This window comes from Rhinolophus sinicus, chromosome 16 (genome assembly GCF_057876585.1).
Source record: "Rhinolophus sinicus isolate RSI-liver-muscle chromosome 16, RSI-T2T, whole genome shotgun sequence".
Taxonomy (NCBI): Eukaryota; Metazoa; Chordata; class Mammalia; order Chiroptera; family Rhinolophidae; genus Rhinolophus; species Rhinolophus sinicus.
Window position 1 is genome coordinate 145,589,161 of NC_142516.1, and position 60,948 is coordinate 145,650,108.

General features: G+C 37.9%; 1 protein-coding gene across 2 annotated transcripts; it reads right to left on the reverse strand.

Moving 5' to 3' along the window:
• Positions 1-28,759: 28,759 nt before the first annotated feature.
• Positions 28,760-60,548, reverse strand: LOC109447083 (methyltransferase-like protein 21E). Of its 2 annotated transcripts, XM_019731087.3 has the most exons (5): positions 59,819-60,548; positions 58,482-58,561; positions 47,152-47,318; positions 46,316-46,433; positions 28,760-40,288 (listed from the first exon to the last, which is right to left on the reverse strand). In XM_019731087.3, the coding sequence occupies exons 2-5, from the start codon at positions 58,549-58,551 to the stop codon at positions 39,885-39,887; spliced, it is 759 nt and encodes a 252-aa protein (XP_019586646.3). In that variant the 5' UTR covers positions 58,552-58,561; positions 59,819-60,548; the 3' UTR covers positions 28,760-39,884. The 2 variants fall into 2 exon arrangements, with proteins under 2 accessions (XP_019586646.3, XP_019586645.3); XM_019731086.3 differs by having other exon boundaries at positions 58,482-60,548.
• Between the last annotated feature and the right edge of the window lie 400 nt (positions 60,549-60,948).

Here is a 60,948-nt window from a genome sequence, read left to right on the forward strand (position 1 = left end):
TGGACAGATTTAGTTTATGTACAGGCCTGGTTCCTAAAAAATCTCCCACACTCTCTTCCTTTCTCCTCCCTTCTGTGGCGAATTTGGGCACCATACGTTAATGGCATCCCAGTGTCTGAATGTCATCCTACAGCACAGCTCCCACCCCCACTGCCTCACTGCCACCACCCCCCCCAACCAAATTGGACTTAGATGGTAGGAAACATTAAATTTTTATGGTTTCAACTCATTGATATTCCTAAGTTTTTGTTATTGCGACATAAACTACTTTATTCTGACAATGTAGCCAGAAATTAATTTGATACACTTTTAGAAATGAGAAAACTAGGGTTCCAAATGGTAAATGACATCCAAGATCATGTGGATAACAAGTAGGACTATAAACTCTTTATTTTCTGTAATGGTTAATTTTATGTGTCAGTTTGACAGGGCTAGGGGATGCCTCGATTGCTAGTGAAACATTATTTCTGGGTGTGTTTGTGAGGGTGTTTCTGGGTGAAATTAGCATTAGAATTGTAGACTGAGTCAAGATTATTCTCACCAAGGAGGGTGGGCATCAGCCAGTCCCTTGAGGGCCTGAAGAGAACAAAAAGGTGGAGGAAGGCTGAATTTGCTCTCTGTTCCAGCTGAGACATTTGACTTGAATATCGGTGCTCCTGGTTCTCAGGCCTTCAAAATCAGACTGGGACTGAGACTTATCCCACCATCTCTCTTGGTTCTCCAACTTGCGGACAGCAGATCGTGGGACTTCTCAGCCTCCATAATCATGGGAGCCAATTCTTATAATAACACATTTTCAGATTATTTCAACTTCCCATTTCATCATTCTACATTCCTCCACTCATGCAATGATGTCCCTTACGCGTCATTTAGCACCAGCTAAATTGTTATGTTTTCTGTTCCCTACACACACAGCACACTTCCCCACCTCCAGCTTTTGTCCATAGTGTTGACAATGAAGAATGCTCTTTCTTTATTTACATGCTTCGAAACCTACCCATCAAGCTCTGACTCAATCTGCCTCCACGTGAATCCTTTCCTGATGCTCCTGAGAGAGGAAATCCCTTCACCTCTGTGTTCATGTAGCATGTTGTCTCTCACTTCCTTATAGCTCTTCTAATATCATAGGACTGCATTTATTATTGCTACCATTAAACAGAAGGCTTTTCAAGGACAGAAACCATGTCTTAACTCTTGGTAAAACCCAAGCCTGTATCTTATATATGAGGTATTCAATAAATGTTTGAATTTAAATCCACATTTTAAAGCCTTTACAAATTTTAATGTATTTTCTGCTTCTATTAATTAGTTTAGACATCCCATCCCCAAGAAATAACATTCAAGATATCATGACTTTTTTTATAAAGTACTACCTTAGTAGTTGCATTTTAAAGACAAAATAATTTTTAAAAGGACACGATATGCAGTATTGGGTTTTCACTGCCTTGTACATAAGTCATTCAATAATCATATTGAATGAATAAATGTGGTTTAACTGTTTAATCGATCATTAGTATGTACACGAACTTACAGTGAATGTCAACAAAAAAAAAGTCACTTCTGATAAAACAGAAGAATAATATATGCAAAGGATCTTCTGGACATGGTATCCACTTTGATCTCACTTTTAAATACAAAACGTTAGTTCTGATTTCTAACATGTACTTTGAAATCCTCTGATCTTCTCTAATGAGCCACTTGATTACATAAGGCTTGGCCTCATGTATTGAAATGAATTGGCAGAGTCTATTTTAGCCAATTCATAAAGGAAATTTGAATAGTGGAGAAGACTATTAACAGGCAGTTATTCTTGTTTTACTTTTGCTACCACAAACCAATTTACTTCAGCAATTTTTACTTACTGAAAAAAAATTACACAAATTAGAGCATGTTTTTAAAAATGAATAGCTTCTAAATAAACTTTAGATGCAATTAGAATTATGATACTTATTATGAAAGCTGAGTTTCTCCTTCCATTTGGCGCTGGTGACAAAGGTTAAAAATGCCCTCCTATAAAATACCACATAATTAAACAAAGCAATTTTGTAATTACCCACTAGACAACTGGATAAATTCCAAGTTTCATAATTATTTTAACCTATAGATGATCTACTCGTACAAAAATAATAATAAGTCCAAAGGATAAAAGAATAGAATTTATCTTCAGCACAACTTAGCGTTTTTTCCATTTCCCTCAATTTGTGCAACTACTGTTTTTTAAGAAAGTAAAAATAACAAATACCAAACAGTTTTCTGCTCCTTGTATCTCCCTCTTCAAGCAGCTATGTGTAGATGTGGGTATACAATGACAGGTTCTGTGCTTGAGAAGTGCTAAAACCCATCACCAAAAGTGGTACCTGGCATATTGAAAACTCAACCCCCACTATCAACAATTGCAAGAATTATGTCTCAGAATAAATTGAAGAAACTCATTATAATAATCTGATAGAGACAAACCTCTCTAAAAAGCAAATCCCTGTTTCTCAATAGGATGAAATTACACCACTATACAGACAAATTCCTACCAGGCCAGCTTCCTGTGTTGAGCTTCCACAAGTTTCATTCTAAACTGCACAACATCCCCTCATTGTTTTAAAGTTTCAAAGGGAAAGGCTCTCTCACCAAGCTCCAGATAAATGTTCAGCTACCTCAGGGTCCAGCACCATTTCCCCTGTCACACTAAGATGAAGGACATCCCCTGTGGTAACTCTACAGAAGGAATCTGTTCTGCACAATCCAACACACTCTGAGATGAACCCCCAACCAAAAAAAAAAAAAACCTTTTTTTAAAACCATCCTTCAGGATTTCTAGGTCATCGGATAAATTTCAAGTGATGACCAAGAACTTTCATCAAATATCCATGACATACCTTAGGCATTTTGCTGAGTCCTAATTCTAATACTTGGCCAAATTTTACCTTTTAGTATGTTCCCTTGTTAATTATTTAGTCATTGTACTTTGAAAGTAGTATTCTTGCTTTAGGCCCAGAACACTTCCTCACAGTACAATGAGTAAATGTTCCCAGATTCCAGGAGGCTATGTGGAGTTTCTATAAATGAAAAATCTAAAAAATTGATGACATCTCCGGATAGATACCTAGGAGTGGGATTGCTGGGTCATACGGTAGTTCCATTTCCAGTTTTTTGAGATACCTCCCTAACGACTGTATGCGATGTCAGAGGGGTAGTAGACTGGGGGAAGGGGGTTATAACTTTGTGAGGGATATAAATGATAAATATCTAACTACTACAGTGTTCTGTACACATGAAACTAATTTAAAAAAAGAAAACATTTGATGACATCTGCTGAAGTTGCATTCAGATCTCACTATAAGAGCTTCATAATAACTTTTCCAGAAGGTCACTTCTACCTTCTGGAAAAGTACAAAACAGAACATGTTAACCAATGAGTCACAGGGTCCAAGTTCAATGTCCCTTGGGGACTCATCTCCCTGTGTGAGCATTCAGACAAAGAGAGAACAAGGGTCATTACATGACTACAGTAGTCCAGACCAAGCAGCCTGGAGTTTTCTTTCAACTTCCTCTCTTTCTGAGTTTTGGTATAAAAACAGGACTTAATTATTTGGTCTCTATATAAACTGAACACCCAGCACAAGTTTCATCTAGAAAACAAACTGGAACAACAAAAGAAAGCATAAATTCATGCCTCACTTCTTTTGCCAGACACCTTTGTAGGTGTCTTATAAAAATTATCATTTTTAATCCCTATGGCAAGCCTTCTAATTTTTTTTGCATGAGAAGTCTGAGGTTCTGAGAATTTAGGTGACTTTTTGAAGGTCACTCAATCAGCAATATAACTGAGCATCTGTCTCCACAGCCCATTATTTTTCTACTATGGCATGTTGTGTGTGATACATGCCATTGAGTCAACTCCCACTCCTGGTGACCTTATGAATGAATGACGTCCACAGTGTCCTGTCCTCAGCAGCCCAGCTCAGCTCCTGCAGACTTATGCCTGTGGCTTCTTTTATGGAGTCAATCCATCTCCTATTTGGTCTTCTTGCTTTTTTCCTGCTGCCTTCCATTTTTCCAGTATTGCCTTTTCCGAAGAACCTGTCTTTTCATGATGTGCCTGAAGTCGGACAACTTCAATTTTGTCACTGGCCTCCTGTGATGTTTCAGGCTTCATTTGTTCTAGGACCCACTTACTCATCTTTCTGGCGGTCCAGGATACCCATAGAGCAATCCCTGCAACATCATATTTCAAACGAATCAATGTTTTTCCCCACACCTTTGTGGAGTAAGACAACAATGTATTCTTCTCTCTCATGGTGTCCATCAGCTCAGGCAGGTGTCTCTTGCTCAGATTCTCTCACGCAATAGCAGTTAGGTGCTCATTGGGAACGGAATCACCCAAAGGCGTCCTCACTCACACAGTTCAGGTGCCTGGGCTAAGATGGCTTGAATAACTGGAAATTGAGCAGATGTCTTCAGATGCTTAGCTTGGGCTACCTCACAGTATGGCAGTCGCAGAGCAGTTGGACATCTCATGTGGCAGCTGGCTTCCTACCCAAAACATGCATTCTCAGAGATTGAGAAGGCTTTGAGCTTCTTTTGATCTAGTTTTGTAAATTCCAGAATGTCACTTCTTACTTACTAATTCCAGAATTCAGGTAAGTCTAATTGAGTTAGAAACATCAGTCCAGATTCCAAGGTAGGAAAATTTGACTCTACTTCTCAATGAGAGAAGTAGCAAAACAAAACAAAACAAACAAACAAACAAACAAAAAATAGGTGGCTTTCTTAACCAACTTCATGTGGAGTGAGACAAATCAGGGTTTAAATCCCCGCTTTGCCACTTATTAACTGTGCAGCCTTAAGCTAGTTACTTAACCTCTCTGCAATTCAGTATTCTTATCTGTAAAGTGTTGAAAACAGTACCTACCTCATCGGGTTGCTGTGAGAATTAAATGAAATCTAGTGTATAAAATGCCATGTACCAGACAGGTGCTCAGTAAGTATTAGTTTTCTTTCCCCATTATGTTCCACCCTCACTCGCAAATAGGTGGCAGAATAGGGTTTCCATAAGCATTTGTTAAATGAATGAATGAATGAGTGAAACTAGGCAATTCATGGAGCTGCCGATGTTATCTTCCAACACACCATTCATCATGTCACTCTCATATTTAAGGATGCAGAAGACCTTTCAATTGCTAAACAGAGTAACTCAAAGTTCACTGCTGAGCATCAGAACTCTGGGACCTCACAGCCTCTGCTCCCCTAAGCCCCACTCCTTCCTCAGACTGACATGGCAGCCTTCCAGGCTTCACACTAGCACAGAGCATAGCACCAACATGTAGTATGTGCTTACAACTACCCCTTGCTGGAGCAGGAAGAGGAACCATCTGAAAAAGCTCCTAGTGGCCAAATCTAAAGCAATCTGAGCAACAAAATGAGTCAAGTATATTGGATTATAATCCAAATTATGAAGTAAATATTTATGAGTCCACAGAGATCTTAATAAACTATTGAATAAATTAATGAATGGGGGAGAAAAGGCATATATCCAAATATCCTCCCCTTAAGAGGTAGAGCATAATTCCCCACTCTTCAACTGTAGGCTGCGCGTGGTGACTTCCTTCTGCAGATCACAGTATAGAAAGGAAGAAGTTTGACAATCACGACTTCAGTCAAGTGGTCGAGGTCAACAGCAGTAACTATCAGTCATGTTGATTAGTATGTACTCTTGATATGATGAGAATAGCACTTCACCTCTTTGATTGTCCTCCCCAAAATCCATAACCCCAGTTTAACCATGAGAAAAACATCATACAAATCCTAACTCAAAGATAAGTACTTGACCAGGACGCCTCAAAACGCTCAAGGTCATCAAAAACAAGGAAAGTGTGAGAAACTGTCACAACCAAGAGGAGCCTAAGGAGACATGACAATGTCTAGGTAAAATCCTGGCACAGAAAAAGGACATTAGGTTAAAACTAAGGAAACCTGAATAAACTATGGAATTTAGTCATGATAATGGATCATCGTTAGTTCATTAGTACATGGACTATCACTATATTGCTTTTTTCCAATTTTCTGTACATTTAAAATTGTTCTGAAAATTAAGTTTCTTTTGGAAAAAATTAATTGGCCCTTGCTAAATACTGCCTTCCCACCCACTGCCCAGAAAAGACCGATGCTTTCTGAGGCTCTGTAAGTGCTAGCAGTCATGCTGGGGAGGCTCAGATTCCAGAAGTAAACGTGTTTCTGTGTCTGGATTGGGTGGAATACGGGTTCACAATTTTGAATCACACATTCATGCTGATCCAACCCCCTTTCTTCCTTCCTTCCCTTTTGTTCATGGCACAACCATCTCCCAGCTCCCTAAGTTCAAGACTTCGAAGTCTTCCTCTCCTTTTTTTGCCCCATTTTCTAAGCCTACTTGCTTTTAACTCATAATTTGATCTGAAATCCAACATCGCAACTTGATACCACTGTCTTAGTTGAGGCCCTCCGTATCCAGCATCCACATTCCTTTATAATTCTCCCTGCCCCTAACTTCTCTTCAGTTTCAGTCCATCCTCCCAGGTCAGCAGAGTTGGCTTCCCCAAACAGGTGTTTGATATGCCAACCCCTGTTCAAAATTTCCCTGCTCCTTTCAGATAGAATGCCCACCTACTAGCACTGACAGAAGGTACTTCACACTCTGACCTTAACCTACATTTCTACTTTCCTTCCCTACCCCGTCCTCTGATACACCTTATGCCACAGTCACACCAGGTCACCACTGTACTTCCACAGATACATCCTGGATTCTCAGCACGTCGTGCCTTGGCAGGTCCTGGGAGCTCAAGCAGGAATGCTCATGTCATCCCCTCCATTTCCTCACTTGGTGAACCCCTCATTCCACAAACCTCATCTCAGAGGCAACCTCTTCTCAAAGCTTTCCCTGATGCCCCAAAGCAGAGATCCTCCCTTATAGCATGGCCCATGTGTGATCACACTGATTTTCACAAGCAGAGTCTCTCTCGTGTGAGGACCGCCTGCCACCCACCCACCTGTCTTCTATGCCTATGACAACGACTTTTGCATGGTGAGTACTTAATGAATGTATGTGGATGCTTCCTTTCAATGACTCCCCACCACCCTTCTGGACCACACTCTCAGAAATCCCCTTACCTGCCCCCATCCTGCACCACCATTACCCACCACCACGAGAACCTTCTTTCTCAGGTGACTGTCCTTGTTTGCTCGGCTGAAGGTCAGCCAGGAATCTCTGCAGCTGCAGGCATCAAGGGGGCATGGAAAACTGTTTGCTTTTCCGAATAATGCAGTGTCCTATTGCTTCCTCTCTGCCTGCTCAGTTACAGATTCTAACAGAGAGCACGAGAGTGCCCCCTGCCCAGTCCCAAGCCAATAGGCTACAGTCCCACTAGCCTGCTAACCTGGCATGTCAGTCTCTTCATGACCCTCAGAGGCTATGAAATGCACCCCCAAAGTAGGTAAAGATATCATCAGGAACACAGGTCCAAAAAAATGGATAATGAATCACTTAGAAACCAAATTAATGGGAGGAAATTTTAAAACAAATTTCCTCAAATAAATCATACAAAAACTCAAGCATGTTCACAAAATTTGGTCTTAACAAGTAAGCTTAATATGGTGATGGAAGGAGAACTGACTCTGGGTGGTGAACACACCATGTGATATATAGATGATGTATTACAGAATTGTACACCTGAAACCTATGTACATTTACTAACCATTGTCACCCCAATAAACTTTAATTAAAAAACAAAGTAAGCTTAAAATTCACCCCCTGACCGCTTAATACCAAACAAACCTCAAAGGCTACATTCACAGATTGTTTTCCAAAGTTCTTTTTTAAAAACTCTACATTTTATCACAATGAAGCCATTTCTTTATTTTTGTACAGTTTGTCTAATAATTTGAACTATAAATCACACATGAGTTTTTCCCCTTGTTTTTCTGTGTGTGTGTGTGTGTGTGTGTGTGTGTGTGTGTGTGTGTGTGTACAATTTCTTCTCTTAAATACTCATTCTTTCTTATTCTCCAAAACACATAAGGTCAATGATGAGGGATGGAGCCGGGGTGAAGAATGGCATAAGTTACTAGAAACCAGTCAGGGTTCATTATGCTGCATATCAGTAAAATTCCTCTCTTGATGAAAGGTATTCATGTTTTTTCACTGGGACCAAAACCTGTTCTCCGTGATCCTGATAACTCTGAATGTTCTGTACTCAAAGCAGAAATGAAATGAATGTTACAGGTTAACATTGACACATGCTACAATTTTCTTCATAAATCCTTATCAAATTTTATTTAGAAGCACGCCAATGTCAAGAGTAATCAATACATTAATAAGAATAAGAATCAGAAAGACTACACTTTTGTTTCAATAGATTCTACATTTGACCATGAAACAGCAGCAAGGTAAAAAGTTTCTCCCCTTTTTTTCTGTTGTTCTCCAAACTGATATTTGCAGCAGAGTTAGCAGCTGATAATAGATTATGAAAATTTTGGCTAAAATTAAAATGCCAAAACTGGATCTTCTGGATAATGAGAAACTGATTGCCTCCATTACTGAAGAGGAAATGAAAACAGCAATAGAGAAATTTGCAAGTAGCAAGCCTCCTGTGGTGATGAGTACCAATTGGAATAGGATAAAGCTTTTGAAGGAGAATCAAAAGATCTGTTATGCAGGATTTATGAGGACTGTCTACTTATGAGACCCATGAAAGCAGCAATGCAAAAGCTTTTGTTCTTGTAATCTGTCAAATATACCCACATTAGTCCTGTTTGCTTAATTAACTGCACTGGAAAAAAAGAACAAAGAAAAAGAAGAAAGCCTTCCAGGTAGGAACCAGATAAAATAATTCAGGTTGAGATCAGGGGTTGTTCGTTATGTGGCTGCATTTATTATATGTGCAAAATTTCTAATTTACAAGTATCAGCAAACAGATTTAGACCTCCCTTCTATAGCAACTTATGAATTTGCACAAAAAGCCTTTATCATGTAAAAGAGGAATATTTACAAAGGCTTTTTAAAAAATTTCATGTTCAAGAACTTTAGTAAATTAAATATAAGGCAAGGACCCCTCTGTGACTACATCAGTTACCAGTAAGAGTGCTTCTTTCTCCCTGGGAAGAAACATGTGGTGTATGGATGCCTTTTTGCTTCATTTCATCTGTTGACAAAAGAAGTTTATGTTAAATTCAATAGAGAAGTGATTCAAGGTAAAAGTTAAAAGTCGACCATCCTTGGTAACTGTGTACTTCATTTTATAGTAATGCATTCATTCCACTTTTCAAATTACTTTAAAAACCTCCCCTCATCAAAATCATCAGAATCTACAAGTAAACACTTAATACAACAACAAAGACATAAAGTAATCTTGCTTAATAGCACTTATAAAGTGATAAGGAATAAAGTCCAAATCTCCTCAGCCAAAGGTAACTTTTGACAGACAACATCCAAACAGTCCTCAAAAACTTTGCAGTTCATCACTTATTTATTCTCTTTGGTTTTTCTCAAACTATAGCCCCACACTGTGGGTGAAAGAAAAGAGAAAATCTCCTGTTACTTCAGTTGCTTCTGAAATTATCCTATGAGAAAACACAAACATACACTTCACAACGTACATGTGAGAAGGACTTGGTTATGGTGACATCATAGTCTCTCTCCTATCTCTCAGTACCTTTTTTTTCCTACTTGACCTGAAAAGTCCTTGATGCAGATGAATGATTCAGAATTCAGGTTTCACTTAAGGCAAGATTTTTCCAGACTGGTAGCTTATTTGACCCAACACATGTATTTCCTTTCTTTTTCTTACAATTAAGAAATTTTACCTCCCAGTGAAATAAAAGGTAACTGTAGCATATTAAAGAGTCAGAAATTACTACCTCAGCATTATTTAAACAGCCAAGACATGGAAGCAACCTAAGTGTCCACCAATATACGAATGGATAAAGAATATATATGTGGTGCAAAAAAAAATGTATACACATTTTAAGAAAGGTAAACTGTATTAAAATTGTAATACTCAGTGTACACTGATAGCAAAAGATGAATACAAGTCATGTATGACTTCTGCAATTACAAGAGGTGTTCAAAGTGGTTACCATCAACATCCAGACACTTCTGCTTATGGTGAACTGCTGCTTGAGCAACGTTGACCAAAGAGTCCACTTGTATACATTTTTTGGCACCCCCCCATACACACACACATGTACACACACACACACACACACACACACACACACACACACACACACACACAATGGAGTAGTATTCAGCCATTAAAAAGAAGGAAATGTTGGAATTTGTGCCAACATGGTTGGAACTTCAGGGCATTAAGCTAAGTGAAATAAGTCAGGCAGAGGAAGACAAATACTGTACGATTTCATTTACATGTGAAATCTAAATAAACAAACCAAAACCAAACTCATAGATATGTTCTCATAGACACAGATTGATGGTTGCTAGAGGCAGGGATCGGGAGTGGGCAAAATGGGTGATGGTGGTCAAAAGTTACAAACTTCCAGTTATAAAATAAATAAGCCATGGGATGTAATGTGCAGCATGACAACTATGGTTAATAATACTGCATTATATATTTGAAAGAAGCTAAAAGAGCAGATCTTGAAAGTTCTCAAAGTGAGAAAACATTTTTGTAACTGCATGGTGAAGGATGTTAATTAGACTTATTGTGGTGATCATTTTGCAATGTGAACAAATATCAAAACATTGTGTTGTACACCTGAAAATAATATAATGTATGTCAATTATATTTCAATTTAAAAAGTTAAGAATTAGTAACATTAGGTATAGTTAAGGCTACTTTTTAAAAGAATCTTTTAAAACATTAACAACTTTGTTATAGTACATATTTGATTTATAAACTGTTTTTTTGACATTTTCTTATCATCTGTTTGCATGTGAAATTAATATCTCTATGTTTTAAATATCAAAACCAGGCTAACTAAAGAACTGTTGTAGATTTTTATGATTATAGGAATATATTGTTATTGTACTTTGCCAAAACTATTACAGATTACTGGAGAAGTCATAACAAGAAACAAATTGCTGAGGAAGCTATTAACTATTTAGTATTTCCAGCCCATATGGAAATACTAATATTATGTATTCATGAAAATATGATAGGTATATTTAGTCTGAAATTAATATTTTCCTCAGTGGAATGTTTTGAGGTTTTTTTTGTTTTTAGCATTTTGGTCAGATTCCCATAAATACCAATGTCTTTCAAAGTTAGCACAGTTAGCTTTCTTGTGATATATCTGTATTTGGAAGACTGCATTCCAGAACAATTTATTATGGTTATGAGAGCTATTTCTGCAGATTGGCTGACCCACCGAAGAAGGAGTATGTGGGCATAGAATGGTAATGAACCATTACTCAAGGGGTAGCCCGCTTTTCAGAAGTCCTCTAGGGTTTCATTATGGAAAGAGGTGGAACCTGGCCCCCACATTTGTCACCCAGAATTATCAGGCTCCCAGGCCTATTGAGCCAGACCCCAAACCTAGATTCAACCCAAAAGGATTCAAATCAGGCTGAAAGCAGACAAAAGTGGGCCATGATCAACTGGGAAGTATTGTGTGTGTGTATGTGTGTATACACAGCACCAAAGCCTGGGTCTGCCATGAGGAAGAAAGGGTCAGAAGGGGTGACAACTGAGCTGCAATGTGAAAAGTGACTGGGAGACTTTCATATGAATATGGAGGGAAAGGCATCCCATAGGAGAGAGTGAGGAGAAAAGTGTGAAGGCACAGAGGTCTGAGAAAGCCCACTTGCGGTAAGGGACAGCAATGTCCACGTTGGCTGGATTGTAACATCCAAGTGGGGTAAAGTGGTGGTGTAATATGAATCCAGCGAATTTCTCCTGGGAGACCTGAATGATTCTGGAAGAGCATCCTCCAGGACTGGCTTAGCAATACTAGCCAGAGCACATGACCATTTAGGTTCCGGAATGGTGACTTAGGAGGGCAGAATGGTATGTCAACGCAGATTGTGGCTCAGACTCTGGAGAAGACTGCTAGTGTTCATTCTCATCCTAGCTCTGCCTCTTTCCAGCTTTGTGACCTTATACATGTTACTTACTCATCTGTAAAATGGGAATAATCACAGTATCTCTTGTAGAGTCACTGTGAGAGTAAATGAGTTCATTATTTGTAAGGCATTTTTCACGCACCTGGCAAAAAGTAAGCATTACCTAAATGCATGCTAAATAAAATAGTGATTGCAGCAATTAAAACACCAGCTCTTTACTAAGAAAAGCTGCTCTGGATTTCGGGCCTGAAGGGACCCATTTTTAACAAAAAGATACTCGAAGGATCCCTGAAGTCTCTGACTCTAGAATCATAATCCAATAACTTGCTCTCGGGAAGAATTCCAGTCTTGACCAGGTATTCATTAAACTGAGCCTTTTGTAAGATGTTATGGGGTCCATCTGAAAGGTGGTCAGTATTGGGCTCACCGACAGAAATTGAGTCTCTTGGTTTGCTTTAGTGGACAGGTGAGAAAAAAGGCAGCAGACGGATGAGTCTCTCAAGCAAAGCCAAGAGATTTCCCACCCCCTCCTCAGGGTTCTCTGCTTATCCTTTGCCTCTCAGAAAAGCAATTATCCCTTTATAGGTTCTCCAGAAAGAAATACAAGGTTATTAAGAACACTTTTTAATTCACATAGCCCAGATACTTTTGGATAACTGTGTCATAATTACTGAGTTACGTGTCCAGATTGTATATAAAATAAATTGCTGTGTGTATATGAACCAATGAAAAATGAACTACAATATTCCTTATAATTGCAGCTATAATCATCCAAATGGATCATTAAAAATTTTACAGGAACACTCTGCGTTGCACTTTGTCTTCAACGTAAGCCTGTGTGACACAAGGGTCATCAAACCTCATTTGTACAAACAGAAATCCAGGATCATGTGGGACAGTTTGCCTGCTGATTTTCTTTAGGTTTATATCGCAAACTACTGACCTCTACTCAAAATAATGAAAAAGAGGATATGCCGATTACGTCATAATAAAATAAATGCATATATACGTGCATGCAACAGAAAACACTGACTTTTAAATTTAATCATACTAATTGATAATATGCCAGGATCAGAGTTTATTAAAAATTAATAATTGTGGTTAACAATTTTAGAATAAAAATATATTTCAAATGTTTACAACTTAGACACCTAACATTTCTTTAAAATGAAAATTAATCTGAATGTCTCAGCCTATGCCTCTCACATCACAGCATCACTCCTGCCGAAATAGAACTTTACCTATAAAATAATGGGTGAGAAAACCTGGATAAAATATAATTTACACGTAATTTGGGCTGGATGGAAACCATGAGAGTCTATTACCTTTACATATGATTTCTGGAAAAAAATAAACGCATCAGGATATCTTTCATTTAGTTAAATAATAAATTGTATTTTGAAAAAAAAGAAATGAAGTCAGGAAAATAAAAAGAATCCTTTTGAAAAGAGACTAACAAAAGGCTTTGGTGTCACTAGTTGTATTACCTTTCAATACAGCTGTGCTCCCTAGTGGGGACTTTTAAAAGGTTTAGTTTAAATTTTTTAGAGTTTGTTTCATGTACGCATCACCACATATGCCAAATGATCCATTAAGGAGGCTCCATTATAGCTTAAAGAATTTTGAGTTAAACACTCAGTATCATGGCCTAATAGTGCTAAGAAAATATGCAGCTTGATTTCCACTTGATGTAACTCTGTGGGAAGATATTATCCACAGAACACTTGCTGTATTAAGGCAGGCATTTATACAATGCCTTCAGAACTACGTGGATGCTTCTGATCCCACTAGACCAAAAGGCCATTTGTCTTAAGATTTTTGGAAAGTTAGTCAATTCTCATTAGTCATACATGGGATCGCATATATAGAGTGCATTTTTGCAAACACGCCTAGAGATCTAAACTATATCTTTGTGTTTTCATGAGGACTTTCTACCACCAAGCCAACCCACTTTTGTGGCTCACACCCCCAAAACATTCTGTCATGGGTTTTTCTCAAGCTAAAAATTTCAAATGAAGGTAAAGGGGATCAAATATATGGTGATGGAAAGAGAACTGACTCAGGGTGGTGAACACACAATGTGATATAGAGATGATGTATTACAGAATTGTACACCTGAAATCTATGTAACTTTGCTAACAAGGTTATCCCAATAAACCTTAATTTTTAAAAAAAATTGTCACAGTTTAAAGTGTGGACCATTGGCACCTTTCTCCTAGTTATCCTGCTGATAGTCAAGTGTCCTAGAAACACCTTCAGACCAGAATAAGTAGTGTCTGCATACTTGGAAAGAAAGCTGATAGCTGCCAGTCACTGAGAATGTCCTGGACTCGAGACACTGAGCCCGCCCAGAGAATGTTCTGCCACATGAGACCCTGAAGTCTGCTTAAAGTCAATGGTGCAAAAATATCCCCAGTGGATCTTGAATGAGAGCCATGTTGAGAGAGGGAGACATTTGATAAGAGGGTAAAGCAAAAGATACATGTCTGAAAGATACTACTTGGAGGAAGTTTAGACAGCTTCCTTCTGGAAAGTTCTTCCACATTCGGTCCTACATATTTTGCTTTCTTTCCACTTTTTCATTCTCACCAGAAATCACCAAACTCAGGTAAATGAAAGAAAGCCAAAAACCCAACTGGTGTGAGATAAATCGAGAAGGATCAGAGAAGGCCGTATGGAACAGGGAGGACATGAGCATTTATCTTTAGGATGCTGCATACGAGCAGGGAAGTGAAGGAAGGCATTCTGTGGGGGATCGCAGGAGGAACAAATCATAAAACAGGAATTGCTGTGGAATATTCAAGGAACAGTGAGCACAGCTGCTTCACTGGGTGGAAGATCTGTGTTGGGGAGAATGAGGTCGGTTGGGGCCAGATAGTAAAGGTTCTTGACTATCAGCCTAAAAGGGTCGGGATTTATCACACAGAAATGAGAAGTCATTGAAGGCTTGTGAGCTCATGAAAACCACATTTCAGAAGGCTTCTCTGATGATGAGGACGTGCAAAAGAAATTAGGAAGGACAGGATGAGTCATGAAAAACTGGAAAATGGGAAATATCAATGTGTCCTAGGCCAAACCTCTCCCTTTAGCTCCATATGTTGAGTTGGTCTCAGAGGGAGACACTCAAGCAGGGAACAAATGAACAACCTCTCTCATCCAATGTCACCCTCCCCTAACTCCCCAAGGCTAATCCAACCCCATTCCCTAGAACAAGCACCCTGGGAGAATCCCAAGTCCAGCTCGGTGCTGCTCCTCCTCCCTTATTCACTAGACACACATAACCAGATAAGGAGAAGCCTTTCCTTTTAAGGAAACTGGATTCTGCTTAGCTGATAAGGGCCCTTTCTGACGAGTAAATCTCTACCTGGGACAGAGCCAACTAAATATATCTGAATTGCCCTGCATAAAAGGCCTCAGTCTACAGAGGCTCCTTATCAAAGCTACTAATCTTGCTGAGTATTCTTCACACTATACTCAGTCCTATTGAAGTTTCCTTCCACCTGCCTGTCAAGTTTTAGGGCTGGAATGCTGCCGAATGCCACATCAGCCTTGCCAGTCTCATAAGCAGAGCTCACCTAACCCTCTTTCCAATGAGACCCACACTGACCTCAGCTTGCTTGACTTTAGCTTGTGTCTTTAGCACTGAAGGTTTTCAGTGGCCATAGTAGCCCTGACCCACTTTCCCACAGGGATGCTGTCACCTAAGGAAGTTACAGCCATCCAGTTATAAGGTGAGAAGGTCTGAAACACATTGAAAGCGATGGAAGAGAAAAATGGAAGCATCAAATAAAGCACGCCTGGCTTCTCCAATCATATCATAGTGAAAGGGCTATAGGCCAATTCATTGCAGAAAATAGCACAATGTACAGATCATTTCCATGGCATCTGGTGATGGTTAGAAACATGTCAATGGAATTAAATCTTAAAATGCCTTCATGGCACTGATATTAGGTACTAAGGCCCAGAGACTCTTAACAATTGTGTACACAGGCAAACAAAGAGACAGAATAAAAAAAAAAAAAGTTGTTTGCCTTTTTTCTTTCGAAGACATTTAAATTGGGTCATTGAAGAAAAATTCGGAATGCTGGCTCTCAAGAATTTTTCATGACTAAATTCAGGTTGATCTTATTTCTTTCCCATAATAGAAATTTGGAAATTTTTATCATCTACTATGTTACAAAATATTTGATGAGAGAAGATGAGAGAAGGCAAAGAACTAGAAAAATGGAATTGTTAAAGGACTCCCATAGAAGACAACATAGGTTCTGAAGAACTTTGTTCCTGGTATGGATGGTAACTCAACAGCAGTTCTTCCATAGGAAGAAGGCTCATATAAAACAATGCAAGAGTTTAATTAAATGGAGCTTATGCATTGTCATTATCCAAAAACCTTGCAAATTATTACCCATATTAATACTTTCACAGAAGCCCTTTCAAAACATTCTTGAGTCTTAAGTTCAAAGTCATTTTTGACCAGGATTAGTAAAGCACCATCCACCACACATCTCTGATCCAAGGCTGGGGTAATGTCTGTCAAGCCACTTCTCACCATCGCTACTGCTACCCACTTCACTACCCACAGCTTACTGCAGCACCTTCTCCCTTTATCCACCACTGCTCACACCTCATCTACTCTCAATATAACAGCAGCTACAGGGATCCTTTGAAATCACTGAGCCAAATTATATCCATCCTCTGCCCAAAACCCTCCAAAGGCTCCGTCTTTCACTCCGAGAAAAAACTGAAGTCCTCAAAATGGCCTGCAATGCCCTACAGATCCACCTCCATTCTAATCCTTCCTTCTTCATTCTCTATGACCCTCCCCCTTGCTCATTCTGCTCCAGTCCCACTGTCTGCTATTTCTTCAAAATTCCTGGGACAGTCCTTCCCTAGGCTCTTTGCTCCAACTATAGTTCACTAAGTACGAGTAGTCACTGTCCTTTCAATCTATCAATACTGTTTTTGTCTAGACTGTCGTCACGTCTTGAAGAAATAATGGTAGAATCCTCTTAAATGTGTCTTCTTTATATTGGGAGCAGATTCTCCACAGTAAATTAGATTAAACTTTTTAGTTGGTTGCTCGAATCCACTACAGCTTTACCGATTTTTATTTTGCATGATCTACCAATTACTAAAAGGAGTGTGCTACAGCTCTCCAACTACGATGGTGGATTTGTCCATTTTTGCCTTATAAGTATATCAATTTTTGCTGTTTAAATCTAAGCTGCATTATTAGGTGATTTACAAGTTTAGAGTGGTTATATTCTTATATTTTCCTCCTGAATTATTCCTTTTATCAAAATGTAGTAATCCTCTTTAGCCTTAACGTGCTTTTTGCCTTAAGGCTCATGTTGCTTGGTATTAATATAGTTAGACTATAGTTTCCTTTTCATTAGTATTTAGCTGTTGTATCTTTCTCTACCTGTTAATTTTCAGTTGCTGTGGCTTTTAGATATGTCCCCTATAAATTACATACAGCCAGCTTGGTGTTTTCATTTTTGCCTTTTAACTATAAAGAATTTTTAATCTATTTGGATAATCTCTGGGTAATAAGTGGTAAGTTAATGCAATTATATTTACTATGCTTAGTTCTGACAATGTACTGTATACTTTCTTTTTATCTTGTTTTTCTACATTTTCCTCCTTTCCTGCTTTCTATTGATTTTATCAAGTTTTATTTATTCCTTTTTCTCTCTATTTATTTGGAAGTTAGAAATTCTATTTCTATGCTTTTTGTGTTTAGTGTTTTAATATTTTGACAAGTGTCCCCATATCTGGGTATACAAAATGGTAAGTTGGAATGATGGACATGGTATCTAAGCAAAGTATGAGGTCAAAAATGAGGAACTCCACTTCCCAGCCTGGCCATCCTCATCATGTGTGATGCTCCACTCTCTTCCTCTTTCGCAGTATGCATAGGAACCATGTGCTAAAGTCAGTGGTGTCCCAAAATGGAAGAAACCTGGATTTCTCAGTCATCACTTCAAAGACAGTCACGCTGTTAGGATTTATTCGTTACCTTGACGTAGTCAAAAGCATATTTAAGGTCCAAAGATAATCAGTATATCTAACATTAGACAACCTTAGAATGATTTAAGTTCTGACACCCCCTCCCTATTTTATATATTATGATTATGCAGTAATTTTGTTCCATCCCGATTTTACCATCCTTCAATTTCATTACCATCACTGTTCTTTTAGTCAGTTAATGCTTATTCACATTTATCCACATGCTTACCATCCTTCCTTACATCTCAGTCCTCTCTTTTGGGTTCAATTTCTTTCTGCCTGAGGTAAATTTATACCAATGCTTTTAATCAAGAGTTTTGTTGGTGGTAAACTACTCAGTGTTTGTTCATCTCTAAATGTTTTTACTTTATCCTACCTCTTGAGACACAGTTTAACAGAGTACAAAATTTTTGCTAACCATTATTTTCCCTTGGCACTTTAAAAATTTCATTACATTATATTCTAGCATCTATTTTTGTGATGGTAATCCTCTGTCAGTTAGTTTAGTAGTTATTCTTTTATAGATGAGCTATATCTTTTTTTCTGGCTGCTTTTAAGATCTGTTTGCCTCTGTTGCTTTGATATTCCATCAGGGTGTGTTTAGGTGTGGATTTATTTATTTATTCAGCCCAGGACACATTTAAATTTCTAAGCTGAAGATGTTTGTGTTTAATCTTTTTTTTTTTTTTCTTTTTTTTTTTCAGTTTCAGTCATCAACTCTTCAAATATTTTGCTTCCCCTTCTTTCTCTTCTTTCACTCTGGAACTTCTACTAGAAATATGTTGAACCTTCTAATTCTGTCTTCCACATATCTAAACTTCTCTTTATTATACTTCCATCTCTTAATCTTTTTGTGCTGTACTCTTGATAATTTCCTTTGATTGATCTTCTAGTTCACTCATTCTCTCTTCATCTGTTCATTAACTCTTTTTAGCTCTACCTGGACTTTATTTATATTTCTCACTGAGATTTTTATTTCAATAACTGTATTTTCTTTTTTAATTTCTAGAAATTCTATTTGGTTATTTGTCAAATATATCTGGATCATTTTGATAGCCTTGTTCTCATTTTTACATTTGTTATTTTATTTTACGTCTTTAATCATGTTGTAGTTGCTATCTGATACTTCCATAACCTGATGTATTTAGAGTCTAAGCCCATTGTTTGTCTTCTTTGCTTACTCCTTCAGGATGGACTATTTTCCAACAGGCTTGAGTCCCAGTTCCATAACTGAACATACATGTTATCTTAGGTGAATTACTTCACTAAATTCAATTTCCTAGTCTATAAAATGAAATTAGGGATTGAAGTATCTGTCTCAGAGTGTTTCTGCCCATATTAAATGAGGATTTATATATATATATACCCTTATATATATATATATATATATATCCTTTTATATATGTATATATATAGCCATATATATATACATACATATATATATATATATATATATATATATATATATATATATATATATATATATATATATAGCCTTTAGCATAAACTCAGCTCCAAAACCATAACTTTTGTTACTAGCATTCAGCTCTGAATTCTCTCTAGTTCCTATAATGCCTAGCATTTAGTTGCTACTCAGTAAATGTTTGATGAAAAAAAAATGTAGATGAAAAAGCAAAGTTAAAGCAGTTATGGACAATATTACTATATAATTATCCAAATACTAGTATTATTTGGGCTATAAATGCCTAACTTATAAATATCTCAAACATACATTTATTCATTATCTATACAAGAACAGCCACTGTTCTAGTGATGAGATATGGCAATGAATGAGAGAGAGAGAGAGAGAGAGAGAGAGAGAGAGAGAGAGGAAGGAAGGAAGGAAGGAAGGAAGGAAGGAAGGAAGGAAGGAAGGAAGGAAGGAAGGAAGGAAATGGATCATGATTAAGTCTTAGTCAGAGAATTAAACTAAAGTGATGTGTTGAAAAGTAGTTAGTAATTAGGTTAATACTTTATATTGAATGGATTCAGACTATAGTGACACAGAACTGACAACTGAAGGATAAGAGGGAACCAGCCATTTGATGATGTGTATAAGAGCATCCAGGCAAATGGGACAATGAATGCAAAGGCTTTTAGGAAACAGACTTTGCTCTTTCAAAAAGTACAGAGGCTAGTATGTCTAGAATGCAGTCAGATTAGAGGGAGATGTTTTGAGATTTTAAGTTCAGAAAAGTAGACATGGGCCAGGTCACTAGGGCTTTATAAACCAGGATAAGGAGTCTGGAGTTTATTTTACCAGTGCTGGGAAGCCATTGGAGAGTTTTGAACAAGAAAATAGCATCTGAGTTCTGTTTCTAAAATATCACACTGGCCAATGAATGTTTGAGATGGAGAACTGTTTGAAGAAATGCAGTAAAAATGAAAGCTGGGCAGTTGCATACTTTCTGCACGATCCCCAGTCTACCCTGAAACTGCTGTTGCTGCCAAACCACCACTTACCACAACCACCAATGTGCCTAAAACAAAGCTCTGGTCTCATACGGCCATCTGGTGGCCAGCATCAGAACTGCTTGATCCTATAGCCTCTGAAAATACCCAGATTCAGAAAATGTCCGTCTTTTAACTTTTCAGTCTATAGTCAAATTCTTCCCAGTACCACTTTGAAAAACTTCTGGTATTCACTTTATTTTATTTTTGTTTTTATAAATATGAGAGCAACCGGATTTTTTTTTCATTGTAAGTAAAACAAAGTCTGGACTAGATTCAAATGGACGAGGTTTTAATCTTATTAGTAAAATTTATTATTAATCATAATAGGTTTCGCAGAAAAATGAGTATCAAGTAATCCCTGCCCATACAAACCACTTACAAACAAACACTCATAGGACATAACTAAGGAGTAAATAAGATAATTTATGACATTACTTTACCAAGAAGGTTGGAAGTCAATCTCCTGTATATATTTTTAGTTCAGAATATGGTCCTAGATGTGTAATTATAACATCTGGAACAACTGGTATGTGCTGAAAGAAGTTCAGGATTTTTTTTCTTTACCTAAGAAAGTAGCAGTTTGAAAGATGAGGCTTTGTTTCAAATGGAAAAGCTATTTATAACTGGCAGTGGCATTACTGAAGCTAGCTCTGGCTAATATGTATGTGTACACACACATTGCCTTTTTCAGCAGTATAATGGTCAAATCAGAAAACTCTCAACGTTTTCTTGCTAAACAAAGCAGCTCTTTTTATATGAATTTAAAAATACAGTATCAGGGCCACCAATCCCCTTTGAGAGGATTTTCCACTTGCAATAATGTGGCCAATTGCAATGATATAAGGAGACCTACTTCGTTACACTGATATTTTCTTGTCAGTCAAATTGAAAGATCTTAAAAGCAACGCTTACTCACTGAACTTTATTCAGGAAACTTTGACACATTATAGCCAGTCTGTTAAAAATTTATTTTCTGGGCATAAATATCTCCTGCTGCTTCACTAGGTGGAGTTGAAGCAGTGAATTCTTACCCCAGACATAATTCGATTGACTCTTACTTTGGAGATACGTTTGGTCCTTCCACATCAAAGTAAAATCTGGATAAGAGGTAGCAACATTCCTCGTACTGGGAAAATTAATTAAAGTGTGATTTTCAGTTGCTGTTAGTGGACTGTAATGAGACAGGGCTGTTGAAAACCACTGTGCTCTTGATAATGATCATTTTCCCAGCCCAGCCTTATTGCCGAATTATCCTAAAGTACCTCCTCTCATGGGCTTTCTCTACATGAAATGAGTTAGGGGTCTTAGCCCTCTTCTTAGCAGAGACTTGTCACAGAATCTTTTACCATCGGCAGCAATTAGCACTAATTGGTACCCTCCGCAGCAGTCGAACAGAAAGGTCAGTGATGGAGTGAGCAGGCAGAACGAATTACCCTTTCGCCTCTGGAAGTGAACTTATTGGTTCTGTGTGGAGCTGATCTGTTCCTGCTATCTTTGCTGGGCCTAGGAGGTGGATTAAGGAGGAATGTATCCTCCAAAGCTGTCAAACAAGAGTATTTGGGGAAGGTCAGTTCACTGAGTAGGCAAAACAAAGCTGCTGAGTTACGACCACTCAACAGCCATAAATAGGTCGCCCCATCTTCACCTCATATTACCTCACCCCTTCCAATCTCTCCCTCTCACTTTCAATTTCTTCCTATAATAATATAAATCCAATCAGAGCAAGTGCTCTGTCAGCATTTTCCTCTCTCTCACCACAGAGCCCACGCTGTTTATGCTCATTACTGTGTAACCAGGTCACTCGGTGGCTGGGAAGAGATGTTGTCATGGTCTTAGCTTTGCTTCTCTACATATTCATTCTACCTACTTCATGAAAGATGAAGGGTTTGATATGAAAATTAGTAAAATAACACTTGTGGAATATTAATTCTACTAAGTGTCTATGTGTTTGTCGTTCTGATATCTTTACCATCACTACTTTATGTCAGCGGTTTGAAAAATCCTTGAGAGAACTGTCGGGGAACAACTAATAACCCCTTCCTCTGCTATAAGTAGCCACTAGATGACTTGGCATCATTCACAAGACAACAGAAGGAAAAAGAATATTGGCATTCTGCCAACTTTCAAAACTTGCTCCTCCCTTTCACTTAATTCAGATGCCAGCACTTTTCTGAAGGCTGAGCAGAGAGGAACAGAAAAGGGAGTGGGCACTTGATTAACAAAATCACAACAAATAAGCCAGAGTATCAGCATGTAAGTTAATGCCCTTCTGCCTTCCTAAGAAGAACAATCAGTTTAAAACTAAACAAAAACTATACACTTTCCACCTTTGCATTACTTAGAAAATACTTTCTATGTGAGTTTTTAAGCATTCACTTGGGAGAAAAGAACCAAGAAATGGTTGACCTAGAAATAATTCAGCCTTGTAGAGATGTCTGAGCCCAGACATTAGCCAAAGCCAACAGGGACCTTTCAGGACCATTTATAACTAGATCAATATGTCAACTGGTCCTGCCCTCAACTCAATCAAGTTTTTGTTTCAAATTGAAAGATTAGCCCAGAAACGAAACTGCCAGAAGAAGCATGTAAGAAGATAAATTTGTTCTGCTTAGTCTTCATTTCCCTTCCTAGAAGGAATTCAAGATGAAGTCAATGAGGTATTGAGCCTGAACATCTTTTTACTGCCAATGGCTGGCAAAACACCTGACAAGAGCAAATGTTCATCAGTGCACCATAGCAGAGAGGATGAATAACTGGGTGGTCCTGTAAAGGAATAGAATTGACAGCAACTAACTGAGTTCATTCCATTTAGGCAAACTGCTACTCTTGACTAAAGTCCGGAATTAAAGTTTCTGGAGCAAAATGAAGAACGTGTAACATGAGCTAGGGAGGTGACACTCATTTACTCGGTCCACAAACATTCACTGACACCTATGACATGTCAGACACAGTGCTAGGCACGTGGACACAAAGATAAAAAGCACTGACTCGCCCTCAGTTAGAGTTCAGTTTAATTGAGAGGGTAGAGATGAGAACAGATAATGGCAAAGCAATGAAACAGCTTTCCCAGGCTATGTCAGGAGAGTACAGGAGAGGGGAGTTTTTAGAGGATGGACATTGGAGTTGGGTCTTTGCTGAGTGAGCAGGAAATCAAGATGGGAGTGGGGTTCAAGGCTGAGAGAGCAGACCGAAGAGCAAGGAATGGCCTGTCAGAAAGCTCTGTGGTCTTGGGGAAGAGGGAGTAGCTCAGTATCCACTGCAAAAGGAAAATAGAACAGGGCAAACAAGAAAGGAGGCAGAAGAGGTGGAAGGAGAGTGAGAGAAAAGTGACAGAGACCAAGAAAGCTTGGATAAGAAAGCTTCCCAAGGACCTATAAGCTACCTAGAAACAAACTGGGTCTTCAATGTATAGGCAACAGGGTACCACAAAAGAGCTTTCAGTAGGGGAGTGACCTGACTGGAGCAGATGGAGGACAATTTACCTGACTTGGTCAGCTAAGTCAGTGTTCCTGTTTGTTCCTCATTCACTACTGTCCCTTCATGAAGCTTTCAATGAATGAAAGCTTGCAGAGAGCTCCTATAAAACTCTGTGTTTTAAAAACAACACAGTGTGGAAAATGGGTTGGAATACAAGAAAAATAAAGTCAAGGTGACTGTTTGAAGGCTATTTTAAAGGCAAAATTTAGGAAGCAAAACTGTTAGGCCTTGATGACTAAATGATCCACAAGTTAAGAGAGAGGATGAACTTGAGGACAACTCAGGTTTCCAGTAGGCAACTGAATAGTCGAAGAAATGCTTATCAGTAGAAGACTAGAGCCTCTATTTTTAACTCCAGAGAAGAGGTACCTGGCCCTCAAAATAGCCTGAAAATTTTCATTGCTGTGTTGAGCTACTACATGCTTAAATACATGAGTAAATGGCATGTTTCCAATCTGTGCCAGAAAATAGCAAGAAATACTTTAATCCAGATGAGCCTCACAGAGATCGAGGAAAGTGTTATCTTTAAATATTATAATTTAGCAAAGGTATAGCTTTTTTTTTGTTTTTGTGCCAATGATGTTATGAGAAATGTGACATTTGGAATTAAGGATGAAAATGAATTTCAATGATAAAACCCCATGTTCATTCACTCCTAACTTCCTGATCTTAAATGCAATCTCAATTTTATCTCACCTAAGAGTGCACAGTAGTTTTCTTACTAAAGTGGGAGCTCAAAAACCTCAAGGTTCAGAAATAATGAACTATGATGGAAAGGTGAACCATATTTCATATGAATACGAGACACACAATGGCGGCGGTATGTCTGGGCCCGTGTCAGGCCCTCTCGAGGCCTTGCAGACATTTGCCTCCTCTGCCCCAGGCCTTTGGGGATCCAGGCCTATACATTATTCATTTTGCCTTTGGCACCCAGAGTACACCATTCCAGGTACTTGGACAGATGGATGGACATAACTATCAAATAGTCTCTTCCCTATTGCAAAATGTACCTGAAAATCACATTTTCCCAAGCTTCCCTTCAGGCACTTTAAATACTCAAAAGCAAGTTAATTTTTCAATTTACACTTAAGAAGGATTCCACTATGCGGGACTTTTACTCAACTCCAAGAAGGAAACGTAGTTTTAAAAAGTTATAAGTTGCTTAAGTGTGGTTCTGCACAATAAGCTATTTCATTTAGTTTTTAATCTGTATCAAAACTACATTGTAAAATTATTGTTACTTCCTAACTGGCTCTAGCAAAGGTTTTATTTTTGTTCTTATTCTCTTTTCTCTCAGAATCCCCGGAAAAATAAGGATAAAATTCGTATTAACAATGTTTATGTTACAAATGTAAACACAGGGAAGTCAGGAAGCATTTTAATAAGGTTCTCAAAGTCATTTTAATTCATCCATGCTGTTCTCATGCAAAACCACGTATTCACATCCTGTTTTCTAAATGTATAGTTTACTGAGGAGTGGATGTATGTGAGTAAATCTGTTTGCAAATAGAATCTTTAGTTTTGTTTTTATTGACTTAAATTTGTAAACCAAATAAACTGAATTACTAAATTGTTTTATTAAACATACTCACAGTGAAGAGCTTAATTTTTCTGATTTTATTTCTTGGTAATACCCATCAGGACAGCTCATCAAATAGACTATTCATAATCTACTGTGCTTCCACAAAGCCCTTTTTTTCTCTTCGATTTACTATCTGAAATATACAAAGGTGATCTGAAGCATGAGTGAATTTAAATCCCATATGAATTGTGCCTGGCATTTGTATTTTGCCCCTATACTCAAGAAGAGCTTTTTCTGATGCACTCTCTTATGTGCCTTTGAAGAAAACAGACAGGGGATGTGCAAACTGAGCATCCTGCAGAGCATCTTAACAGAAAACGATTGATGTCATCCTCCCACTCAGTTCTACCTGGACTGGATTTGTTAGTGGAAAACGATTCCTTCTTCCTGAGCCCTGCACAAACAGTTTAAGGATGAAAATCCCAATGCAAGAAATTTCTTGACATCTAATCACAGCTGCCTGGTTGTATTGCTGTTAGTCTGTTGAAATTCTGAATCAGTTTATTAGTGTCTTTATGTATTTCTTCAGTGAATTAAAACAAGAATTCTAACAGAACTCTCTTTGTAAGTCAGTAGCAAAGCTAGAAACCATCAACATGATAAGGCACAAAAATCTGGAGAATTAATCTTTAAATTACTATCAAAGGGAAAGAATAAAAAATGTGGAGGTCATTCAACGTAGCAACAACCTCTCTCCCAAAAAAAAACAAAATATCCTGTCTGCAGATATTAACCAAAACAAAGGAGAAAAGTTATGTTTTACCTGAGTGGCTATTTTCATTTGATGATCCTTAGCACTGTGGGAAAAATAAATAAATTTAAGGCTACACATCTTCTATGCCTATTTCCACAAAAGACTTGAAATAGTTTAAAAGAAGATAGTATGGTAAGATGATCTATCAAGAGAAGTAATTTTCTAGAAGGAATTAAAGTTAGCAAATAAAAATCTTTCTACCCACAACACCGTGGAGGCCTATGCTCTGTTTTGAAAGCTACATTATCGATAGAAATATGGCTACGTGAGGTATCTGCAAGGAGCTAGACATAAAACACCGGCCCTGGGAACAGTATCAAGGGCTTCAGTGACTCCCAAGGAGAGTCAGTCACTTCTGCGTCCATCAGGAGAATCAGAGTCTGACAGACGGTCAAAGAGCACTCACTGCCTTCTTAATAGTCACAGTATCAACTGCCCTGGACTAAGCTCCCTCTCCCATTTTATTCAAGACCAAGCAAGCCTCTGAAGTTCTTGAACAATCCAAAGAGTAGAGACAGAAGAAGGCTAATATAATATTCTTCTAACCCTTGATACTGGAGGATACCAATTTCTTCTTAATCTTTTTTTTTAAGAGAGAAGTATATATTTTTACACCAATATTGTGGGTCATGTCTGTTTCAATAGTAAAGTATAAACACACCTCAGAAATTCAACACAAATAAAAAGTGGACAAAAATGTGACAACTCTAGTGGTCAATATGGCTGTCTTTGTCTCTATGCTATTTTGAAATGATTAGTCTATGTTGAATAAATAGGATTTATTTTTAAAATGAAAGTACAAAAACGGTCTATTACTATGACTTCATTTGAGCTCTCTGCAGAAAACTTAAATGGTTTCAAGACAATATGGACTGTGCCTTTCAAATTCCCAAAATGAATCTGCAGATAGAAAAAAAATGCCTAATGCCAAATATAAAGATTATATACTTCTTGACCCTTAACCTAGGAGCCAAGTTCAGGTAAGTACCTACAATTTCCTCTCTGCTCCTGGAGGATGACCACTTCTTCTTACGTATTACTCAACCCTTGATGGGTTTGAGTAATTTCATCTGTTATTAAAAAGGAAACATTGGACTCTGATCTTGAAAAGCAAATAATTCTTTGAGTTTATAGAGGGTAGGAATTTCAACAGGAAATCCAATGTATCATAGTCTCTCTGGGTGGATCCAGACCTGTACAATAATGCATTCCACTACTGCATTTCCTACCAACCAACTAAAGTCAGATTTCTAGAAGCAACACTTCTTGATTCTTATCATATCTATGAAGTACAGCCACTGCCCACATTCCATTGCGAAAGTATCAAATATATTCAGAAAAGGTTCTCTGCATCTCGGGCAGACCACTTCTGCAGCACAGTTTTGAAGACCACAGTTTCAGAGGAGATACTGAGTAATTGTATTATGTCCAAGGAATATAAACAGGAGTCCTAAAGTAATGTCAAATGACAAATGATTGGAAAAGAACTGGAGACATTTAGCCGAACCATCTTATACTCCTCTCATTGTAGTTGTGGACAACAGGTTTGTTTTGTGTAAGAAAATCTTATTTTTTTGTTGCATGTAAGAGGCAAGCAGAGTTCTGCTTCATATAAGGAAGTACTTTCTCATAATTAGAATATACTGCTTTGTCAGGGGTCCCCTCTTGAAAGAATTCCCATTCACCATCTGTTAGCAATATTCTAAAAGATAATTTTGCACTAAATAAGTGGTCAGACTGCTAACCTCTAAGGTAATGTTAAATTCCAGGTTCCTAATAGTCTATATACATTTGATTGCTTCATAATATATTATACTTTTAAAATATTTTGGATGAAAATTCTGAATAATTTCTGGAGCCAACATTTTCTTCAAAAGCAGCCCCATATGCCAAAAACTCTTGATTTTATGCCAGTAGATGTGATCCCCATTACCTTACAGATGGGGTGGTAGATAAACCATGAAAGCATGGACTTCAATGTTTGACTTAAGTTCAAATACCTGCTTTACCATTTATAGCCTGTTGTGACCTAGACATGTCTCTTAACCTTACTAAGCTTTGATTTGCTCATCTGCAAAATGGGATCATAGTGTTTAGCTCACAAGATTGTTGCAAGGATTAAATGAGATAATGAACACAAAGAGCCTAGCAAAGCCATTAGCTCAAAGAAACCCATCAATCTAGGGCAGCGGTTATTACTGGACACATCATATGCCCTTCAATGCCCCTATAACCTGAGCTGGGAATGGGCCTTTCTCCTGCACTGCTTTAAGACTTTCCACTTGCACGCTCTATATACATCACATACAGAAGAGAGAGGGTGGGGAAGGGGAAGGACGCAAAATTTTGTGTGCATCATCCATATGTAAATACATCTGAACACACACACATCTTTTTTTAAACTTTTTATTTTGAGATAATCGTGGATTTACATGCAGTCACAAGAAATAATACAGAGGTATCCCGTGTACTCTTTACACATTATGTGCTTTTTTTATATGATGTTATTTTCTTATATTGTTAGGCACTGTTGTCAGTTTTTTTTTCCCTCTACCCAATTTCTTGACGTTGACAAAGAGTGGAAATAATCCATGTTGCTGAATTGACCTGGCATGAAAACACTGAGAACCTCAAGAGAGCATCTTCCCTTGAGACCTGTGCAATCATTCTTGTTTTTTTTCCCTTTAGCTTCACACATGTCACTTCCTGCTGAGTCTTCCTTTCTAGATGACACCTGCTCACTGCTTTGTGAAAAGCAGAACCCTCATTCTGATATGCTGAACTTCTTGGGTTCTTGGAAAACGGTGGTGTGGCTCATTGAGCAAAGGATATAGTTTGGGTCTAACATGGCAATATTCCAATTTCTATTGATGAGATCAATTAATATTCAAGTGCTGAGGTGAAATAGTATGTTTTCTTTCTTCCAAAAAACAATTAATCTGTATTGACTGAGCTCCAGGGGAAATGCATCCTGGGCTATGCCTGAGGTTGGTTTCAATACAGTTGGAGGCTTTCATGTGGAAAATTCTCTACTTAGCAATTACATACAATGAGAAAACTTGGAATTCGTAAGTGATTCAGTAAGTAAGTCACAATCCATGAAGAGTGCAGAAAGGGACACACAGAGACGATCTGAGCATGATTAGACATATACACCAAACCAATACTTCCCCCCAAATGTCAATCAACAGAATCTTATGGGAAGCTTTAAAAATAATAGATTGCTGCACCTAAGTGCACCTATCCAATCCCTGAGGGTTCTAATTCAGGAGGCTGAGGCAGGGCCAGGGAAATAGCATTTCTCTAAAGCTTCATAGGGGTGCTGGTCGACTGCCACAGTTAAGAACTACAGCTCCGAGCCAGTATATTTCATTAAGATGAGTGTGCATGCATATTAATAAAATGAACACCTCCTTCTATCCCCAGCTCCAGAATTTTAAAATTGCTTTCATTTTAAAATTGTGTTTTACAATGATGATGACAAATTCCAGTTTTTCAGATTACTTCATGGAGATTATCTAGTTGGAGGTATCGATATATCAATTTCATGGAAGAATATGATTCTAACCCCAGATTTAAAAAGGAAAAAAAAAATACTATACCCCACTGCCAGAATACTTCCTTTGAGAGGGGGGAAAAAAAAGCCTCACTCACTTACTCACCAATGCCAATATCTTCTAGCTTATCTAGCAAGTGGTGAAGCTAGATGACAAATGGAGTTCTTGTCCAGATACACATTTCCACGGATGAAATCAAGAACTGTCCTTGACTAAGCTGCCCCTGCTCCCATCCCAGGCCTGACAAACACCTTTGCACCACCACAAATCTTACCCCAAATGCTGTCACTCTCTGTGTATAACAGAACTTCCCCGACATATACAATATAAGGGTTGGAAGTCATCTCTGCTACTACCTAGGAAATCAACACATCTTTAAATTAATAGCCTGAGTATGGAGCTATTACATGCTATAGCAATAAAATTAAACATTGTCACTGTCTGTTCTTTAAAGCTTACAAGCATTTTCTATTCAGAGTCCTCAAGCTAGAATTTTAAGAAATATCCCTTTAGTCTTTGTGAAATAATCTCGACACAACTTTTCTCACTCCCTCTTCACTTCATAGACTATTTATAACTGTGCTGAAAGTGTTAAACTCTAAATGGACATAAATGATGCATAAACATAAAAGAACATGAAGTGCAAGCCACAAGGTTAGCCTGGATCAAGCATCGTTGAATACAGCTGTCTTCCCAACAACTTAGAAAGGATGGAGCTTGTAGGAATTTACTGAGGGGGCCCATGGGAAGTCTCAAGGGGAAGAGCGTTCATTCCGGGAAAATAGTACGTTTTTTATTTTCATTAAAATGTATTGGGGTGACAGTGGTTAGTAAAATTACATAGGTTTCAGGTGTACAATTCTGTAATACATCATCTATCACATGTGTGTTCACCACCCAGAGTCAGTTCTCCTTCCATCGCCATAGTAGAAGAGGGTAAAGAGAGTACATTTTGAGATGTGGATCAGCAGATACAACAGAGGAAATGAATAAGAAGAGTGAGTAGAACGAATAGATGGCGGCATCTCCCTCATGTGCCAAAATACCCCAGTCTCCAATGACTAACACTGAAGTAAAGAGTGACAACAGTGGTTCTCAAAGTGTGGTCCCCAGACCAGGAACAGCAGCATCACCTGGGAACATGCTAGAAATGCAAATTCTCAGGCCAGCTCCCAGATCTACTGAATCAGAAACTCTGGGGTTGGGGCCCAGCTTACCAAGCACCCCAGGTGGTTCCAATGCACCCTCAAGTTTGAGAACCACTGTCTTACAAGAAATCAAAATCTGATGTATTACAGAATTGTACACCTGAAACCTATGTAATTTTACTAACAATTTGTCACCCCAACAAATTTTAATCAAAAAATAATAATAATAAACCTTCGTTATTTTAAGGTTCAAAAAAATATATATATATCTGACAAGTCCAGCCTGATATTTTCTCTCAGGCTATAAGAACTAAAACTACTCTTCCTGCCCCACCCAGTATAGTCTCTTCTTGCTTCCTCTCTCCATTCTCTGTCTTCTCCTCTCCCCCCTCCTCTACCTTTCACACAGGTACACACACATACACACACGCACACACACACACGCGCGCGCACACACACTCCGGTGAACACCTGTATAGCATGCAAACAATAGGAAACTGGCCTTTATTTTTCCTTTTCTTAGAGAGTTTATTTCATAATGTGTGCACAGTGCTGAGGCAAGGGGTGGAATTTAAATAATCCCTAATTAGGGAGGACGGCACCACCTATTTATCACATTATACTTTTGTGTATTTACCCCTTACCACTTTGGATGCATTTGCATTTAATCTTTCATAGCCCAATTCATTTGTTTAAATTATTTCTTTTATTTTCACTTATTTATTCAGAAGGGAAATTTTCTTTTACAGATCATTGGGGCCTCCCAGTGGCAATCTTAGGTAATTTCAGACTCAGATTTTATCCCATGAGCTTTTGGGGAATGGTATCCAAATCCTTAGGCTTTTCACCTATGTAGTTGGTAGAAGAAGCGATAGACTCAAAGCAAGCTTTTGATCTGAGGTAGATTGTATAGGCATCCAAGCTGAATTTTCCTCAGATGTTGGCTTTGACTTCTTGCATTTATCAGACTCGATATTTAGTCACTTGCTTAGTAGAGATGTCAGTCAGCAGGCTTCAGGTTCTGCTGGTCAATGTCACGTTAACCAGAAATACACACAATAAAGTAAAGACTATCAGAGGAAAGTTTATCTTGTGATTCCTTTTCCTCAATAACCTTGAGGTTTTCTCCCTAGAATTCCCATACCTACCATTCTGCCTTTGAAGTTGTGACTGCCCAGGGTAGCCATGTCCCACCAGAAATTTTAGATACATCACATTTCCCTCCTGATTCTGGAACATTCTGTGGCTACTCTGGCTCACAACACTCTCCGGTGGCAATTGGCACGGTCCTCTGGGCTTGGCCCTCACATGACAGCCTCGGACAGTTTGCCCCCTTCTGACATCATGGAAGCCGGCTGAGCCACCCGTGTCCGCATCGGCTTACATCTTACCATCTGTCAAGGCCTCCAGCCAGGATTTGAGGCTTATTCAGCAACATCAACCTCACAGAATCGAGGTGTCTGTCATCTGATGAAACGCAGGCTAACGGAGGCTGAAGGCCATTTCCACTTAGCCAACCAACCACTTTGCTTCAGACATGCTGGTGTACTTCCAATCTTCCACTGAGCAATCTTGGCCCTCTTCTTTGGCTTCAAAAGGCTGTGCTGCCTGAGTCAATACTGTCCTTGCCTTGAAAGATTGCTGAAAGGTGGTTTCTGGGAACTGGTGTGCTCACATCACCCCAGGGCTTACCTTTGTGCTGATGCACTGAGCTTACCACCTAGTAACAGGCCTATAAACACTAGCATCATTGACAGATCTGATTATGTTTTAAAGTTCAACTCCACCCCATTGGCCTTTTCTGCTAAAAAGTCACCTGAGGACATCCAACACTTCCTTTGCTTCTATCTACCTGAGCCATCTTTCAAGAAAAAGATCAGCTTTTGTTTCCACCTCAGCTCTCTCTTTATACAAGAGGGTTGTTGGTTGTTGTTTTTTAACCCCCACACTGGCTATTTTAAGATCACTACATATCTTTACATTAATTGATCTAATATTTGTCCAATATTCCTTGCAAAGAAAACTTTATTTAAGCATTTGTTGTGTATATACATATATTTATAAGATCATACTCTTTGTGATATATTGTGAAAAGTAGTTCCTCTCAACAGTATCCCAAATACACTTTATGCTCAGGAGGCAAATAAAGACAATTTTCACTAAATTGGATCACTCCAAATTAGCTAGAATAAAAATCAAACTTGGGATTTTTTTTGCAGAGCTCAGAGTAGAAAATGGACATGAGGCAGTATCCTGAAAAGAGCACAGCTTAGGTACCATAGAGACCGAGGTTCCCATCCTAGCCTACACATGTGACACCTTGGAAAAATTGCTTACTCTCACTGAGCCTCAGTTTCTTCATATGTAAACTGGGATAATACCACTAGGATTGCCAACAGGATTCAGAGCTGCTGTATATGAAATGTCTAAAACAGAGCTGAGAGCAGTGAGTGTTCCATAATGGAGTTATTATTTTAGCAAGGGTTAATAAAAGCTACAATTTTTCCAGCAAGTAGTTCAAACAGCTCCCTCTTGGCTGTCTCTAAAGCTTCCTACATGCCATGCTGTGCCCAGAATACGTCCCCTCCTTCCTCTCTTCATCTCCTTCATCCAGCTGCAGGTTACTTCTCCAGGAAGCCCTGGTTGTGGGTGAGGCTCCCTCCTATCAGGACACCTAACACAGCTTTGTGAAAGTATTTATTTCACCTTCCATGCATTGAGACTTCCCTGCATCTGCCAATTTGCACTAAGCTTTAAGTCTCCAAGAGGACTGGCCCACCTTCCTTGTTCACTATTATGTCTGCAGCCCCTGCTAGGCATATTGTGGGTTTTCAATAAATATTGAATGAGTGAATGAATGAATGAATGAATGAATGAATGAATGAAGAAAAATAAAATCCAAGGAAAGTAAAAGGTGGTTGCATTAGTTATTTTGCATTCTTATAATTGCCTTTAAGCCTCTCTGAAATACCTTCAAAAAAATATGAAATCCATACCCAACAGCTCTAGCACTTTGCACCCCCCACATCAAGAATGCTGTACATTCTTATTATATATTATTATATACAAAGAATTGTTGTATAATTATTGTAATAAATTATAATCATATCATTATTCCTCAATTCCTCTTTTTAATACATGATTATAGAATGTGTTTATCATGTTTGACACCCTTCTAATTCTTAAATTGACTACCTATATTAATCACAGAGATCCTAAGGAAGGAGGAAATCCTTGGTAGAAAAGTGTTAATAATTTACTAGTTGTAAACTGTACTTTTACCCCGGAGCACCAGGTGGGTAGAAAACATTACTCATGTTTTTTAATCTAAGAATTTCTTACATTTTTATGGCTTGTTCTTTGGGCTTATTTATGATGGTTTGTGACAAAGAGACAACCTTTGCCATTATGATTTATACTTTTCCAACAAAGGAAATACAGAAACAGATAAGAAACCCAAATTAAATCACGGCACTAGATAAGAAAACCCAAATTAAATCATGACACTAAAAATAAATTTAGAAATCAGTGAAGAAGGCAAGGGCTTGACTCATAATTTTAAATTAAAACAAAAAAATGTATAGATATACAGACTGTGGACAATGAAAATATAGCATTTTTCAAAACCTAAACTATAAAATCTAGCATTTACCAAGTAATTAATTTTCCAAAGCCTTGTGTTCTGTATTTGTGGCATTATGAAATAATGTCTGGCTACTAAAATATTTTTTAAATGCCTTGTTTTAATCTTACTCGGTTTGTGCTTTTGTTTCGAAAAGAATAGTTTTTGGTATGGTAAGTGGTTGGTGGTTGGCAGCAGACATCCAATATTTGTCTACTTTTTTTATTAATCCCATTTGTAACAAAATTGATCTGAACATCTGTTTTCATTTTTAGTGATACTTTTAAATTCCTTGATGGTTGAGTGCCAATTCTAAAACTTGATTGGATTTCAGGGAAAGACAATTGCTTTAGAAACAAAGAAATTGAGAGAAAAAACACCGGACTTTGAGCTTTCCCAATAAAAGCACTGTTCGTAACAGAGACTAAAGGTTAGTCCAATAGAATAGGCAGTCTGTGGTGTATGCCTAGCAACCTAAATGCTACACAGCTATGTACAACTCTACCAAATGCTAATGTCCAGCGCAAGATCTCTTCATAAAAGGAGTTAATATAATCACAGAATTACTTGATGCTAATTAAAACCATCTAGGACACACTGTCCCATGAACACAACCACATAATTATACAGAAGACTATTTTTGATTTTATGTGGAACTTAGAAGCAGAGCAAATATTGAAATTGAGCTTGCAGGTAAGTATTCTAGACTTAATTTAACATCAGAAACTCAAAAATGCAAAAACCTGGATGTGGAAATCATTTGTGAACTATTTCCTGGCTTCATAGAGAAGATAAAAAAATTAGTTCCACACACAAACCCACTCACAAATGTCTATGGTTTTTAAATTTTGCTTTGCCATATCTCTCTACATTTTGCAAAATTATCATCTCCGTTCCCAATTTTGTTCCTTATAACCTTATAATTTGGTTTTTTAAAAAGTGCACATATTTGACTATTTTTCACTTTTTCACATGCAGATTTCCACAAAACTAAGTTAAAATGGGGTCAAAAGAAGAGGCGCAGTATATTAATTTTCTTCTAAGCTTATCAACAAGCTTACTTCGCTGATCTACTTAAGATTGACTTGAATTCTTTTTACTTCTAGAAACTAAGGTTCCAGCTTGTTTTCAAAATTAGTACATCAAAATCCTACCCAGTGGACATGTTTTATTTCCAAAGAATACTCAGAAATTATTTATCTGCTCACATGCAGATGACACTGCTTAAAACAAGTTGGACATAGTCTCTGTTGTTACTGCCCAGGCATTCACAGAGAAAACCAAGCTCCTGGAATCTGAGAATTTAAAGAAAAAAGAACATTCTATTCTGCTGTTTCCTCATCTTTTTCTTTCATGAAAATGTGGCATTGGGTAATTTCCTAACAGGTTTGGAGCCAATAGTGTAAACTCAATTATTTATCCAAAAAAGAGAACTGAATATAAATAAAAAATAAAAACCAATATTTGAAAAATTCTGGTAGACAAAAATTGGTACAAATGAAATAGGATGTATCAGTAAATTCTAAGACAGATTTTAGTACAGTACTTAGTCACCTAGTCAGTTGATACAATCTGGGGCACAAAAACTCATGGTTACATATATGTAACATATAAATGTAAATTTTAAGCTGCAGAGTATCACCAGCCAGTTGGTATGATTGCTGTGGAGCAATAACTATTCTGTGATAATCTCTATTTAAACTTTGATAAGGTACGTTATTCTATTAGAAACCCAGAAAGTTACTGCAAGAATTGGATTCAGGTTTTAGGTAAAATAGCTTAACTTCTGAAAAAAAAAAAAAAAAAAAGTTAGATAAAGGCAAAATTCACAGTATAAGGCCCTTGGATTAAAGTTAACAAATAAATTCCTAGCCATAATAGAAAAATTGTAAGATAGAAAAAGCGTATTCAAATTACATCTTTTGAAATTAGATTATTGTAAAACTGAATATAGAAAAGTGTGGAGAAACTAGAGCAAAAAGATAAAAGCAGACAAGCACACAGAATGAAGCAAAACAGGAGGGGCACAGTGTGTGTGGGTGGGTGGGTATTAAAATTTGCAAATGAATGTTATAAACAGAATAAAACAATTGATATTGAATGCATTGTGTTTGACAGATTGACTCTTAGAGAAAGAGGAACTATAATGAACCACGTGGTTGGTTTGGTCCTAACACAGTCTTTGAAAGAAGGACATTTTATCTATTCTACCTAAAAATAGCTTAGTAGTGATATTTAAATATTTTTTAGCAAAGGGGCCATTTTTTCCACTTGCTACCCCAAGACGCCTGCTGGTGCAGTAAAACACTCCTAGAAGCGTTTGAGGCAGCTCTGAGGAATCTCAGACCACTACTAACCAGTTCAAAAACTATTGTGGGAGTAAATACATGTCTCAGAGTCAACAGATATTAATACAATTTGGGGTAATTAATTCAATTAATACAAGCAGAACCTCGAAAAAAATCTCAGATACACCTCATTTCTTAATGTCTCATTTCCTAATGTTGGCCGCCCTCCTTGCTTTCTTCTCTGTGTATTCACTCCTGCTCCCTGACTCAGCTTTACAAACCATCTCCAAGCTGATGCCTCTAACTTTATGTCTAGTAGCTCAGATCAAAAACTTTAGAGTCAGTTTTGACTCCTCTCTTTCCTCAAACTCACATTCAATTGGTAGACTCTAGCTTCCAAACACATCTAGAACTGACCACTTCTCACCACCTCCAGGGCACATTCCCTGGGCAGGCTGCCATCCTCTTTTGCCTGGATGGCTGCCACAGCCCCGTAAAGGGTCCCTTTTCCCTTTTACAAGCATTCCCAAAACATCAGCCAGAGTGGTCCTTATGTGATGTTTCACTCCTCTACTCTAAACCACCCAGAGATTCTCCACTTCACCAGAGAAAAAGTCAAAACTCTTTCAATGGCCTTAAAGGTCGTGGCAGACGCTGTGATGTGCTGCCCAGGTCCCCTTCAGAATGACTTATCACTACGCTGCTGGAAGTGCTCCTGGCAGATGGCCCTCAGCTGTCAGTGTCTTCAGGGACTGCCTCAGCTGAAGGGAGTCACCTCACCCAAGGTCACAGAGCCTTCCAGAGCAGCCAGTGACTGGATGACATGGGGTTATCCAGGCACAGGCTTCTCAGCCCAATCTCAGACAACTCTGAAAGGCCACTCTGGGCCCAGCACTCCTATAAAGGACCGGCTGAGGCTGTGGTTGGCTCTGCATTGCAATCCGACCTCTACTTTTGTCCTACTTTGCTTAGGTCTTGATCCCAACAGCACTCACTAATAAATGACCTGCACACCAAATTCTACTTCAGAGTCCGCTTCCAGAAAACCCAGACTGCAACAAAGCTCTGACACCATCCAGCCCCGCTACAGCCTATCTGCGGCCACGTCTCACCGGTCTCCCCAGCTCGCCCTGCTAGAAGAGCCACTGGCTGTGATGTTTCTTCTAGAGGATTGGCACTGCCTAAGGGCCTTGCACAGCTGTTCCTTCTGCCTGGAACACACTTCTCCAGGTACCTGCACTGCTACTTCCCTCATTAAGCTTTTCTTAAATGTCACCTTCTAAACAAGCCTACCCCGACCATCCAGTTAAGGCAGGAAACGAGAAAAAGATTTAAGGAGGAGCAGCTCCCATCATTTCCTAATGTATTTGCTTACCTTTCTGGGTGTTGATTTGATTTTGAAGAAATGACTTCACTCATTAAAAAAAAATGAAAATTACTGTTTTAAATACATAAAGGCAGTGCAGTGGTAAAGAACACAGGCTCTGGACTCGAACCAGACTGGGCCTGAGTGACCCATCACTGCCCTGCTACAGCTGTGTGGCCGGAGCAAGTGACTTATCCCTCTCAGCCTCAGTTTTTACTTATACTTCTATGGTATTACTTGTACTTCTTAGAATGGTTCTGAGGATTAAATGACTATGTATGTAACAGGCTGTGAAAACTATAAAGGACCATGTAAATACTGGGAATCATTGAGAGATGGCTCTATGAACCACACATACCAAAAAATCCACTGGGAGCACATCTGCATACTGGCTCACAGCTCAGCGTCCTAGGAAATAACCTTTTTAGCTCTGCTCAAGCTGGAGTAGACTGAAAACTTCCAGCAAAGCAGAAAGGGCTGTGCTTAGGAGAGCAAGTATCACCCCGAGGGCACAGGCATAGCCTAGCAAACGTTACTAGGGACACTGAAGAGAAGTTACCGACCAATATTCTCTTGTTACATGGTACAAAAATCATGATTTTTTGCTCTCCTTGCACTGACTTTAATTACTTCAGACTTATTCTAATCTCTAAGGCCCTTGTGAAAAAAATCACGTAGGATTTCAAATATCTAGATCTAAATATGTTCAAACTTAAAGTTTAAAGCTCAGGAGAGCTTTAAACTTTAAAACCAGCCATTTGTCTGGTTATTTGAGATTAGAGCCTAAATCTTTTCATGTGTATTTTCAACTCGAAGTTTTTATATTTATTTCTGTTTCTGTGACACAAAATAACTGTACTTGGCTTAAAAATAAAACAATAACTCCTCCAAAAGCTCAACTGTTTTTATGTTTGCTTCCATTCATTTTTCATTTGCTAGAGTAAAATGTCCTTGCCCGTAACCTCAAATCCACAAGCTTGATTGATTTCTGAGGTTGCACCGGAGGCCCACCCTGCCAAGCAGAGATGATAGACCGCCTATAAACTGGCACCAACGAAAACCACAATAATCTAACATTTACTGTGATATTATGTATCTGCCCTTTCAGATTTATTTGCAGATCCCACTATAGTCTATTTCTTTATTTCTAAAGAGAAAATTACATGAGCTTATGTTAAAAACAATAAGAATGTTCCTTTTAGAGATATTATTGAATACCACCATTCTACCATTCTAGTTATACATTAAAAATAACGACAGTTGCACCCTTTATTAAACTGACCATAATACTACTAAATGGTGCTATGGAGGGATAAGGAAGCAGAACTTGTCCTAACCAATAATGACACAGTATGGCTTTGCCATCCTCCAGACCCACATGCTATATCTGTGAAAATTCCTGGCAGGGTGTGGCGCATGCCTGTGTGTGTGTGTGTGTGTATGTGTGTGTGCGTGTGTGTGTATGTGTGTGTGTGTTTCTCCCTTGGGATAGTCAGTGCTACATCGGATTATCCAGGGCCTTTGAAGTCATGCTCTACTACCAATCACCTTCGCTTTCCAAGTCCTCCTTTGAGGACATCATGCACTCCTCCGATTTTTCTTCATAGCTTTATACAACTTAATATTCAGGCTAGGGAAACTGGAAATCTCCTCCAGGTCAAACAACTCCTTAAATCTATCTACAAATTTGTTTTCCCTCTCTAACCTGAATTTCATGACCCAGAGGATGATGGTGGTTTCTTTGCACAGATGGTCAAAAGTCAGGAGGAGTTCTTCCAGGAAAGGATGAGCATAGACAACATCAGCTGCCAGGATATAGTCAAAATTGTTGGAAGACCGTGGGAAGTTCTTGTCTAAAGCTATGCCCCAGGAGAGTTCTTTCACCTGAGGCAAATGCTTACATTTCATTTTGGTGTTTCGGGAAATATTATACTGCAGGTTTCCAAGTAATTCAGGTAAATCTGTGGCAGTCACATGTGCACCTGTGAAGCAAAGAATAGTAGGAAAAGTAACCCTCATGGGGTAAACAATCAGGTTTCAAGACAACTGCATTTTGCAGTTCTGCACAACTGCTGGTCCTAAGGCAAAAAAACTGGTGACTGCACACAGGACAGAAATCCCTTTTAAAGTGGATGCTAGGCCAGCCTTATGCCTCCCCTTAAAAAACAACAACAAACAATTAGATTCCCATGGTATTTATGCACTCCACTGCACTTGGCTGTTCTCCTGTTATTGTCCTTTGTTTTGTCTTGTTGTTGCTGCTGTTGTTATTTTCTATTTGCCCACTACATGCTAGGAGAAAAATAATCAAGAGAAAGGGAAATTCAAAATATTTGGTACCCTCACTGGAACAATCAGAAGCCACTGCCGAAGGATGAATAGGTTCTCCCCCACAAGAAGTCTGATCCCTAGTCCTATGAGACTGAACAAGGGTATGTACCATCATTGGGCATCCTACATATCATTGAACAAGTACTCAGGCATGAAAAGTAGAGAAAGGAATGAAGACTTCAAAGGCACTACATAGAAAGTATCGTAACATCCACAATAATGTCCAAGTTTTCAGTTTGACCCCACTATAAGTGTGAGTCTTCCCGTGAAAAGATGTTTAAAACCTAGCCACAATATGCGTATGATGCTCAGAGAGCAAAGATCATAGATGCAGTACAGAATGCTCAAATGAAGAAGATATAAAGTATTTTCGAGTTAAAAGTGAATAGTTAGGTCATTTTCAGGAAGAAACTGGAAGCAGCCAAACTGTAGAAACCAATAACAATTAAAATGTGGCTCTTAAAGAGCAGTAGCAGAGCCTGAAAATACTGTGTAAACAAATCCAGGATTGCCCAATTCCACATCATCTGACAAGAACAGACTCGAGTAAGGAATGGGAAAGTGGAACAGGAAGAGAGGTTTAGGCCAGCCCAGACCAGTTTAGAGCCCATTACTTAGCCAACACGGCAAGTTTCTCTGGCCATTGACTGTATTTTGTGGAAAATATTAAAATAGGAGGGAGATATACATATCATTGGTAGAATCTCAGAAATATCAATCTTCACATTCTAATGTCGGTGGGTCTATCATTTTCAACAAATCGTAAAACCCCAAGATAAGGAATATACCCCTATTTACAATGAATATGAACTAGCTGACTATTAATATTTTTATACCTAGAGAGGTAAACACCACCACTTGTAGAATACTGACTAAAGAAAGCTTCAATCTTTTGGTACTTGTGTCAAGTTATCCAAGCAGACAAAAAGGATCAATTCTTTTTAATGAAACAAATGACTTCCCAAACACAAATTCTGTTCCTAGATCAGGAAGCCTTCAGGTATAAATCCAATAGAGACTCTGACTCTATCCATGCTAACTGGAATGGTGAGTTTGGAAAGCAATGTTAGGACAGAGAAATTTAAAAAAAAAAAGAAAAAAATTGGAGAGGACATCAAAGGTCCTGTATTTTCCCAATGTTTTTGTAAATCACTAAATCTTGAATTCCTCTGAAGATTTTTGTTTGTTTGTTTGTCTATTTTCTTTAAAAATTTTTTCAATTACAGTTGACATTATATTAGTTTCAGGTGTACAGTACAGTGGTTAGACATTTATATAACTTACGAAGTGAACCCCCTGACAAGTCTTGCACCCACCTGACACCATATATGGTTATTACATTATTGATTATATTCCCTAAGCTGTACTTTACCTCCCCATGACTATTTTGTAACTGCCAATTTATACTTCTTAACCCCTTCACCTTTTTCACTCAGCTCCCGAATTCCCCTCACACCTGGCAACCATCAGTTTGTTCTCCGTTATCTCTGTTTCTGTTTTGTTTGTTCGTTTATTTTGTTTTTTAGATTCCACATATAAGTGAGATCATATGGTATTTGTCTTTTTCAGTCTGATTTACTTCATTTAGCATTATCCCTCTAGGTCTATCCATGTTGTCACAAAGGCTAAGATTTCATTCGTTTTTATGGCCGAGTAATATTCCATTGTAATAATCCATTTATATTTAAAGTAATTATTGATAGGTACGTAGTTATTGCCATTTTATTAATTGTCTTCTGATTGTTTTTGTAGTTCTCTGTTCCTGTATTTTTTTGCTCTCTTCTCTTATATGTTGATGACTTTCTATAGTGTTATATTTAGATTCCTTTCTCTTTATTTCTTGTAACTCTTGTAGATTTTTGGTTTGTGGTTACCATGTATTTCACATACATGAAGCTATGCTTATAGCAGTCTATTTGAAGTTGATGGCTGCTTAATTTCAAACACATTCTAAAATCACTACCATTTTTACTCCCTCCCTCCCTCCATGTTTGTTTTATCATTCATTTTCTCCTTTTGCATGTGTGTTTTATGTATCCTTAATTTACTGTTGCAATTACATATGATCTTCCTACTTTTGCTTTTTAACCTTTGTATTATCTTTAGTGTTTGCTGACCCACTGCTTTTATTATGTGCTTGCCTTTGTTGGTGAGAATTTTTTTTCTTTGCAATATTTTCTTATTCATATTTTTTACTTTCTCCTTCTCATTCTTTTTCTTTGTCTTCATCTTCTTCTTCTTAAAGAAGTCCCTTGAAAATTCCGTGTAATACTGGTTTGGTGGTTTTTCTTCTCTGGGAAGCTCTTTATCTGTCCTTCAATTTTAAAAGATAGCCTTGCTGGGTAGAGTAATCTTGGTTGTAGGTCCTCATTTTTCCTTGCTTTGAATATTTCCTGCCAATCCCTTTTCGCCTGCAAAGTTTCTGGTGAGAAATAATCTGACAGTCTTATGGAAGTCAGAGTTACCTCCCTTGTAGGTAACTAACTGCTTTTCTCTTGATGCTTTTAAGATTCTCTCTCTGTCGTTAGCCTTTCACATTTTAATTAGATGCGTCTTGCTGTGGACCTCTTTAGGTTCATCGCGTTCAGGACTCTTTGTGCTTCCTGGACTTGTACGTCTATTTCCCTCACCAGGTTAGGGAAGTTTTCAGTCATTATTTCCTCAAATAGGTTTTCAATCTCTTGTTCTCTCTTATCCTTCTGCTACCCCTAATGCCAATGTTGGTACTGGTACGCTTGATGTTGTCCCAGACGTCCCTTAAACTTTTTTCTTTTCTTAGATTATTTTTCTTTTTACTGTTGTGATTGGGTGTTTCCCACCACTTTGTCTTCCAAATAACTGATTTGATCCTCTGCTTCCTCTAATCTGCTGTTAATTTCGTCTAATATATTCTTCATTTCAGTTACTGTATTCTTCATTTCTGACTGGTTCCTTTTTATGTTTTCTATCTCCTTGTTGAACTTCTCACTGAGATCATCTATTCTTCCCCTAAGTTTGTTGAGCATCCTTATAACCAATGTTTTGAACTCTGCATCTGGTAGATTGTTTGCCTCCATTTTGTTTAGTTATTTTTCTGGAGTTTTATCCTTTCATTTGGGACATGTTTCTTTGTCTCCTCATTTTGGCTGTCTTCTTGTGTTTATTTTTATATATTAGGTAGATCTGCTACATCTCCCATTCTTGGCAGAGTGGCCTTGTGTAGCAGGTGTCTTATGAAGCCCAGTGGCACAGTCTCCCCATTCACATGTGTGTCTGTGTATGTTCTCCTGTTGTAGTTGAGCCTTGATTGCTGTTGGCATGTCAGGGGGTGAGATTGACCCTTAGGCTGACTGGCTGTGAGGACTGGCTGTTACTTCAGTGGACAAGCTATTGTGCGGGGCCTGACCCCAAAGAGCAGGATTTGCTTTAGTGGGGGCTCTGGTGCCTGCCAAGTCCACCCCTTGGGTGTGTTATTTGTGATTCTAATTTGCTGGTGCTCTGGTGTGGTGTGAAGCCAGCCACCAGAGTGTTTGTTGATTCTGGGGCCTCTTGAGAGGGGATCTAATGCAGGTGTGTGTCCAGTCTGGGGCCACTTGCTAGGAGCTACAAAGTGATCTGCAATTCGTAGCGGCCTATGCTGGGCTTGGAGGCATGTGGGAGTGGTTATACTATGAACCAAGTTTGGCTGACACTAATGCTGAGCTTGGGGCCACTTAGCTAGAGGTACAGGGCATGCTAAGACCAGCCACTGTTTGTTTGGGGTTTGTGGACCTTTAAGAGGTTTTAGAAAAGTCTGCAGTGCAGGCCCAAGCCTCTGAAAGTGATTTGGGCCAGGCACATGAATTAGGTAAGTCTAGTCATAGAGAATCACCAGGGTGGGGCAAAAGCAGTGTTAGCCAGGTTGAGGAGGCTCAGATTTGGTCCCCACCTACACCTGAACGCTGTGTGGGGGGACAGTTCAACAAAGGAGCAATAGTGCCTGCCAGCATTTTAGTCCTGCAGAGAGCTGCCCCTCCAGCTTTCACCCTGAGCCAGACAATTCAGTTCCTCCCCATATGCCACTGGTGCTTTTAGAGTTTGTATCCCTTCTCTGGAGCTTAGGGTGTTTGTGAGAGTAAGTCTGTTCATAGGCCCTTTAAGAGGACACCTGGGTTTACAGCAGCCCTCTGTCTCACCCATACTGAGTCCCTGATGATTTTTACAGCCAGCTTTTGTGGGGATTCCTCTTCCTAGTATTGGTGCCCTGGGCTGTATTGAGCCTGGTGTAGGGCTGGGACTCCTCACTCCTCAGGGGGACCTCTGCAGCCAAGATATCCCTCCTGATTCTTAACTGCCACAGCCAGTCTCCTTCTCTCCTACCAGTCTCAATGTGGTTTCTTCTTTATATCCTTAGTTACAGAAGTCCTGTTTAGCTAGTCTTCAGGTTGTCCTCAAGGGTGGTTATTCTATAATTTAGTGTAATTTTGATGTGGTTGTGGGAGGAGGTGAGCACAGACTTTACCCATTCTGCCATCTTGACCAGAAGTTTCAGATTGCTATGTTTTAAAGGCTGAGCCCATACAATTTGAGGGAACAGACATAGGGTAGAAGGGGAAGAGGGGAGTTGAAGATGACTTTGATTTCTGGGACCTGAGTAATGGAGTGGATGAATGTGGGTGCTATTTACCGAGCTGGAAAAGGCTGGAGGAGGAGCCCAAGGGGGTGGGGGTAGGAGCAGCTGGGAGGTTGGAAACCAAGAGTCTAGCCTGAAGGCATGTTCAGTTCAGGATGCCTGTGACCCCATCCAAGTGAAAATGTCAAGTTGGCAGTTGTCGGAGGCCTGAATACAGCGGCGGTGGGACCATGAGAAACCACATGACATGCCCCAGGCCCAGCATCTGCCCCCCCTGCCCTGGAAGCAATTCACAGGTGTGGGGACTGCCACCATGAGAAAACCACGCCTGCCCAGCTGCTCAACCCTGCCTCCTCTCAAGATTTTAGAGTGTCAGGTGTGCACTTCTGAAGATCAAGGTAATCAAAACAGATTTGGGGTGGTGCACATCAAAAAATGCAGCTAAATTAAAGCAATGAAATAGATGAACTACACCAAAAAAAGAATGAACAGCAGCAGGTTTGGGCATACACAGAGACCGTCACATGTTTAGTTGAAAAAGAAGATTCAGGTGAGAGAACAAGAGATTGCAAAAGAAGAATGAAAATAAACTGAGAAAATAAATCCAAGGGCAAACATAAAGTGAAGAGCTGACATGATTTTTATGTGATTTCTAACATACCTCTCTATTCTAACAGGTGCTTTTTCATGAAAGCATAGGACTTCAAAAGCCAAAAGGAATATATGGCTACATGGAAACATTGAAATAGGGCTAAAATTTAAATAAAGAACATCAGAGTCAGCAGCAGTAGATTCTATCTATACTTAGTATCTCCTCTAGCAGCCAGGAGCTTAAGTGCACCTCCCAATTAGAATACATGTATGACTTAGCACTCTATGAGGAAAATTAATATACCGACACAGAAAATTCTAAAAGGAATCAGTAAGGTAATTTTAAAATTGGTAGAGTTTCTTGATGAAAAGCCCATTCAAACAATTAAGGAGTTAAAAATAGATCCAGGTCATAATATACTGGATAATAAAAGCAACTAATGATGCTTGATCATTAAATTCTCTAAACCCCATTCAATCAAAAATATCTACTTACCAAGTAAACTTGCCACAATGGAGACTAACCCTGTTCCAGCTCCAATTTCAATCACATTTCTGTCAACCATATTATACTGCTTTACATTTGTTTCTAGAAAATAGCATAGAACAAGGGCCTATGAAATTAAAAAGGAAAAAAAATTAGTGCTCGGCAAGTAATAACAGAAAATACAATTAAACTCTATTAGATAAATATCCCATTAATGCTATGATATGTATGTGTGTGCCTGCGTGTATTTGTATGTGTACATATATATCAATACAGACAGTTATCAACAGAAGTACGTCCTTCAGTGGTTCAACACAGGCTAGAAAAAGTCATTGGGGGTTGTTGGGAAGAAAAGAGACAACTAAAAATATGGAGTTCAGTTGCTTAGGTTTCATTACCTTTAAAGAAAGAAATTTCTAATAATAATAGTCATTTCAAAGAAGCGTGTGGGGTTAGAACAGACAGTGCTAGGGGTCTGCGCCCTTCACGGAACAACTGGTGAAGGAGGGGAGCCTTTTAGAATAGCCTACATGTTGACATTGGTATAGACTTCATTATAACTGTTTAACTCAAATGGAGCCAGGTAAATGGGAAATATGTTTACTATTCTAAACTTTTATGGTCACAAAAAACTCAAGGTGTAAATAACAATTATTATTAACCCTAAAAATCAAAAGTAGAATTGATGGAAGCATTTTCCCAATTTCATGATTTCTAAATTTAGTGTTGTTTAAGGTCACAAAACAGAACTTTGGAACCTATTTCCTTCTTCCAAATAGTACAGAATAATGAGCAAAACTGACTGAAAATAATTGAAATGTAGCAAATTTTGTATGAAATTATACCGATGGCCAAACAACAGCACCGTAACAGTCCGTGGCTTCAGTAATTAGAATATCATGACCAACAAAATGAAATCCCTCCCAGGAGGTTGTTGTTATTAGAGTTGGAATAAAACATCTTGCTGCGATCTCTGCAACAACTTTTTTGTCATCATCGTTTCCTCTGTTCTCTGAAAGTAAAAGAAAAAGGCAATTGTTGTGTTAGTAAAACCACGGAAAAGGAGAAGAACTTGATGGAAATGCAACATTTCTACTTATTCTGTTACTTTTGAATATTCATTGACTTTAGGTGCAATGTACTGGTATGGTAAACTATTTGAAAATGACTCATAATATAAGCTAACATTTCATACATCAGGATAGCAACATCTTTCTGATTTTCACTAGAGTTGAAATCACCACTGTCCATTGCTGCAACACTATGCGAAACAAATAATAACATAGTTTTTTAAAACAATACATATTAAGGGACTCAAATATATTTATCTAGAACAATAGAAAGATTAGTGATGGAATAAAAGAAGCCACGTGTTCACATTGGCTAAAGAGGTCAATTCCTGTTATTTCAGTAATGTATATCCTTTGTGACCTGCCTTTATTCAGACAAAAATATTTATCATCCAACAATATACTCTTATTTTATCATTACTTATTTTTATGTTATTATTCTGGGCAACTTATGGCATCATAATATCCACATTACATAAGATTAATAAGCAACATTAACTACCAATTATTGAACACTTTCTTCACATGCCAGACCGTGTTAAATACATTATATATGATATTTCATGTCATTTTTGCAACAAACCTTGTGAGATATGCATTATTATTTGCAGTTGCATAGATAACAAAACTAAGAGAGCTTTATCAGCTTGAAGCTTTATTAGCTACATGCAACTTGTAAATGAAGGAGCCAACATTTGAACTCCTTTTTTGGTTGTTCCAAAGCCTACTCTCTAAACTATTAAAGAGCTAAGATATGATTTTAAAAAGAAACTAATAGTCCCAAAGAATTTACTAATTATTTACGGAGCAAGATATACATCTCTCTCTAAGCCTCCATTTCCTTATTTGTAAAGTGAGAAAGATACAAAAACCTACATCAAATAATGTTGGGAGATTGAAATAAGGCAACGTATATAAAGTGCTTAGCACCTTGTCTACAATTACATAGGGCTCAATAAATTATTATAGCTGTTATATTTTGGTTATGAAACTAAATGATAAAACAAGATCACCATATACTCAACAATATTGGAGTGTGTGATACTGTATTGTACAACTGAAAATTCCATAGTTACTTGTAGAAGCAGAGAGTAGAATGGTGGTGGCCAAGGGCTGGGAGGTGGGGGAAATGGGGAGATGTTGGTCAAAGGGTACAGAGTTTCAGTTATGCAAGGTGAGTAACTTCTGGAGCTCTAATGTACAGCATGGTGACTATAGTCAATAATAATGTATTGTATACTTTAAATTTACTAAGAAAATATATCTTAAATATTCTCACCCAAAAAACAAAAGAAAGGTAAGTTACTATGTGAGTGGTGGATATGTTAATTAGCTTGATTATGGTGTTCATTTTATAATGTGTGAAACAAGTTGTATATCTTAAATATACAGAGGATGTCAAAAAAAATGTATACAGGGGGCGGACAGGTGGCTCAGTTGGTTAGAGCACGACCTCTGGGCAACAGGGCTACCGGTTCAATTCCCATGTGAGCCAGCAAGCTGCGCCCTTCGCAACTAGAATGAAGTCAATGAGCTGCCGCTTAGCTCCCGGGTGGCCAGATGACTCAGTAGGTTGGAGCACGGGCTCTCAACCACAAGGTTGCCAGTTCGACTCCCGCAAAGGATGGTGGGCTGCTCCCCCTGCAACTAACAACAGCAACTGGACCTGGAGCTGAGCTGCACCCTCCACAACTAAGATTGAAAGGACAACAACTTGACTTGGAAAAGTCCCGGAAGTACACACTGTTCCTCAATAATGTCCTGTTCCTCTTCCCCAATAAAATCTTTTTTTTTAAAAACATATATATATATATATATATATATATATATATATATATATATATGCACACACGCACACATTTTAGGAATGCAAAGAACTATATTAATTGTAATATTAAATATACACCAATAACAAAAGGTGAATACAAGTCATGTTTGACTTCTGCAATTACAAGAGGTGCTCAAAGTGGTTACCATCAGCATCCAGACACTTCTGATTACAACAAACCACTGCTTGAGTATAGATAACATCTCTTAAAATGTGTATACATTTTTTTGGCACCCCCGCTATACAATTTCTATTTGTTGACTATACCTCAATAATGCTGGGGGTAATTCTATAGTTAAATAAAGAAGGCGGAAATCCATGAGGTGGAGGTTACTCAGGGATGGCTTCATAAAGGAAGTGTGTCTTAGGTTTCACCTATCTAATATATGATTTGCATTAATAGAGAAGCTATTTATTTCTTAAAACAGTCCTTAAAATCCACTCATCTTTCAAGGCTTGTCTTTGTTGTTTGCCACTTCCCCCACCTCAATGCTAATGAATCCAGGCTTAGTTCTCTTCAGAAGAGAAGACAGAAAATAAAGACTGAACTTTGAGTGTAAGAAAGAAGTAGTGTTACACAACCAAGAAAAGTAAAAACAGTTTGTGATTCTTTAAAAGGAGAAGAGATGAGACAGAAAGGATTCATTTTAAAAACTTAAGCCAGAAGAACATGCGTTCCTTGGTTATTCCATTTACTCTTTCAACAAAACTGTACTGAAGCCCTACTATGTGCCAGGCGCTGTGCTCCCTGAAAATAAGACATAGCCGGACAATCAGCTCTAATGCATCTTTTGGAGCAAAAATTTTAGTATAAGACTGGGTCTTATATAATACAACATAATATACTATAATATAACATATTAATTTAACACTGGGTCCTATATTAATTTTTGCTCCAAAAGATGCATTAGAGTTGATTGTCCAATTAAGTCTTATTTTGGGGGAAAACACAGTAGGCGATGGGAAGACGGCAGTTAGCCAGATAAATGTGGCCCCGCCCTTGGGAAAACTAGAAATGTAAAGACACAACTATCTGAACTTCAGTAATACACAACATCCCCATGAAGAAACTCTAAACTGGATGCAAGTTAGTTTTTCCACAACAGCTCCAAAGTACTTGGGTTTGCTGCCCATGTGGAGAGACCTTTCTAATACATGGTGTATTTACAGCTTTGCTCTGATCGACATTTTTGTTACTGGCTTGATTGGTGATATTAAGAGTGTGATCAAATATTAAAATATGAATGTGATGGGGAATTATACTAAATAAGTAAATGTTATACTAAATATCTTGATGGCCTATACCAGTGGATTGGACTTAACAATATGAAATTTGATAAAGACAAATGTCAAGTCCACATTCAGTCTGTACCAATTGTGGAGGGGAAAAATATACCAATTTAATTGGCCACAAGTTCAATATGAGTCAAAAGTATAACACAACTATCAAAAAAGCTAATACACCCAGGCCATATTACAATATTTAAAATGAGGGTGGTAAAGGCTCTGTTATATTTGAAAATGGTTAGGTCACACTTGTAGCCCCACATTCAGTTTGGGGAGCCCCATTTTGGAGGGCCACTGAGAAACTGGGGCAACTGGGAGGTGAGAAATCTTGACACTCGGCCATATGAGGACAGTTTGGGGAGATCAGCATTTTCATCATAAAGAAGAAACAACTTAAGGAACACAAGAGTTTTCACTTGTCATCCCAATAAATTTAATTTAAAAAATAATAAAATTTGAGAAAAGAGTTTTCACAAATTCGAAGGAGTAGCAAATAGAAGAGATAGGAGAGAGAGAAAGAGCAAGAGCGAGAGCGAGAGCGAGAGCGAGAGCGAGAGCGAGAGAGAGAGAGAGAGAGAGAGAGAGAGAGAGAGATCCCAGAGAGCAGAAGCTGAACCCATGGGAGAAAATTAAAGTTGATCATTAATATTTTTCTAAAAATCACATATTTTCAAAAATGGAATGGCTCACCTCAGATAGCAGTAAACAATTAGTCCCCAGAAGCTATCAATAAGAAACCAGAAGACCACTCTTTCAAATATTGGGGATATATCAGATTACTCATTGGTCTAGCTGGACTAGGACAACTGAATTTCTATGATTCAATGAAATAACTACATGCCATCATGTGGAAAAGTGCTATCATAGAGATACAATGTGCTAAGGAAATGTAGGGCAGAAAGTAAATAAAAGCAGACAAAAGGAAGCCAGTAGAGGGGAGTGATATCAGACTTTAGAAGGGAAGTGAATGAACGGGACTAAGATTCATCAGCAGGCAGAGATGTGTTCCAGATGACAGGCTAAGAAATTCTTTATTCATTCAACAAATATTCACTGAGTACTTACTAAAGTCTACACACTGTTTAGTGACTGAGAATAAATAAAATTCAAGCTGGTGAAGCTTACAGATGTGTAACGAGAAACATGCAAATGGACGATCATAATGCTCTATGACAACTGATAAAATGGAGTTGAAAGGAAATGAAATGAAACACAGAAAAAAATAATCCATGTCAGCTTGTGGAATTCATAGATGACTTCCTGTCCTAAATTCTGTGATACCCTAATAATCTTGCTTAGGATCTGGACAAACCAAGTATTCCCCAATAGAACTCCAACTTCACTCCGTGCCACAGGAAGGGCCCACTCTACCACCACCACCACAAACACTGACTTTTGGCAGAGATGCAGAGAAAACAAGATGAAAACCTGATATTCTTCAGCAAGAGCTCCCTCTTCTAATATATTTCACTCTATTTCTCCTTAAACAATGGCATGCATTCACATTCAGGTAGAGCTCTAAGAACCAAATGATATTAGTAATATGTTTTATTTGAACTTTAACTTTCACTGCACTATATTCACTTGCCTTGCTAAGATTGGTGAGAGTTGGGGAAGCAATTTTTGCTGTGGAAATTCTTTAGGGAAAAGCAGAGAACATTAATTGCTTCCTTGACCTTTAGCTGAATACACCCTCTTGGGCCTCCTTGCAAACTCCTTGTAAATGCAGCACTTCTTTGACAAGTCACCGAAGGAATCAGGGATTAATAGATGTTAGAGTACACTAAATCCCAGGAGCATCTCCTAAAGTTCCAATCTTCGATGTATAAACTTTGCCAGTGAATATTTACTGCTACAAAAACTGACATCTCTGACTTTGCACTTTATTTTAGAGGTTAGGTGACCAGATTAGGGCTGTTATTCTAAAAACTACAGTGTAGTGACAAATGATTCCTGGTTTTTGACTGCATTTCTAAATAAACAGAACTAGTAATTTCTTTTTAAGAATGACCACATCTTTACTTTTATACGGAAATGATATTTAAAATATATATGTGAATATATTGTTATAATCAAAAATTGCACCCCAAAATCAAGAATCTTCAAAGAGATTTTATGAAACAAAAACCACTATAAATTACATATCCATTCTAAAAGAGCACAATTCTATCTATCATATATAGTAATTTGAAATTAGTTATACACCTTAGGATGACCATATATTACATAAAAGACATTATCAAGTTGAATAAAATTTAATTGACAATGTTCTCTATTAATATTCTTTTTTGCATTTCAATACTGTATGAATACCACAGTCACTCCATAAGAAGTAACATTCATAAAAATTAACATAACTTATACCAGGAAACCAAAACAGATTGAACTTGGCTGCTTAAAATAATTTGTCTAGATATGGGAGATTTTAAAAGCAAATATACACACACATACAATTACTTCCACCTTAAAACTTTGACTGATGTTTTTCAGCATTAACTTCTATGTAAAACTTTTGAGGTAACAATTTTAATAGTATTTATTTATTTAAATCACAAGACGTATTTAATATTCAGTTTGGGCAACATCACCACCCATTTCAAGGTTGATGACAAGAACCTCTGAACTGGAATCTAATAGAAAGGCTGCACTATTGTACAGGCACCCCTAGAATTGCCTTGTAATGAAAGGGAGAAATCTATGCTCCAAACATAACATACAAAGACTGTCTCTCAAAGTGCATGCTTGGTTATTTGTTGAACATGGGATTGAATCTTGGGAAGAGTAATACATGAGTAGATACTCTTCAGTTTTTAGTGATGGTTTGAAGAGGAATTTCCTCCAAAAGTTAATAGCATATCATACAATGATATTCTAATTTAAATTTCTGAAGAATAATTTTCCCACATATATTCTCTCCTTGTTACCTAGCACTCAGGCCCCAGGACAGACAACTAAACCAGGTACGTTACACAAAATGATGAATCTTGCCTTCCTTATATGAAAAGCAGAAAATTCCTGATATCTGTACCTTTAGATAAATGCTATCTACTCTAATATTAAAGGATTATTTTATTAATGAATTTAATATTGAAACATAAATATTAAAACAGATTGTAAATAAAACATAATCAAGACAGTATTACAATTATGTTGCTATCCTGAGCTTATCTATTTTAATGCTTTTTGATATAAAAAAAAAAGTCTTAACACCCTTTCCCTGCTACTGAATCTTTGCTGATAGTGAATAAAATCTACCAGGTACACTTGTTCTCCTGAGAATTAATTATGAAGTGAAAATTAGCAAAATTCTGCCACATTATGATGATGATTTTCTTAAGAAAAAATTCAACAGAGAATTGACTTTCAAGGCTGGATTGCAGCAAGTCTTCAAAAATAGAGGCTCTGTCTTTATTCTTTTCTTTTATACTTTTAAGGTCAATGACAACAATAATAAATGGAAGGGTCAGATCACAGAAATACACCAAAAAAAAAATTCTTTAGTAGCTATGACAAGTGAATTTAAGCTTCCATTAGAGGGCTGTCACGAAAACCTGTCAGCAAAATTTAAAGTAAAAACTCCTCAACTAAATGAAAAAGACTGTCATTCAGTTGAATCTTCTATTCAAAGATGAATGTCATTGCTTCTTAATAAATATCTAGAGATTAAAAAGAAAAAAAGATGTTAAAGGTTATTTTCAGATTAGTAAATGGTCATAGGCTAACCTGAAAGATAGAATTCTGACTGTCTCAGCAATGTCAAGGTCTTGGGTTCTTGAATTGAAACTAATTCCTGAAATTTGACAAATACTTTTTGTCTAGAGGTCTGCTTAATTTCAAGAATATAGAGAGGCTTAAACTTTAATTAAAGGATCAAATGATACTATTACATTTACAGAAAAAAGAAAATTCATCTTTTACTGAGACTGCTCAGGATACAACTGGGGAAAAACAAACAGAATTAGTTGTACTCCAAGTTTGCTGCTGGGGTCACAGTGGAAACAGACAACTAAACGAATGCCAGTGAAGTACGATAAGTGCAAAAAAAGAAATATTTCTAAAGTGCTATGGGAAGCATCACCAGTTAGTCAGATTAGGAGAAGCCTTCTCAAGGAGACATTGGAGCTGAGTTAGAGGAGAAGGAAGGCTGCTAGGCAGAGAAGGGCGGAAGCAAGGTCAAGGGAAATGAAACATCCACCAAGGCATGGAGGCAGGTTCAGACAGCCATTAGAAGATCCAGGAGCTGGTGTGCAAGGTGCATGTTGGGGTGTTCTAGAAAATAAGCCTGAAGAAGCAGGTCGAGATCAAATGTGAGGGCAATGTTGACCTCTGTTCTCTAATGTGAGGAGGAGACAATAAAGATTGTTGGGACAGGAACTAATATGATCATATTTGATATTTAGAAACTTACTTCTGGCCATAGCAGCTGAAGGCTAAGTTAGAAGCTAATTAGAAGATAGTTACAACAATCTAGAAAAAAAAATGCAAGAGTCTGAACTAAAGCAGCAGCATGGGGTCTAAGAACCAAGTATGAAATTGTAAGCTTTTGAAATAATAGTAGAGCTCCCCCAAGGGCAATGACTGACATTCAATCTTACATTTAAACCAAACATTTGAAGACATCTGAGGCAGACTGTTATATTTAAGAGTTATTTTTGTTTAATATGTCGAAAATGTATTTATCTTATTTAACTGATACTTATTCAGGTTACTTTTAAAAGATGTAAAGTGTGCTAATGAATGATTCTCACTTTAGTAATTATATATGCTATAGGACTCCAACTGGCATATTAGCACATATTGCCTCAGACTACAGTATGATATGTTTCTTAAAGAGCAATAGAACTAATCAAATGAACTTTCTTCTTCTAAAAGCCATATTGCCTATTAATCCAACTCTGTAAAGATTTATGAAGATTCTTAGGAAAGATTTTCATGTGATATCACTAAGTAATACATTATACTTGCTCCCGAAAAGAGTCAACTAACTGGTGACCAGAAATACAAGATCACCATTAATGAGAAAATATTACGTCCAGCCAACAGGACTCAGTTATAGCTAATTCATTCATTCACTCATGTATTGAGTGCCTGGGCACTATGAATTCAAAGTAGAGACTTAACTAGTTAATTTAAAAAGAGAAAGTTCTCTCAGAGAGCCAAGGAAAGAATGGCCAGAGACTCAATGATTATGAGTTTGTAAGTCAAATAAGAGAGGGCAACACATGCCATACATAGGAGACGACATGTACAGAAGTCCACTGGCAAAAAGATTCTTGACCAATTTTCCAATTTGGGAAACCCTGAGAACTAAAACATAGGATAAATTGGAGTAGTAGCATGAGATAAAACACTCTGTCATGCTAAGAAGTATTGAGTTTACCCTATAATAAATAATGAGGCACTGAAGACTTTTAAGCAGAAGGCTAATGTAGGAAGATTTGAATGTTTTAAAAAATCATACAGGCTATGGAGAAAGAACTAGAGAGGATAAAGAAAGGGGGCTAGCTCAGGGTGGGGGCAGCCTGTTAGAAGGTAATTACAATAATCAAGAGAAGAAATAATAAAGAACTGAATCAAGGCTGATGCTGCAAACAGGACAAGAAGGGTAGGAAAATACATTATGAGGTAAAATCAATCAGATTTAATGATGAAGGGTGTGAGGAGAGGGGAAAGACTAGGATGATTGCAGGTTTCTGAGTGGCCAAGGAAATGGTGTTGCCATAAACTGAGATAGAAAATTTAGGTGGAGGGGCACATAAGCAAAGGAAAATTATTTTTTAATACATAAAATTGTGTGACAGGACATGCCAGCCACAGAGGTGTGCCGCTCAGATTAGGAGAACCTGCTATGGGAAGCATAGCTGCCCAATAGGGCCAGCTGCTATCCCTTTGGTTCCTTGGAGGCCATGCTTCCTCCTGGGGCTGCCTGCTAAAGCCAGCCCATTCCCATCCATAGAGGAAGGATACTCGCCTAGTGGCAGGTTTTGCTCACAGAATCCCCATCTGCCTGCCTGAGACCATCTCAGAACTGTGTTGCAGTCTGAGGTCTTCCTAACCAACCTGCCCTCTCTCTCTTCTCACAGGTGTTGAACCTGCATGGTGGTCTGAAGGTCTCCCTGCCTGTCTCTGTTCCTTCTTTACGCTCCACAATATTTCCCCCAATCTCTTGCATGTTTAATCCCATTTTAGCATCTGTTTTTTAAAGGAGCCAAATAGACACAAGCAGTAGGTAGGGCATCAAGTAAGCAGTTGGGAGGACACGTTTATGAAGAATGATGCACAGGAATCACTGAGCCTACGGTTAGGATGAACCCGCTCCAGAAGTGCAGACCCTGAGCAGCACCCTGCTAGCGTATAACACATTGTTACAAGCGCTAACAGCTGGAGAGTGTCTTTAGGCAAGAGGTAGACAACAGAAGACCCTTGGAATAGCTCACGTGGATGAGGTTTTAGACAGTTTAGGTTATAATGCAGCATAGAAACAACAGACAGAGGAACTTTCAGCATCCACCACAGTCCTAACTTTAATCTGTGTATAACTAAGTAACATCCTATAATTCTTGGGTCCTCAGGCCAGTGTTGAAATAGAGCTGGGCTATGGGTTTGCTCCATCCTTTCCAAGCACAAGACACTAAGTATAAAAGAGTTAGAAGGACAAGTCAACATTCAGTACTTGAAAACTGAGTGTTCCTCTGGTGAGTGGTAGTCTTTCCAACAGAATGCCATCTGACTCTGCCCCAGCAACACACACTTAATCCCCTTAGCACTGCGCCTGTGAGCATGTTTTTAAAGCTCTAATTGGCTATACAGATGATTATGGGGTGTGATTATTCGTGTTATAAAATATTTTAATATTAGTTCTGTCTCAACCTTACCTTGAACTTCTTCCATTTCCTTTGTAATTTGCCATATTATCGTGCACACAGTTGAAACCAAGCATTGTTACTAATGATAAGAATAATGATGTAATTTTATTCATAAGCCACCCAGAAATTACTTCTTCATTCAAATCATTTAAATGCCTGGATTCGCTAAGTGATTAGGACTTTAAATGTTTAGGTTTGCAAAAATCACTACAGTAAAACCATTAGTGTTTAAGCCACCTAGGCTGCCAGCACTGAGCATAGCCCCAGTTCTCATGGACGAAGATATGCTCACCTAGGTAGGGGCCACCTGGTATGCCTTAAAAAGGAAAAAAAAAAAAAGGACTACGGTTCTTAGAAAACATCCACTGTGGGTAGGTAGAGGATAGAGAGAAAGAAAGAAGCCAAGATAAATTTATACTACAAAAACATGGTAATAATTCTTCTAGTCTGTGTCAAGAATGTATGTCTGCACTTTTTATCTCAAAACAATTATACTACATATTCCATGAAAAGTCAGGCTATTTAAGATGATATAAAAAAGGTGGGTCGATTTCAAATAACTACAGTGATAGAACAATTCAAACTGAAATTCTGCTTACACCAAGAGGTCAAATTGTATTATGTATTTGCCTCCAATTAATACATCAGAGGAACCATAAACAGAGGCTAGAAATGTTTTTAAGTCTAAAATCATCTTTCATCCAAATATTAGTAAAAATGTGTAGTTTTACATAGGACTGATCTCTCTTATAATCTCATCTGAAATGAAATAACTCAAAAATCATGATCATGTATTTAGCATATAGCACTTGGGAAAAAAAATTATTCCACTTCTGCATATAAAAAAAAACCTAAATATTTGGCAAGTCTATATATTTAATTTATTGTCTTTCAAAATTATCTCTAATATATCATCAGGACCATAAGTATAGCAGTATACATTAAACATTGTTAAGGATATATACAGGTTAGCAAACAAAAGCCAAGATATAATATGCAATTGATAAAGTTCTAGCTCCATTTAAGACATTAATGAACACTGCAAAGGTAAAGTTTTATATTTTGTTAGTTGTTTGTCATCTTAGAATTGTTCAAATTATGTAAATAAACATAAAATGATTTACCTTTTTGAGCTTCTGGATCCATTAAGCGATGACCTAATGGATGACTATATACTGATGTTTTCTTGATCATTTCTTGAAAACTAGACAAATAACACATTCAAATATCAAATGGTAGCAATTAATTCAAAATGTGTTGAGTGCTTTTATATTTACCTAATAAAGTTTAACTTCAAATATAGCAGGGAAATTATATTGCAATCATATAATAATAAATCATGCTTTAAGAATTAGCATGGTAAAGCACACTCTGGCATTTCCTTGACGGGTTTGGAGAGCCAAAACAATCCAGCCTCATAGTAGAAGGGATTTCCAGAAAGTGGCACTAGCCTGACGCTGGGGGATGGCATAATTGTTGTCACTGCTCTTCGAGGGTTGAATTGGGGAATAGCAGCCAGGCTTTCTTAAACCAAGTTTGTTCTTCATGTCTTGATATCTGACCACTTTTGTTTGTATGCTTTAAAAACAGACAAATACAAATATATTTGCATATCTTGTATGAAGGGAAAAAAAAGAACTACCATGGAAACACAATCTAGCTAGTATAAATCAAAATTCAAACAAAGGCTTCAGAGTCAGAAATTTTAGAAACCACTGGAGAAAGAAAAGAGTCTTCATCAGAGACAACCTCAGCTATCATAAAAAAAGATGTCATCTTTATATTGACTAGTCAGATAATAATCCTAAAACTTAAGAGGTAATTAAAACATTGAGAGAAAATGGCTTCCATTCAGTGTACTAAAAAACCATAGTATTAATCTAAAATAGAGCTTCCGACATAGCAACAAATTCAAAGTTCATATTTTTCCTATCAATGTTTCATTAGCACATAGCCAATGTCAAACAGCACAACTGCTAAATGGTTTTCTGAATATCTTCTACTTTAAAGAATCCATACCATTTCCACAAACATATTTAAAACTGAAGAAATTAAAGTATTTTATGCCTCTCAAATAGAGCATATCATTTGAGTAAGTTTAAACGACTTGTTATTCCAATTTTGGAAAGCAATGATTTGATGTTTTACGTCTCAATGTTGGGTCATATAATAATCACGATACTACCATGAATTTATACATCACTCCTTTCTCAAGGATCCTAAAACATTTTTCACAGCCACCACACTTTTCTTTACACTTAGAAGAAAATTATTTCCCCTAAAGTTTACAAACAAGGAAAACCAAAAGTTAAATTATATCCCTGAAGTCACATGGCTAAACAATACCAAAAGTGGTCATACGTTTTTCCCGATATAGTTTCTCTTCCATTCAAGGAAGCAGTCTTTATTATACGTGTCTGCCTGAAGGTCAACATTTATTAAATGTTAAGTCTGGACATACCTAAAGGAGTTAGCTGAGTTTCTGGAAGATTAAAAATTATCATCCACAACTTTTGATTTGCTGATGAGACCTCTGAGTGCCTGAAAGGCTAGCACCAAAGCACGCAGCTTGCTACTGTACACACTGGCAGGGAGTCCTGAAGAAGGGATTAGGATCCTGACAGCTGCAGCTTCGGAGCTTCTGGTGGTAAAGCAACAAGGTGGGAATGCCCACAAATAAGGGGGCTGAGGAATATTCCACGGGAGTCTGCCATGAACAGAGCTAGAGTTGTTAATAGGCGAATATAAACCACTCTTGCACGTGAGTGAAAACTATTTCTGCGAAGCGATCCACTTTTCAATTTTGATGCCAAGAGTTATTTAAGACTACAGCTGTGGTGTCCTCAGAAATGGAGGTCATGTATTTTTCCTGTCACCTGTCTGGGGGCGAATCAACCACACCAGAATGTTTGAAAATGTGTGCAGCTGTGCTCTGGACACAGGAATCAAATTCCCAGGATTCCTTCCTACTCAGACTGAATAGGAAAGCCGAGGGTTATTGTGCACCTGTGCACCTGCACATGTGCATGCAGAGCTGCACCTCACGGTACATACAAATGCCCCGTTCACAGAAAATATCATTTTTCTTATTACAGTTATTGGGGTAACACTGGTTAGTAACATTTGCAGGAGTACATTATAATTCGACATCTATATACTCTATCGTGTGCTCACGACCCAAAGCCTAGTTTCCTTCCATCACCATATATTTGACCCCCTTTACCCACTTCGCCCCCCCACCCTTCTTCTCTGGTAACCACCGTTCTGTCGTCTGTATCCATGAATTCCTTTTGTTAGTTCATTTGTTACTTCTAGTTTTATATTCCACGAGTGAAATCATAGTTTTTGTCCTCTACTATCTGACTTATTTCACTTAGCATAATATTCTCAAAATCCATCCATGTTGTCGCAAATGGCAATGTCATCTTTTCCATGGCTGAGTAGTATTCATAAAAATATATATATATATATATATATATATATATATATATATATATTACATAAATATGATTGGATAAAGATGTGATATAGATATATATCTATATCACATCTTCTTTATCCAATCATCCACCAATGAACACTAAGGTTGTT

Bases quoted from the DNA above. Each gene is read 5' to 3' on its own strand.
- LOC109447083 (XM_019731086.3), bottom strand. From the start codon at position 58,578: ATGTGTTATTTGTCTAGTTTTCAAGAAATGATCAAGAAAACATCAGTA. The intron at 47,319-58,481 runs GTAAATCATTTT...TTTTACTTTCAG, and splicing joins GGATCCAGAAGCTCAAAAAG to AGAACAGAGGAAACGATGAT. The intron at 40,289-46,315 runs GTAAGTAGATAT...TTTGCTTCACAG, and splicing joins CATTGTGGCAAGTTTACTTG to GTGCACATGTGACTGCCACA.